The sequence below is a fragment of the Drosophila ficusphila genome, unplaced genomic scaffold, assembly GCF_018152265.1.
Source record: "Drosophila ficusphila isolate 14025-0441.05 unplaced genomic scaffold, ASM1815226v1 contig_220, whole genome shotgun sequence".
In the NCBI taxonomy this organism is placed as follows: Eukaryota; Metazoa; Arthropoda; class Insecta; order Diptera; family Drosophilidae; genus Drosophila; species Drosophila ficusphila.
The window spans coordinates 364,379-420,146 of NW_025064118.1; the positions used below are offsets into that span (position 1 = coordinate 364,379).

General features: G+C 36.1%; 3 protein-coding genes across 4 annotated transcripts; all 3 read left to right on the plus strand.

Annotated features, from left to right (window-relative positions):
* Positions 1–1,039: 1,039 nt before the first annotated feature.
* Positions 1,040–22,650, plus strand: LOC108095004. Its single transcript, XM_017195840.2, is given in 25 exon segments — positions 1,040–1,122; positions 1,564–1,615; positions 1,670–5,327; positions 5,330–7,395; positions 8,129–8,260; positions 8,488–8,496; positions 10,499–10,573; positions 11,505–11,724; positions 11,794–11,914; positions 12,149–12,255; positions 14,762–14,903; positions 16,972–17,296; positions 17,380–17,652; positions 17,733–17,891; positions 17,948–18,073; positions 19,009–19,176; positions 19,237–19,518; positions 19,667–19,888; positions 19,965–20,131; positions 20,184–20,475; positions 20,537–20,894; positions 21,271–21,369; positions 21,428–21,590; positions 21,653–21,779; positions 21,832–22,650. Coding segments are annotated over 23 exon segments (9,381 nt in total). The 5' UTR covers positions 1,040–1,122; positions 1,564–1,615; positions 1,670–1,741; the 3' UTR covers positions 21,994–22,650.
* Positions 22,651–24,819: 2,169 nt separating this feature from the next.
* Positions 24,820–32,745, plus strand: LOC108095026 (GIGYF family protein Gyf). Its single transcript, XM_017195895.2, is given in 10 exon segments — positions 24,820–24,837; positions 25,540–25,917; positions 25,977–26,150; positions 26,216–26,501; positions 27,277–27,431; positions 27,434–29,864; positions 30,610–31,587; positions 31,645–31,719; positions 32,197–32,351; positions 32,402–32,745. Coding segments are annotated over 9 exon segments (4,719 nt in total). The 5' UTR covers positions 24,820–24,837; positions 25,540–25,578; the 3' UTR covers positions 32,528–32,745.
* A 13,979-nt stretch (positions 32,746–46,724) lies between these two features.
* LOC108095000 (forkhead box protein I1c) lies at positions 46,725–52,666 on the plus strand. 2 transcript variants are annotated; one of them, XM_017195834.1, is made up of 3 exons: positions 46,725–46,798; positions 50,807–51,300; positions 51,355–52,666. In XM_017195834.1, the coding sequence occupies exons 2-3, from the start codon at positions 50,870–50,872 to the stop codon at positions 52,583–52,585; spliced, it is 1,662 nt and encodes a 553-aa protein (XP_017051323.1). In that variant the 5' UTR covers positions 46,725–46,798; positions 50,807–50,869; the 3' UTR covers positions 52,586–52,666. The 2 variants fall into 2 exon arrangements, with proteins under 2 accessions (XP_017051323.1, XP_017051322.1); XM_017195833.1 differs by having other exon boundaries at positions 50,807–52,666.
* Positions 52,667–55,768: the final 3,102 nt, after the last annotated feature.

Genomic DNA, 55,768 nt, shown 5'->3' on the forward strand with positions numbered 1-55,768 from the left:
ACAACAGCCTGGTATCGAGGCTCTCAACTGCCGCAACCAGTTGTGCTGTTCATTTATACCAGTTATATAAACCGACACGGTTTAAGTACATTCTATTTCGCCTTAGCTGTATTTCTGGTTAACAACAATTCAATGAACTTTTTATATGATAGACTACACGAAAGAGCGGGTTCAATCATTAATGGTTTATGGAATAAAGATGGTTCGATATTTAATAAACCATATAAAGCGGAAAATGTACGATCTATGGCAGAACTAACTCGGAAGCTAAGCATTCTTCTAAAATATAATACGGAAATTGCACATGTAAGATGCCGCTGCAAAAAATCTAATAATAAAACGAAATTTAGACTTAAAAAATACGCCTTTATGTGCCGAAAGTACGCCACTTGTATCTCAGTTTTAAAGTTATCTCACTGAATCTTTCCCAAAAGTTGTGTTCATCATTCAGCATACATTTTAAAATAAATTAGTTTTTCTACAATAAAAAAATTAAATTAAATTCAAAGAATTGCTTAGCTTTAATAGGAGCAATCGAAAAAATATTACAAAATTAGTAATACAAAAAACAAGAAGGAATTAAATACAAAGCCTGAAAACTTTTTAATTCAACTTCTGGTTTTTGCTAACCACTAATATCTGCATAATCAATCCAAAATATTGAACAATAATCATTATACAATGATTATTATAAACAAAGTCGCATACGAAGATCATAAATACAATTTTTTCCTGACTAGACCTTATCACCACAAAAAAAATTGAAGTGTATACAAGGGGATGCCCAGAGCTTGGTTTTCACTTTAACAGTGAAATGCTCTCTTAAAGATGACTTTTTGTATAGTTAAGCTTTCCAAATGCGAGCAGCTCTCTGTGGGAACATAAGTATTAGGGCATGCGCAGTAGGAGAACCCAAAATAATATTTCGTACTGAGACTCAAGATTTTTTTCTGTATACATGAGCTTTTTCCAAGGGGGGCGGCGTACTAAAAACTAAAGTTTCCATCTGCACAAATGCTTTTTTGCTGTAGCTTCATATAATCGAAGCTAGGCGCAACAAAGAACAATTTACTAAGTAGTAGTTTCATTTCGACGTGAAGTCATATCATTGCACAAAAAATTGTGCGTTGGAATTTTATACAGTTTTTATTAAAAAAAAGATTAGAGAATTTTTTAGACTGCTTGTACATAAATTCATTTAAAAAAAAAACACTCTAATAGTATAGAGTCTTTTGAGGAGTTGTATTTAAAAGTATATACATTTTTGCACATCTGCAACCACTTTGTAATTTCCGTTAATGCTATGATTAATATAATTAATGGTGTGAATAAAAGTAAATTAACTTTGAAAAGTAGTGCTTCTCAATATAATTTAAACATGTCTGTTGAAGTATCTTTTTAAGAAATCCTTAATACGTCCCAACACAAAAAAAGCTCAGACTAAATAATTTATTGAAAAATGTTTGAAAATTAAAAAAGATCTGTTGGATACATATTATGTGCAAGCACGTTTAAAGAGTTAGAATTTTATAGATTCCCACTAATATTAAAACATTATTTTAGGTGCATTTGTATATAAGTATTCAGTGTTTTCGCATTGGCAATTGGATTAAACGTATGTATTTTCGTAAAAAGCAACAACAGCTTATTTAAAGATACAAATATTTAGGTACAATACCGTTCGTGCGTTAAATAAATCAGCGTCATTTCATTTCGAGAGCGGGTTTAAAACAAATCAAGGATGATCACATCTCAGTCGCCAACGCCGGGGGTTCCAGAAAAAAATAGGCAGCAGTTTGCAAACCAATACGCTAGGAACTCTGAGGAAAATATTGACCTGAAGAGCCAAATCCAGATAAAGGAACAATTGCGGCACCAGCAACAATCAAAAATGTATGCCACCTCACAATCGAACTGTTCAAATGCAGGAGGATCTGTTCGACCTGCGGAAAAACTGGACTATTCGCTGAAATCAAATTCCGTTCAACGCCAATTAAATTTGACCCTTGCTCAGCCAAAACAATCTGAAATGCAACCACCGAATAACAAGTCATCCATGAGCTTGGATAAACCTTACTCCAACTATCCCAATATAAATGGCAGTATGGTCTCCATTAAAAGTGAGCAGCAGTTGTGTCAGATATATAATTCACAGCAACACTCCGATTACATCATTTCCGATTATATGGATAAAATTGCGACGCGGATAAGTTTGCTCGAGACGGAACTCAAATTTGCTTGGCGTGCACTGGACTTGCTTTCAACGGAGTACGGAAAAATTTGGACTCGCTTGGAAAAGCTTGAAAACATATCAATAGAACAGCAGTCTGTGGTTAATAATCTAATGGACCTTATAGGAGCAGCGAACCAAGAACGGCAGCAAGGAAATAGCGAAGAATTGCCATTTGATTTATTTCCGAATCAAGATCAGTTGCTACCTTTAGTAATGCAAAATACTCTGGATATGGACGTTATCCTAGGAGCCGAACCAACTGATCCAGATCCATTTGATAAAGAACTAAGGTTTCGAGATCCCGATGACTCGGTGGGAAAAGAGCTAAGACTCGCTGGCGGCACTCCTTATCTTAATTTTGAAAATGTAACTATGAACAACCAGAGCTTTGATAAAAGTAACGAGCACAATTTAACCAGCTTTCAATCCGACAATGAAGCTGCCCATAATGATTTTCGACTACAACTTTTCTCAGATTCTGATCTTATGTTGTACGAGCAGCAGAAATTTCTCGCAAATAATGCACGTGTGGAGCTCATGAAGGAGTTTATAAACGGACGCCGAGTTCTGGATGAGATTTCGGCATCTACAGGTGTATCATCATCATCAAATAGTTCCAAGAAACCAACAAATATTTCTAGGTCAAATGAGGAAACTAAAAATAGTCAATCCTATGTTGAATTAGATGAATTAGGGGATCGCATGGAACAAACATGCAATACTTGCAATGAACTAGATAACGGTATCGAAAATGTACAGTTTTTTCGCAATGAACTAGATAACGGTATCGAAAATGTACAGTTTTTTCGCTTAGCAGCCTCTAAAACCGGCGAAGGCGGAAACCAAGTACTACCCATTGAAGACACAGGAGGAACAAAGACCCCATCCAATGTCACTGAAATGAACGAATCCTTTTACAAGCAACTCAATGAGGCATGCCGCGACAATGATTTGAGTGCTGAGATATTTAAGGTTGATGCAATATTGCATCAGACTGAGTTTGCCCACGGAAAAGATTCAGCAGCAGTGTTGGCAAATCAGAAGGAGAAGCCACCGACCTTTGATACTGGTACTACAAATACTGTTCAGTCGAGAAAGCATCGAAAAAAGAAGCATCATACTAGCGAAATGGATATGATTAATAAGTTAAAGTGTATACTTGCACAAGCACAATCATCGGGAATTGTTAATAGCAATGTTGAAGTTCAGGGCACTGAATCGTTGGATCTGAATGCGGGTTATAATCGTATTGAAATTGAAGCCGGAAAATCACACAAAGGTTTAGAAAATCGACGTTCAACGACTTTTTACAGCTATTTGAGTGATGACATCCGAATCATTTTGGAAAACATAATAGAAACTTTAATAAAAGAAATAAATAAAATTCCTGGTCTGCAGTCTTTAAGTGCTTCACAAATCAGTCAGTTAAGCAACACAGTATGGTTAGAGGAGAAGTTTTTTCATAAGCTCAGTCAGGTGGATAAGAAATTGACTTTGCTCTTGCTCAACCCCATAACAATAAGCGAAGAACTGCAAAGACTTTGCATTGCAAACACCAATGAAAAATTTGTTTTGGTAATGAAAAAGTTTATCAAGAATATTGACACACTAAAAAAATTGGTGGCCAACTCACTAGACGATTTTAAAAAAGACGCAAAGTCGCAAACAAATTCGCTCAATCCAAGTCCGTCTCTCATATCAAAAACTAACATTTGCAGTTTTAGTGCTAATTTGTTGAGAAATAATTCTGATCTGGACGAACAACTTAAAATTCTCGAGACACAAGAGATTGAAATAAACAGGAAAAAGAAAATAGGGAAAATAAAAAATGACCTTGCTGGAGAAGTGGACAAGTCACCTACTAATTTAGACACGCAATTTAAAAATAATTACACTTATGCCGCCAACACAAAGTATGATTTTGTAAATTCGGCAAAAAACATTTACAATGAGGATGAATACATACAGTCTTTGAAAAAGAGCCTGGAACGCCACAACAGCATGATATTTTTGCTCCATTTGCAAAATCCTGAGAAGCACAAAGTATCTGATGAAATCAATGAGGCACTAATGGATTCAAATCAAGCAAGTCACAGTCCCCCACCTCCTGCTCCCAACGATATTCTTCAATTTACTGAAAATGTAAATCAATTCAGTGAAACGAACCCGAAATCTGATTCAGGAGTATCGTCAATGAGCGCTTGGTCAATCAATTCCTCTTTATCTGTCGGACTTAAAACCCGCAGTTTTTTGGCCGCAAGTTCCAACTTAAATAGCTTACCTGCTTTTAAACAAAGTGATTATGTTATATCGGAAGAAAACCTTAACTATATTCACGAGCTTTCTAAAAATCTACCGATTTGCTCTGCGTATGAGAATAAGTCTATTTTTAATATTAACTCCGTGTCAAATAACGAAAGGCATTTTTCAACTGTTGACGAAATGCTAGAATGGGATCAGCTTAACCAAAATATTTCAAGGGAACCGCTGAACAGCAGCGGTATGCCAGACCTTTTGACTGCTCAAATAGAAAAAGGTCAAAAGGTCAAAAGCGACGAAAAAGCACAAGGCGAAACCATATCAAGGCGTTCTATGGATAATGAAAAAACGCTCAACCAATCCATCAGACCACCTTATCTGACAGATAGACTTGTATTCTATCCGTCTTCCAACTTTATAACCGATTACAAAAGCAACGATGATTTCGATTGCTTGGGCCAACAGAACCAAATTCGATTAATCGAAAACAAATCGGAGAATATGTCTGTTCTTCCAGCTCCTTTAGTTCAATTCGATTACACTGGTAAGAATTATTCTCAAGCTCAAGCTCAGGCGAAAATTCTTGCTGGACCTACAAGTGTAAGTAAATCAATGGAGGGTTTTGAAACTGTACCTGCTGATGTTTCCATCAATATTAGGGGTCACCATCATCTTGTTTCAGGACTCACGCCTTCAAAGCCACCTCAAGTATGGAATAGACTCAATAGTCTCCTAACAGATAATTTAAAGCTGAAGCGAATATCCAAGTTTAATCGATCCCAGTCATTACCCGGTGACGTGCAAAGTCAAGGCAATCAGAGACAGTCGCGTGGCCAGGGGGCTCGTGCCCGTTTATTTCCCATAAGCGGGCTAGTGGTAACGGAGCCCAGGTTCACTTATCGAAAAAAATTCAAAAGCTACCAATGCGGCTTTTGCGAAGAGCGACAGAAACCCATTTTGTGCGACGAAGTTCACCAGATGAACCCAACGAATCTTCATTAGTAAGTGACACAAATGTAAAAAAGAAATCTCTTTCATCGAAGATGAACAACTTAATGCAAAAGGCAAAAACATACAAACGGCACAGCTTTGCCCTGCGCCGCGGCTGTAATATGTCAGATACTGAATTAAATATGCCGGACTTTACTTCATCGGATAAAGGTAAAACCTCTGTACTGGAAAGTGAAGTTGTTAATCGATACGAGGATAGTGCAAGTGATGATTTGAATGACGAAAATTCATGTGCCTATCAGAACGAACAGGAACTAGAAGGCTCAATGGAGGAGGAGGACTGTTTACCAAATAACATTTTTGCTCTAGTTGGAGACCTTAAAAAGTCTCAAAAACCCATACCACTGGCCGTCTCAACTGCACATAACAATGAAATTTGCCATGACAAGAATGTAGTAATCAAAATACCAGAGATGCCCTTGGAAACATCGCCCCAAGCATGCCACATTGACGATGTCGGAGGAGATGAGAACATACTGGGAATGCCGTCGGTTAATACTGATATCATCCCCCGTCTTAGTATACCCAATACTTTTGAAGAAGAAGTTGGGGGGGACACAAAATTAAATTCAGTTCTGGAAACAGCAACAGAAGCTCGTAGTGGTTCTAGCAGTGGCGCTTTATGGGTCGCACAGCAGTGCCTAGACCTTCCAAGCAATTCGGGCTACGGATCGCGGGAAGATGACGATAATCGAAGTCAGCACTCTGCTCGCACGCTCTCATCTTCTCGTCGACAAAGCACTGAGGACAGCATAGACACAGACGATGAATATTTTTATTATGAACTTCGGCAGCTAGAGAAACAGGAACAGCAAAGCGCAGAGCTCACAGGAATTGTGTCTGGTGAACAACGTGCTGATAATGAAATATTGTTTTCACAGATAGGACAACTTTTAGAAAACGATATTACCATAGGAGACCGTTTTTCCCACTCTGATATCCGTAAAGATGAAACAGAGACCATAAGTTACTCTCCCAATGAAAGTGTAAAATTACGGATGTCTGAAGTATTTGGAGAACTAAAACGAGTCGTCAATTTACAGACAAGTGCTGACAATGATGTCTATACAGCTTCTACCGAAGCTGTTGGAGAGTTTCCTCATGTAAAGCAAACCGGCAATGGATTCGCTGCAGTATATGACTTGCATAGCGCTTGGCAAGATGTAAACGGTGATTATCAGAATACAGCATTAGAAATGGAGTCCAATGACGGAGCACAGAATGTGAGAAATGACGGCGAAACACTGCTGTATTTCAATAACAAGCAACGCAAATTGCGTCGATTGAAAAAGAAGCCCCGAGGTAAGAATGCAAATGTATCTCGCAAGGCAGCCAGCTCAAGCTCATCTTCCCATTCGGAAAATGAAAGCGAGCGGGAGCAACATAACCAATTCCTTGACCAATGTACCCCACAATCGGAGACCGAAAAAGGAAAAATTGGTGCATCAATCAATTCATTGGCATCTAGCGAGACATCAGGACCTGATACGCCTGCAGATGTGAGCGATGTTAATTTAAGTGAAAATGAAAACAGCACAATTGTGGATAGCACTACACTAGACAATGTTGATTCGCACGGCACAATCAATCCCGAGATTTTTTCGAAAGCCAATGAAAAGACATTATTAAAATTAGAAGAAGATCGGAAAATGGAAAATCTGCTTTTGGAAACGCCTCAGAGTAATGTCTTGGAATTGAACCCAAGCGAAAAAAGTGTACCTCAGTGTCAAGAATCCCAGGTCGAAGAATCTCAGGTGGTTGAAAATGGAGGCGCAACTGGTCTTGGTAGCAGCAAGTGGAAACTTTTAAAAACATTAAAAGAACGAAAAATTGAAGACAAAAATAATCAGGAAAAAATCAAAGAGGATGAACTGAGCAAGGATAGAGAAAAGGTAAATAAAGCCAACAATTACAGATGGGCGAACCACAAAAATTAGTTTTTCACGGGCCCAAATATTTTTCGGAAATTTTTAAACATTTATAAGCCTATAGTTTTTTTACAGAACAACAAAAAAACAGCATTACAAACAAGAAAAGAAGCTAACTTCGGCCAGCCGAAGCTTATAATTATGTATATTTAATAAGGATAACGAATGCCTTATAACTACAAAATGTATTTATGATTTTGGTAAAAATGATGTGGTTTTTCCTTCAATGTCAAAATTTAACTAATCTAGAAAAAAAGAGCTAAGGGCGGGAAGTGTGCAATTAACATACATTGTTTTAATATTAGGGTTCACAAGAATCAAAATCTTTTAGGAAAATTCATGCTTTTTCCTACGAATGAAAACTGGCTTAAAATTTTTATATAGCAATTGATATAGAGTGAAGAGTGAACACATTACGATATAATTTTATAAGTCTTTCAACGGTGATCGCCCTGGTCGTTTATTTTGTAAGCCTTCTGGAAAATACAATAATTGCTTTTAGACCTCCTCTTTTGCGGCATCAAATTATTATTAAGGATGCTTATAACATATGCCCACATTTTAAGATCAAGTTTATCGTATTGCAATTTTTCCCAGCTGAATTTATTTTTATTGGTAAGAGTGATGCAGAATCCAGATTTAAGTTGTAACAACTACAACAATGAAATCTCGCTAACTCGATCTGTTGTGATTTCAGAATGGCGGCGGCAATGGAGAAGTTGGATTGCGGACCAATGGACATCCTGGCGACAATCCCTTTTATAGCAATATTGACAGTATGCCGGATATACGACCTCGTCGAAAATCTATTCCCCTTGTGTCTGAGTTGGTAAGCTTTTTAACAATTTGTCAACCTGTTTTACCTCTTAAGCAAGGATTGAAATTAAGGACACACATTAAAATAGTCAAAACATTATAATGTATATTTCTGATAATAACTGGATCGGTTATTATACAAAAATAGTACTTATTACAGCTGTTATCTAACGACCCTTTGCTTACTTTTACCATTACTCTTATTAAAATTACTTTCGTCGATGATTTGATGGATTACAGGTTCTCAAGGTATTGACTATAGAATTCAAACATTTTATTATAACATTTTAACTAGCCGTTTTGTAATTAAAAAAGTAATTTCTATATACTTTTTAAACTAACCGATACATGCCAACTGCAAAAGTTGTTGCTGTTTTTTTTATAATTTAATTATAATTCTGCACTGTAGACTTCATAAAACACTAAAATCTAGTCTAGTATAAAATTTAAAACAAACAAAAATTGTTCTTTTTTTTTTTTTTTGTCAAAATAAAATTAAACTAATATAATAATAATTAATTAAAATATAGTTAAATTTATATAGCAAAATTATTATTATACCCAAAGGTATCGGCTTTTGTTAATTAATAAAAAACGGATCTTACTAAATTAATATCGTATGCTATTAATTTTTTTTAAATTTACCAACTTTACACATAGAGTTCATAATGGAGTTCAAAATATATTTTGTAGAATTAATGTTTTTATCATATTTTTTAAAGGTAAAACAAAATAAATATAAATTCGATTTTCATTGTTCTAAAAAAGAAAATTATTGACTTCATTATTTTGTTTGGCTTAAATAACTGATATCACAACTTGAATTGAACAGGAAATACATTTGTTTTTATTACAATATATATTAGTATACTAATATGAAAAATTGTTGCTTTCTAAATGATCTTTTCATTGTGCTGGTATCTTCGCTTACTTATCACATTAAGGGTATTACAGACAGGACCTTTACCACTTAACATATTCTATATATACCTTGCAAGTCCATTCAGACTGCATTCTGACGATGAATCAGCGCTTAGTACCCTTTACAATTACAATTATTCATTAACAAGAGCATTCCTGAGATGGTCGCAATGAACACTTCATAAATATTTTTAATAAATAATCATCGGTGGATCTATTACCATTTTTCATTTTCAGAAGGAATTTTGATTGCTTTAAAATTGTACTATTTTATTTTTTTACCCTCTTTTACCATTTAAGCTGGCACAGTACATTTGTCCCCAGCATAAGCATCTTAATAATAAGTAAAAAGAAACAAACAAACCAATTATTGACCCGTTTTCATCCAGGATTAAGGTTAATGGGGTCTTTTCATAGGAACATTTTTTTCTGACCAACCTTTTATCAAAAGGAAACCATTATAAAACAATAATTTATACGCGCGCTAAAAAAAAAAAAAAAAAAAAAATTAAACAGTGTGCCCAACGCATACAAATTGCTTATCTATTTTGTACATAACTAAACAATTTGTTGAAAAGTTTACTTAGTTTCAATATTTATTTTTTAAAGCACATGTCAGTTGATAGTTATTAACATTATTTTAAATTGAACACCTTTGCTTTCTTAATTGTTTATAGATAACCACATCAAAATGCCAATGAATTAAAATTATAAAAAAAATTATTCATAAAAAAACGTTCAAGTTGTCGAAAAATATATCATTCAATAAGTAAATAAGCCTGAAAAGCATTTCAATAGTTATATATTTAAGCCGTGAGTAATGGAACATTTTTGGTTCTTTGGTCAATGGCTATTAGCCACAGCTACAGCAGGCGCCCTCAAAGAAGGATCACTGTAATCTGTTAAGTTTGACTGAAAGTGAATGGATCACGGTTGGTAGATATCGAACGTTAACGCTTTTAACGCATATATAATATATAGAAAGCATAGAAAGTCGCCAAACGGAAAACCGAAAAACTAATATTCGCATTAAAGAGATTTCTCAAATATAAAAATAGTTTCTAATATTCAAAAAGAAACACATTGTACTCGAACATAAAGATCAGTGCACTTTTGTGTTATTCTTGAATTGTCCTTATTTGAAACGATTTTAAATTGTGTTTGCATTGTGCCTGTTTTGCTTCTAGTCATTTCTACAGCTTAAAACGTATTACATTTTACCTGTATGTTAGATTTGGGATAAAGTAGCTTTGTTTGCAGAATTAAAGAACATACATTTAAAGCATGTGTAGTAATTTTCAGAAAGACTAACTATCTTACTTCTCTTCAGACAATGGCGGCTACAAAACGCAATGCTGGACTTACATCGGCTGTTCCACGTGCAACGCTCAATGACGAAGAACTGGTAATGCCCCCTCCCGCCCCTTTTTTGATTTTTTCAATTTCAACATTTTTTTCGCAAAATAAATTTGTTTTTAAATAAAGTTGAAAATTTCAGCTTTTTATCTTTAACCTTTTTCTCAAAAAAATGTTTTTGCCATTTTTCGGCCCTAAAAGGTGAGGAGAACCTGCCTTAAAATTAAATGGAAAAATCGTTTATTAAAACGAATCGTATTCAATATAAAAGCTGCAAAGGCAATGAGAAATTTTTCATATTTTTTTTTTTTAACAATCGCTCCTATGACTATCGCTATCCGAAGATGTCGTCCGATCCGGCCCGTCCCTACTAAACTATTTGTAAAGTTTCATCGAGATAACTTACACGCTTAGATCGATTCAGATGGTGAAGCTAATCATGACTATACATATCAACTTTATGGAGTCTGAGGAGTCTGAATACCCAGCAAGATTATATCATAGTTATTTTACATCAACAAACATGATTTTTAAACAAGAAAGGAAGCTAGCTTCGACTTCGGCTTAATACCTTTGCAGTCATGAAATATTTCTAACAAAATGAAGCCCTTAACAACATCGAATTTTCAATTATGTTTCTATATTTTCGGCGATTGTTCATAGGACAGCTATACTGTGTAGGCGTCCAGTTTTAAAAAAAACTTAATTCAAAGTTCGAAAGTCATTAAAATAGGACTACTATGTGATCTAGATGCAACATAACTTTTGATTTTCACACAAGGAATGTCATGCAGTGGTGACAGAGGCGATGACATAACTTTTGATTTTCACACAAGGAATTTCATGAGTGTCAGAGGCGAAAGGTTTATTTGTTGTTTAGTTTTTTTTTCTTATGTTTAATGTTTAAATGTTTGCTTTAAACTATTTATTTGATATGCATAAAAATGATATACTTTTAAAATTCTGTGTGTTGTCCTCAGAAAATGCACGTATACAAAAAAGCTCTACAAGCTTTGATCTACCCCATATCATCGACAACACCACACAACTTTCTATTATGGACGGCGACATCACCAACTTACTGCTACGAGTGCGAGGGTCTACTGTGGGGAATAGCACGGCAAGGAGTACGTTGTACGGAGTGCGGCGTAAAGTGCCATGAGAAGTGTAAGGACCTGTTGAATGCTGATTGCCTTCAGCGTAAGTATTTTCAACACTTAAAGCGTAAAGTTCTTTTAAAAAATGTTTCCTTCTGTGTCGTAATTATAGGTGCCGCCGAAAAGAGCTCTAAGCACGGTGCGGAAGATAAGGCAAATTCCATTATTACAGCCATGAAAGAACGAATGAAGCAACGCGAGCGAGAGAAGCCAGAAATTTTCGAGTTGATTAGGTAATATTCATTTAAAACCATTGACTTGACTAGTGCGGAAAATCGGCGGGATAAAGCTTGTACGTTTTCTGTTTTATAACCAATAATGGGCTTATTTACTTAGTGGGCTTTAAAATAAAATAATTTGCAGTCTCAAAATTGTAGATCAAGTTAAAATAAGTTTGTTAGTATTTATTATGGTCAGAACCATTGAAAACGAAGTATAGTAAACCTTGAATGGCATTCATCCACTAGAGCCGTATTCAGCGTTGAGGAGAAGAGCCACAACGGCCATATGAAAGCTGTTAAACAGAGCGTCCTGGATGGCACGAGCAAATGGTCGGCCAAAATAGCAATCACAGGTTTGAAATACTGCAAAACTAACTTCTAATTGTCGTATTTTCTGTTGTCAACTATTTAAATTGGATGTATGTGAATGTATTTGCAATTCGCATTTGAATGACACGCTGTGTTTATTATTATTATATTGGTCTAATAGAAATACTTATATTTTTTACATAAATGAATGTGCGATTATGTGTAATTTATTTTCATTTGGTATTCAGAAATTGTGATATGCACGTACGAATTACATACATGTAAATTGTGAAATCCGCATATAAAAATAAATGAAATATTTACTCATGTGGTAAAGTAAACCAAACCGAAATTTGGTACTGCATGATACCAGCATCAAGTGATTCTTCTCGTTATATGTGGATTTCATTTCAAATTGTCAAATACGAAACATTTTCAACTTTCACAAATGCAACATATTAGGTAAACAGCAAAGCTGGTTGTTCCAGAAATGTGCCTACTGTTATTAAAACAAGACAAAAGGATTTTAGTAATGTCTTAAGGTCAATTTTTTGAATAAGCATCAAATGGGGATAAAAGAATGCACCCGCCTAGCCAATTCAATAACATATTTTTAGTGTTTTGATATTTCAGAGGCAATAAGGAAATATCTAAAGTAATCCCGAATCATAAATAAACTTAATCGATTTAATTTAAGGATGACTTTCAATGTGGATCCCGATACTCACATAGATTCATTAGAACAGGCTGAGCACGCCACTGTTGAGGGAACATCTAAGTGGTCATGCAAGCTAACAATTACAGGTACACAAACAAAGCCAGTTGGCACTCAATGAATTTCTTTTTCTTTAAGTTAAATATTTTTTTTTGGTTTGCCACTTTCTATTTTAGTTTCACGATACTATAAAAAAGTTCACTTAATACCATAAAGCCTATTTTGATATGGCATTGTTTTTTTGCCAGTTTTCGTTAAATTCTGTGGAAAGTTTGCAACCATGAAGTATGTATATATATTCTTGATCAGCATCATCAGTTTTTAACCTATCTTACTGAAACTTTAACAAAAATCAAGTAGCTAATTTAGGAAGTAAAAAGTTATAGCAGCATAATTTTTCTACAATAGCCAAAACAAAATATATATGTTCATTCATAAACGTTTCAACACGATTAATAGTCGCCTGATAGTCGATAGTTATCAAAAAATATTTTTGAAATAAAATTCGTAAAATAAAAATTTACAAAAAGTCTTATAGTATAAAATTGTATGTACATATACAGCTATATTATAAGCATCGGATATCTTAGGCTAGATTCTATTATTGCTAGATATTGTTAGATATGTTGAAAAAGGTTAATAATAAGATCTTAAAAAATCTTTTACTATATATTTGTGATGACTGCAAGGGTATACTAACTAGTACAAAATTCAGCTTCCTGAAGCTAAATCCTTCAATTTTTTTTATGCTGATCTAGAATATATATACTCTTTGAGCTAAATATAGTGTTCGTATAGATTGAATCGGAGTTTAAAAAATATTCGGTAAACATTTTTTAAACTGTAAATTAAACAGAGTGGCACAGAATTATATCAAACATGGCTTTTTTTAATTTAAATTGTTCTATAAGTTTATTTTTTTTTTAAACAAATGTTTTCTTTGATAAATTTTGTTCAAATTTACAAACAAGGTTATCTTGTGGGCTGTGAAAAATAATTTCCCCAGTAACGTGTGGCTTTTCTTTAAAAAAGCAAACACCGTCACACACACTTTTAAAATATGATTACAATGCAAGTTAACTTTACCTGGTATATCCTCTTTAGATGTGTAGTTTATGAAGGTATATTTAAGAAAACCTTGTTCTAATTAAGTGACCTATTATATTGCTTTCATCTTTTCCGCTCTTAACATTGATAATGTGATTTGTTTCAAAAGTTGTACTATAAAACTAAATGTTTTCTGTATACTATTAACACTTTTACCTTTGTCACTTGCATCTTTCTGACTAGAAATCATATGTGCATAAATGTATTTACTTATATTAACTAACTGATTGTATGTACATACATATATGTATATGTGAAAAAGCGGTCAAGTCAGCAGCACTGCACTGTTTCTGCTGAATTGATATCAAAGATCATTATTAAAAACACTCCGTTTTTTCTCTTCTTCTTTCTTCCTTGAAAATCAATTCCTAACACTGAAAAAAATCATGAAAAACAACTAAAAATAATTCAAATAACTATTTAAATGCACATCATTTAAATACCACAATTATTTAATTCGTTTCAAACACCGAAAATTGGATTTTAAATTTCAAATATAACTTTATAATATTCAAAAAAAAAAAAAAAAATTACTACAATGATCACAAAACCGTAATACAAAATTATAAACAATAAAATAAAATTACATACCCGGTCACCTGGAATATTGTTATAATCGGCTCGGAATATCGGATTACCACATACAAATTTTGTGATTTTTGGACTATTTTGTTGGAAACGAATAAATTGATGAACCCCCTTATAATAATTGACCTGATTTGATGCAGTGATTTGTGCTCAAGGCCTGATAGCGAAGGATAAAAGCGGTACCAGTGATCCATATGTGACGGTGCAGGTTAGCAAGGTGAAAAAAAGAACGCGAACAATGCCGCAGGAACTAAACCCTGTGTGGAACGAGAAGTTTCACTTGTGAGTACTTGTTCCCTAAATTCAATCCTATAAGTCTCCTCCACACAAAAAAAATGAGCTGTAAATGATAACACGCAACAATTACACGTAAAAAAAATGGATTTTTTCATATCAAATGCGGTGCTATATGCCTTTAATGTTGATATTTATGCATATCAAACTGATTGTTTCCAAAATGTTAATTTCATATTTTATATCACTTTCATTTATTTTGATTAATATGTTTTCGAATTATCATAATATGGTATTATGTTATGCCTGTAAACCGTAATTTGTTTATACAGTCGAGTCCCGATAATTCGAAATGGCAAGGGGATCATTTTTTTTTACGAATTAGACGGGAATTCGATTTATCGAGATTTTTTTCAAGGAAACAGAATTTTTTACGAATTATCGCGATTTTCGATTTATCGGGGTACGAATTATCGGGATTCGACTGTACCTTTAAGCGGCTCAAACGCTTTCAGACTTATTCCGTTCTCTTCGAGGCAAGATTTGAATTAAGGCCACTTTTTCTATGTCAAGAACTTAAGATAGAGACTTTTAATAAACAGAACATATTGCCAGCAGCTTACTATATACATACATACGTAGTTCTAAACGCGATTTTGCCATCCCATATAAAAATACGCGATTGGAAAATTTCAAGTCACATTTGATATGAAAATATACCATTGTTTTATGTATTATTTCAAAATGATTAGTGTTAAAACACCATTTCCGTATAGTGAGTTAATAACAAAAAACGTATGTATATGTAAGATATTAGGAATATTATGAATATAACTTTTTTATATTGTTTTTACTGTGCACTTGCGTTTATTCAATAATTTTTCGGCCAATGTTCTTAACCGAGATACACAACCTTCTATACCGAAGCCCCTTATAGTGCTTCCCCTAATAAACCACAATTCTGTTTCTCGGCTACATCCTGGCCTCAGATCATTTGGTGTTATGTCTTTAAAGACAATTTATCTTTAAAGACATTTATGTCATCAAAGACAAAATGACAGCCGATAAAGATTTTCTGTTGGAATAAGCTTTTTAATACCAAGTGCACTGTCGATTTTTGGGATGCTAAAATTAATTAGAACAGAAAACTGTGGTTTTCTGGTAAGTTTATTTGTATCCCTTGTTCATACAACTATTTGTAGCCTAATCTTACATACATTACCTTTCCGCCTCAAAATCGGTTTCAATTGGTTGTCCGACAGAAAACATTTAAAAACCTTTATACTATACTCTTGCAGAGGGTGTTATAACTTCAGTAGAAGCTTGCAAAGCTGTAAAGAGACTCCTCAGACCCCATAAAGTATATATAATATATCCTATTAGTGTCCCTTTCTATGTAAACTAGTCCCTCAGTTTACCTGCCCTTAGGATCGGACGACGATATTGTATTGGTCCCATGGTAGGGATTAAAAAAAATATCCTGAATTTCGAATTTTCATGAAACTTAATTTAAAAATCAATAGGTGTTAGAAAATTCTGTATTCCCAAAAACCATGCTAGTATAATAAATAACAACAATGAATTTTAAATTGGAACTCGAGGTAAACCATTGCTATTAATTCGGCAAAGTCTCAGCACTCTGCACTCTATTATCGTTTAACAGGCTCAATACCGGCAGGAATTTCGTGCAGCACACTGCTTCTGCAAATTATTTTGGGTTCATCTAGACATCTGCAATAAGTTGTAGTGTTTACCATAGTTATGACGTATTTGGTTATATTTTTTTGTTGGCTGGACAAAGGTTTTACAGCACGGAATACAGGCACATAAAATGCCAATTTTTGGGGTTGTAGGACAAAAACTTATTTATGGCGTCGAAGTATTGCGCAGTTATCACGCAGAATTCGCCAACATACACAATCTTGTGTCGTCATCGATATGAGGTAGTATGTACTATTAATGTAGTAATAGTATTATTTATAATAAATAACAGAACATCAAATTTTTGTGCCAAAGAGCATATGCACAACTTTTACTTTAAATTATGCAAAGATAAATTCCAAAGAGATATTTCTTATTACGCAAATTACCAAACTCTTGTTTCTGGTGGATGTAGCGAGTGTCACAACTCTTCAGATCGTATAAAAGTTCGAGTTTGGGATGAAGATAACGATCTTAAGTCGAAGCTTCGTCAAAAATTAACTCGCGAATCTGACGACTTTTTGGGCCAAACAATTATTGAGGTTCGTACGCTTTCCGGTGAAATGGATGTATGGTATAACTTAGAAAAGCGCACAGATAAATCTGCCGTATCCGGCGCGATACGGCTGCACATATCTGTTGAAATAAAAGGAGAGGAGAAGGTAGCTCCCTACCACGTTCAGTATACCTGCTTACACGAAAATCTGTTCCATTACCTTTGTGAGGAAAATAGCGGAATGGTAAGCATTGTGGATTTTAATGTTTAAGAATTTCTTTTCTGTCTTATAACAACTATTCTATCACTATTATAAAAACGTTAAAGGTTAAGTTGCCAACCCAGAAAGGTGATGACGCTTGGAAATTGTATTTTGATGAAATTCCCGAGGAGATTGTCGATGAGTTCTCTATGCGGTACGGAATTGAGAACATATATCAAGCTATGACTCACTTCCACTGCCTCTCTGCAAAATACCTTTGCCCTGGAGTGCCGGCTGTAATGAGCACTTTGTTGGCGAATATAAATGCATATTATGCTCACACGACTGCGTCTTCAGCTGTGTCTGCCAGCGATCGCTTTTCTGCCAGCAATTTTGGGGTACTTAATTTATCTGATATCATCTATGCTAAGTAAAAAGCTATACAAGTTTTAAAAACAAAAATTTTCTTGCACTTTAGAAAGAAAAATTTGTAAAGTTACTGGACCAATTGCACAATTCACTGCGAATCGACTTGTCAATGTATCGAAACAACTTTCCTGCATCAAGTCCAGAAAAGTTGATGGATCTAAAGTCGACGGTTGACTTACTGACCAGCATAACATTTTTCCGTATGAAGGTTTGTAACTTACATACCAAGCTTAAACAATTGCATTAAACTTTATATTTCTGCAGGTACAAGAGCTATCTAGTCCACCGAGGGCGAGTACAGTGGTCAAGGATTGCGTTAAGGCATGCCTGAGATCCACTTATCAGTTCTTGTTTGAGAACTGCTATGAACTCTACAACAGAGAATTTCAGGTAAAATTACCCATAATACATATTTTTTTATATATATAATATCAAACGCAGTAGACTGAACTTAAATGAAAAGGTTAAACTTACGACCTAGGATGTTTTAAAACAAAAAGTGTTTGCACCATTCCTTTTTATTTCTGATACAAAAGCTATTGTTTATAAAAACTGGAACCTTTAGAAGAATTCAGGTTCTAATCCCTAGCAGAGGTTACTTAAATTTTAGACAGACGTTGGCGAGGCAATGAACAAAACACCTCCCACATCATTAAGTACATACTTTTTAGTATACTGTTCTATTCAGCATCACCACCTGAATCGTCGTTCGTCTGTCTGTTCCCTGCACGACGACGACGCACCGATGACAGGGGAAGCAGCCACTGGTGGCGCTCCGATGAGAATTCATATAGTCATTTGTATGGGATCGCCGGTTTTCGTATGCATGAAGCTCTGGATGACAATTTTTTCCGTTTCATCGAATGAGTCATGGGTGGCTTATACGAATTTTGTATGGAGAAAGAGAGGGAAACTTAGGAACATCCCTTTTCCTTTCCTACACACACGATTGCTTAAATGACACGAGTCACCAGGTGACAGCCAGAACTGCAGAGTTCTCATGAATTCGCAAAATATTTGGATCAAACGTTAAGATTCTAGTGACGAATACACGGCCAGAGAAGTTTTAATGTAAATGTCATGCCCACTGTCACAGCCAGAGGAGTTTTAATATAAATGTCATGCCCACTTATACCCCCACAAAAGGCGAAACTCTCTGACGCCCACAGTTTTTATGTTACGGCACTTTAGCTTAGTTGTTTGGGTTCTGGTAATGAAAACGCAGTGAACGGCGTTCTTCAGAATTAAATTCAGAAACAAGCAAAATAACAACTCTAACATAAAATAACATTTTAATTTTTTTTGGCTTTTTAAATCACGTATAGGTTGACCCAAACGAAGCAAAACGTGCACCGGATGACCATGAACCAAAGTTGGATAGCGTTGACTTCTGGCATAAGTTAATAGCACTTATTGTATCAGTTATAGATGAAGACAAGAACAGCTACGGCACCGTTTTGAACCAGTTTCCCCAAGAACTAAATATTGGCCAGGTAAGCTTGCCTATTTTTCCAGCTTGGACTTGAAAATAATATATTTGTTGTATATATCAGCTATCAGCATCTTCAATGTGGCATCTTTTCGCTGTGGACATGAAGTATGCATTGGAAGAGCACGAGCAGCATCGCCTTTGCAAGTCGTCGGCTTATATGAATCTTCACTTTCGCGTTAAATGGCTCTATAGTAACTATGTCAAAGAGGTGCCTCCTTACAAAGGAGCAGTCCCCGATTATCCGGCTTGGTTTGAGCCTTTCGTAATGCAGTGGTTGAACGAGAACGACGATGTATCATTAGAATATCTTCACGGCGCATTTAAACGAGACAAAAAGGACGGGGTAAGCAATATTTTATCCATATTAAGACTTCTGCTAGAATTGTTCCCTATTGTTAGTATGGGAAGGAAGCAATTCCGACTCCAGAAAGCATGTACATATATTTATAAATATATTTCTATAATTACAAAAAAAAATTATCCCATTACAGTTTCAAAAGAGCAGTGAACACGCGCTCTTTTCAAATTCGGTTGTCGACGTTTTTACACAATTGACGCAATGTTTCGATGTTGTTAGCAAACTCGAGTGTCCTGATCCAGAAATTTGGAAACGTTACATGAGGCGTTTTGCTAAAACAATCGTAAAAGTTTTAATAGCTTATGCGGATATTGTGAAAATGGAGTTTCCTGAACATATGAAGGATGAAAGAATTGTGAGTAAAAAAAGGGGGCGAACAATGTAGATAAATGATAACACACCTGCATTATTTTGTGCTAATATGTTATTAGGCTTGTATTCTTATGAATAACATTCAACAACTAAGAGTGCAGTTGGAGAAAATGTTTGAATCTATGGGAGGGGATAAGCTGGAAGAGGACGCAGCCAACATTTTAAAAGAACTTCAGCAGAATTTAAACTCAGCGTTGGATGATTTGGCTTCACAATTTGCCATCAGGTAAACGTTTTTCGATCACGATTAATTATCGATTTAAATTAATTACTTTTAGCTTGGAGCCACGAATAACTCAGTCAGTACGGGAACTGGGAGACATGCTTCTTTCTATAAAGGGAGGCAGTGGAACTCTAACGGCTGGCACCCTAACAGCTCAAAGGAATGCTGTTGCCGTTGAGGCAGATGAAGTTTTAAGGCCTCTCATGGATTTACTCGATGGATCCTTAACTCTTTATGCCCAATCATGTGAAAAAACTGTACTCAAGAGATTGCTTAAGGAGCTATGGAAAATCGTAATGCGAATATTAGAAAAAACAATTGTTCTTCCGCCAATGACTGATAAAACCGTTCGTATTCTGCCTTTGTTTAAAACGAATTTTATGAAATTTATTTATACTTCTTTAATAGATGATGTTTAAGCACCTTACTGACAATGCAAAAAATCTAGCATCTAATGCAAAAATTGAAGATATGGGTCGATTATTTAAGTCCCATATGGCTGGAAAGCAGGATGTTAAAAGTGCGCTTAGCGGTGTAATGGACATATCAAAGGAAGTGGAAAAGAATTTGTCACCCAAACAGTGTGCCGTGCTTGACGTTGCCTTAGATACAATAAAACAATATTTCCACGCCGGTGGTAATGGACTGAAAAAAACGTTTCTTGAAAAATCTTCCGAACTGCAAAGTCTACGTTACGCACTCAGTTTATATACGCAAATGACTGATACACTGATCAAAACCTTTATATCCAGTCAAGTTCACGAGGGTAAGCTTCATTTAATAACATACAACACTTTTTACTTTATAGTACACAGCTTTAACAATATATTATAAATGAGATGAAGATGAAGAGCACAGGGAATCCCTTTTTTGTCTGGTATTGATTCTCAGTTTAAATCAGTTTTTGAGGAAAACCCGTTTAAAGGTTTGAGCGTTGATTCGAACTAACCTGAATCGCGCACCTTCTTTTGTCCCAAACTTTAAAAATATTGCTCGGATAACCTTAAAATTTAAGAACAATATACCAGTCTTGTAAAATTTCATAAGACAAAAAAAAACCTATTTTTTAAACCAGTGAAACCCATGTAACCCCTTTAAAAAATCTTTTCTATTAATTTTATTTTGATATAATCTCCACACAGTTGATCCTGAGAACGCAGAGGAGAGTGTTGGCGAAATTTCCGTACAAATTGATTTGTTCTCTCATCCTGGCACCGGTGAACATAAAGTAAACGTTAAAGGTAAAACAGGACTAATGTTAGTAAAATATACATAAATAAAAACAATGCTCTCCCTCAGTTGTTGCTGCTAATGATCTTAAATGGCAAATACCTTCGGGTATGTTTCGACCATTTGTTGACATCAATTTAATCGGACCTCATCTGCAAGAAAAGAAAAGAAAGTTTGCTACAAAGTCGAAATCAAACAATTGGTCGCCAAAATACAACGAATCATTCAGTTTGTAAGTACTTGTAAAGTATAGAGACTTAAGGTGTTTAACAATTATTTAATAATGTTGTTTAGCACCATTGGAAATGAGGAGCAGCTAGACTTTTTCGAATTGCACATTTGCGTTAAGGACTATTGTTTTGCCCGTGACGATAGACTTGTAGGCGTTGCTGTTATTCCACTGAAAGATATATCGGAAAAGGTATGGACCCTGAAATCTATTTTAAAGTTATATAATAATTAACTTGTAACAGGGATCCGTCGCATGCTGGTTGCCCTTAATGAGACGTATTGAAATGGACGAAACGGGTTGGACCATTCTAAGAATATTGTCACAGCGTAACAATGACGAGGTGGCAAAGGAATTTGTAAAACTAAAATCGGAAATTAGGCAGGAGCCGACAATGGGCACCTAAGCTTACCTGCCTGTACTCCCAACATGAAAAAACGTCGCCCACATGGATATAATTATATTACTTTTAACATATAAAGACATGTTTTTAGTTTTCCAATCTTTTGTTATTACTGTTCTTAGGTAACCTTTTATAAAAAAGTCATCATAAAAGTACATGCTATCAATATATATCTTAACAACATTCTCCAATATAATGAATCTATAACGTTTACTGAAATGACCACATCAAACCTCCAAGTAAATATTGTCTTATACACATTAAAATGCACACTCAGACAACTACAAAAACAATAGAACAATTTATAACTTTTGGCAAACACGTATAAGTTCATAAATCTGATCCATCCACATACATGCGTACATTTGTACATAATGCAGATAGAACTATTATATATTAATTATATTTATTTTATAAATGCATTTTCATATGTACATTTAAAAATCACTAAACGCACATTCCTATTTATGTAAATAAGTACCTGTATAAATAATAATTGGTAATTTTGAAAACGATTTGTTAAGGATACTTCACATTCACAATAAGTCCATGTGAAGCCTTGTTTTTTTCTATTGCAATAAAAAATATATAGTATTAAAAAATCTTTCTTAATATGGTAAAACTGAGAATAAAAGAATGCAGATTTCGAGGGATTAGTTAGATCTACATTGATTTAAAATTAGGGGCATGTAAGTTCTGTTAATCTGCTGGGAACAGAAAAGTTTAGCCTACTAACTAAGTCGGGGTTATCAATACCACCACAAATTAGGTCATGCATAGAAACTGCTCCAAGCATCGTTCTACGGTAAGAAGGGTAAGTTAATTAGAAGACACCGCTCTGCCGCCCTCTCCTGGATTTACATTCAAGTAGTGTTAAAACTGACCTACTCTAATAAAGTCATCTATTTTCAAGTGCATCATCTATTTTTTATTTTTGCGACGCGTAAGTCAATTTTTCGTTTCGAGTGCTTTCCCAGAAAGAAGTCCACCCCCCTACACAAACATTTGGTCCTTCGAGCCGGCTAACGATCGCGTTTTATTTGCAGACGGAACCGATAACTTTGTTTTGTCTCCTGGCATGGGACACGTGGAATGGAACGTAATGCCCGAAGGAGGAAAAACTTCAACACGGTTAAATTAATCCGATCAGAGAAATTGATAAGGCAAAAAATAAAGCCTTGAAACGCGTGGAATGGAACGTCTTAAAATTATTTGGAGATGTTCTGAATTTATTTAAAAAAATTTAATATATTAGAGAGCACTAGTGGAATGGAAAAGTCGATTTTTTTGAGAAATAATTGTTACGGGTTTTTTTTTGTTTTTTTATATAAAGATTTTAAAAAATATATGTACCAGCCAAAAAAAATATTTGTTGCCGCCTTTGGATGGTTGGAAAAAGAAATAATTAATTATTTAATTATTTTTATTTATAAATTAATTTATTTATTTTATTAATTAATTAGTTTTATTTATTAACTGGTAGTTCGTATGTATGTATTTTGTATTACTATTTGCGTTTCGTATGTATGTGTTTTGTTTTTGTTATTTGTGTCTCGTGTTTTCCTTTAATTAATTTACGCCTTTAAAAAATATTAAAAACGAAAAAAAAATAAACATATAATATATATAAATAAAATGGATATTAATATCAGCTGGAAATATTATAAGAGCATGCATGGATTTGTGATGCGGAATTTTAATCGTGATGTAAGTGGAAATATAGTGTAACTAGTATGTTGGGCTTTTTGTTGTGATCTTGACATTAATTATTAATAAATTAATATTTATTAATAAATTTAAATTTTTGCAGTATTATTTTTATTGGATTTTAATTTCTTTGTAAATGTTTTATTAATGTTTTTGGTGTTCTTGGAGATGTGGACTGTATTTAGGAATCGAATTAGGAAAAATTTGCTATTGGAAATTATAGAAAGTCGCAAATTGGCGATCTTATGTATATATGTATATATGTATGAAATGATGTATGCACCGGAGTGTGCATACATATGTAAGTAACATATATAATTGGAAATTAAACGAAGCCGCTATACGGCGATCGTTTATATATATGTGTTTTTTGAATTAAGTATGCACTGGAGTGTGCATACGCATGTACTTATATATATAATGAACTCGAAAATTATGCGAAGCCAATATGGCGATCGCATATATATGTATATATGAAAATTCGTACTTACATACTTTGAGAAAATATCCACCGGTGAACGCTGGTAGTTGCTTCTACTGGAATAATCCGGTCTATGGATCAAATGTCTTTCTTGAAAAGTACTCGAAACGAAAAATTGACTTGCGCGTCGCGGAAATAAAAAAAAAAACTTTGTTGCACTTGAAAATTGAGGACTTTATTAGAGTAGGTCACTTTTTACACTGCTTGAATGTAACTCCAGGAGAGGGCGGCAGAGCGGTGTGGAGCAATGTTGTCATTTTTTTCTGATCAAAAAAAGCTGGATCAACGAAAAAAAAAGCAAAAAAAAGCGGAAATGACACCGCTGGTGTGGAGACAACTAGCAGACCGAGGCCATTATAAATTATTTTCTGCAATAATTGCACAAGATGATAAAAAATCGGAAATACTATGGATTACTGTTGTTGCTCTCGAGCACTGTTTATCTTCAATAAACTTTTTATGCAATATAAAACAATAAATTTAACATTGTTGTCAGTTGACGTTGACAGTGAGAACTAACATATAATTTTTTCCGTCCTTTCTTAGCTTCACAAAAATCACTGCAATGTGAAAAGGCTATAACATTAGGTTATCGTAGATTTTGGTAAGAGCGGGCACACTTATTTTGATTGTGTTATATTAATATCTCTGTGGTACGTGTAAGTAAAACATATTCGGAACGAAAAAGATTTTGTTGTATATTAATATCAACTAAATAAAATATGGTTTCAACTAATTTAACCAAACAAAATTGTTTTCCTCATGACTGCACGTTACTGTAATATATATGCTCATAAGAACACGAAGCGTATCAGTGCTTGAAAAAAAACCACGACATACATATCTAGAGTATTATGCGTATATGTATGTACAACTTTTATGTTTGCCCTGTTGTGTCCATTGTAGGTAGTTCGTAAACTAACTGATGATTTTTTTTTTATCGAGGCGTAATACCATACGCTGTTCATAATTTATATGCTTTTCCAGGACAATATTGATATGATCTTGAAAATAAGTCTGTACGTGATCCGTCATTTTTTTTTACATTTTTTAGGTTAGGTACCTTGCCTTCTTTTTTTATATCTTAAATTTGTCTTTCTATTTGGTAATAATTGTTACACTTTGCTTTAATGGACAAGCTTATGTTTTTGTGCACCCATAAACTGATCCGCTAAATGCTTACACTAGTCGTGAAATCTTTTTTAATTTGGCCAACATGTTCAATAATTAAATAATAAAAATAAAATAAAAAAATAAGCAATCAGTTTTTAGAAAACCCGTATCCAGTAATTTAATTAGGAATATAAATTTGTAACTAGGCAATACTTAATCAAATAACAGCAATTTCTATTTTTCTTCAGAATTAGCGAAAGCCAATATTAAACAAAAGGCTACTTAAAATGACAGATTCGATGAAGTTTGGTCCGGAATGGTTGCGCAATATGTCAGCTGAGCCCTCAGGCTCTCCCAGCAGCTTTACCGTTGGTTCGGGAGGACCCAACAGCTCTCTTGCAGGCCAAAACATAGGCAGCAACACAACAACAGCATCAACTTCGCGTAATCTCTTTCCGGAGTACCGTTACGGACGCGAAGAAATGCTCTCCCTGTTCGATCGGAACTGTTTGTTGCCGCAGATTTTGCCTTCTTTTAAAAAGCTTTTTGTGGAGAAGGTGCAATACCCCCTGGCCCTAACACCAAGCTCCGAGGAGGACAGCAACGTACCTCCCCTTGGGAGTAGCGTAAGTCTACTTAATGGTGGTTATTTTCTGCAATTGATATTCATTTCCTTTTCCAACAGAGTCGTCCTGCCTGGTTGCAGCGTTCTTCGGGTGGATTTAGCACTGGATCCAGGGGTACTGGACGTGGTGGGACGGTTGAACGCGGTCGAATGCGCGGTAAATCTGTGTATCATCCTATATATCAACGTCCAGGTGGACTTTACGATGACGGCCTATCGGTAATACCTATCAAGGTAATCGGAAAGACTTGAGAATGTTTCGATATTTTTTTAAACTCATATTTACTGTCCTCCTCCAGGCCGAACGATCATGGAGTGACCGAAATGGGACTGGAGACTCTGCCATAACTAGCACTTGTACTAGTAGCCCAGCGGCCCAAGATTGGAACGGAACTCCTAGCTCAAGTCCTCGAAAGGACTTCTCCAGTCATTATCGCAATATGGAGAACTGGCGACGATCTCGCAACGAAGACGGATCAGGAGATGGTCCACTTGCTGCTGGTTCAATGGGCGGTGCCGATATTGGTTGGCGAAGTGGTGGAGGAAATTCCAATAATAGTTTTGGTTCCAACAGCAATCGCTGGGGTCAGTTGTTAAATTTAATCTATTTTCAAATTTTTGTTACATTCGAATGCATTAGAAGAAAGTTCTCAGTACTAGTTTGGATTTTAGTTAGAAATATTTCAATCCTGAGGATAGAAGTTAACGATAATGATCAGCAATGGAGTAAGAGGTTTAAGTTTAGAAGTATTTATTTTTAATTTATATTTAATTGTGTTGTGGATAAAGTCTTTTGACTGTCAGTAAATTCTGTAATGTGTCCATGGGGAAATCAATCTGTTCATGACTTTACACTCATACTTTTGTTTCAGGCTTTTCTTTTACCTACAAGGCACTACTTTTAATACCATTGCAGAGGGTATTATAATTTCAGACAGAAATGCAGTGAAGCAAACTCCCTAGACCCCTTAAAGTATATATAAATTCCCGATCAGCATCACCGTTTAAAGCGACCTAGACTTCGTTGTCTTGTTACTATAGATTTGTGATATAGTTATCCGATTTGTATAAAATTGAATTCGAAATTCGATATATGCTGCGTTCAATAACTACTTTTTGCAAAGCTTTAGCAAAATAGCTTTAAAACTGAGAGACTAGCTTACATAGAAACAGACATACGGACAGACGGACATACGTACAGACGTATTTCGATTCAGATCATGATGCTGATCAAGAATATACACTATGGGGTCTGAGGTGTCTCCTTCACTGCCTTGCAAACTTCTGACTAAAAATTTTATACCCTAATAAAATTAACAAATGCCAAACAAAAAATAATAACTTTTTTTTTTTTTTCTAGGAAGATCTACAAGTTGGCGTGATGAAGACGCTAGTGTCGACAGCCCAACTGGCTTGCAACGTTCAATTTCAACAGTTGGGACCGTTGGCACGGATCGGGAGCGCATTGGAAATAGTAAAGGATCTGGAATGGCGTCTGGTGATGGCGGAGGGGGAGTATACCAATTACTTCTGTACGTTTGTCAAGCTCAAAAACCTCACAATTATGGACGCTGAATAACAATGCAGTTGGTGCTGACACCGATGACAATCTGCCCGAATGGGCTATGGAAAATCCATCTGAATTGGGTGGCAGCTTTGATGCTAGTGGGGCCTTTCATGGTGATGCCGATCTGCAAAATAACAAAAGATCGCCAAATACTTTAAAGGAAAAAAGCCTAAACTCTGGCCACGATGTTACAAAATCGACAAGTGAAAAGATCTCAGATGAAGAAAGTGTTAGCGATAAAACCTTTGAGGTCCCATCATTGAAAGATCCGAGCCTTGGGGCAGCACAGGAAGTCAATGAGAGCTGTTTATCTCCAATTAACTCGATACAAATGGAAGTGATCCACGGCGATATTTCAGATAGAATCAAAGAAGTCACCGATGAAGTGGAAAAACTAATAATGGAAGATGATAATCAAAACACTAAAAATCAGAGCCACCTTGAAAATGATTGCGCTCGGTGTACCACCGGTACGCTGCCAACTCTATCAGATATTGAGTTGGGCGTGAAAGCAAATTCATTGAGTGGAACTGTAGTGCGTCCGCACACCATGCCTGTTATTGAAACGGCTCATTTACCCCATCAGCATTCAGCTATACCCTTTTCAGACCATATGGTCATGCAGCACCATAATATGAATCGCCATTTCTCAATGATTCCAGCGCCACATATTATCAGTCCAAATCTGAATGAATTATGGTTCTACCGGGATCCCCAGGCAAATGTGCAGGGACCATTTAGTGCCATCGAGATGACCGAATGGTATCGCGCTGGGTATTTTAACGAGAACCTCTTTGTCCGTCGGTTCTCCGATACAAGGTTTAGACCGCTGGGCGAGCTTATTGAATTTTGCCATGGAAACATGCCATTCACGCACAGTCATCTACTTCCTTCCTCAATGGACCTAGAAAATCTTCCTGTTGGACAGATCCCAGCCCCTCTACCAGCGGCTATTCCAATCGCGACACGCAAGCCTTCTCCAATTGCCCTTTCTCTGTCTGTGGTTGAACAGCAGTTGCAGCAACAGCGAGATGAGCAACTCAAAGAAAGTGTGACAGCAGCTGCGGAATCTCTTTGCGCCGCAATAAAAGGAAATCTGAATGGAAATAGCATGGGCACCACCTCGCATATGCTGACAATGCGATTTCAGATGCTGCAGGATCAGTACTTACAGCACCAGGAGTACCAAATACTGGCGGAGCTCAGTAAGAATGATTGCTTTAAAAGACTTTCGGCCTCTGAACGGGAGGCGGTTGTTCGTCGAAAAGTTCAATCGCTTGTTCTTCCTGAGTACTTGAGCAACTTGAACGGATTGAGCAACTCGCTGGCCGCCTTGAACCCCTTGGCCGGCAACCAGTTGTATAGTGCAGTGGCCGAACAGGCCAAAAAGGATCAGCACCATATGTTCGCGAACAGTAACGAACAGCAACGGTCGGTGGGTAATCTTCTGGATGCAAATAACTTCATATTGAATGCTCAAATTATGCATCAGCAAGAGCATCCAGTAGTAGGAGCCCCTTTGACAACATCCGATGATTGTGGTATAAAACGTGGATCTACAGCTGACATTAACAAACTGGATGAACTGCCCAGAAATGATATGAACTTGTTAAATGAATACAACTTAAGGATGCTTTTGCGTGGCCAACCGACCAACCAAACATCAATGCCAAATCCTGCTACCGAAAATCTTTCTGGGGGTGATTTTGTAACCGAAACACAAATTCTAGCTGGACAAAACATGATGATTCCAATGTGGTTGCCCACCAACAAGCAATCACAGCCAGAGTGGCCGGGAATAGCAAAACCAACATTGTGGGAAGTAGGAAATTTGAGTAAAGAGCAAAATGAAGATAAGTCGCTGCAAATGCAAAAGACTCCGCAAACCAGTTTTATCGATCCAGTACATACTGTACAATTGCCAGCAATAGCCCAAGCTCAATCGGAAGATAATTTTAAACTTTGTTCTCCTGAAGAATTACACGAGCGCCAGACTGCTGACAATGTAAAGGACTCTCATAATCAAAAATTAGCAAATCACTTGGTTTCCGATATTGAACAGTATCAAATCAATGAAGACCTTCAAACAAAGCAGACTAACAAACAGCATTTGAATGTAAAGCAGAATTTGCCGCAGTCGGTTGCAGTCAATAAAATATACGAAGACGATCGAAAACGAGAACAGACAGAAGAAAAGAGGCGCTTCAAGGAAGAGCGCAAGCGTCAGCATTTGGAAGAAGAAAAACGACGAGCTATTCTGGAATCCGAAGAGAAGGCCCGTCAAATGCAGGAGGAAAAAGAAAGACAACAGCAAATTCAAGCGCAGCGTCGAAAGGCATTACTAGCCAATGCTCAATCCTCAGTTCATAGTGGCATTACAGGTAAGGACTCCTAATAATCTTCGCGTGTAAAATGTGTAATTATCCAGTTTTAAAATCTCTCGCCTTACTAAAGAATTCTTGATATTGCAAGTAGCATTTAAAAAAATAAAAATAATGTTGGGAAACATATTATAAAACAAAATTAACAATTGGAAACACTAAAAAAATGTATTAGAGAAGTCGGCATTAGATCTTTATTGATCTTTATTGCAAAACCTTTTTATTTGGAGAGGCTATTATAATTTCAGTCAAAAGTTTGCAACGCAGTGAACTAGAGTAGTATGAAGTATTCTTGATCGGCATCACGATCTCAATTGAATATAGTCTTATTCCCATAGAAAACATATGGGGGATCATGGTCCGCAACATTTACAACAAGGGTATCAACATTAAAGGCAAAACAAGATTAGGATTCATTGGACGATTCTTTGTATCAAAATTACAATCCAAATTCTTGTTTCTATGACCCAATTGTGCATGCTCGTTAAACTTAATGGTCAATCTATAAAATAAATAAAAAACAAAAAATTAAAAAAAATGAAACAGATTGAACGCAAGAAAAAAGTTTTTAAATATTTTTTTAGTAGAAACTTTCATCAGCTACCCTGTAAATGACATACAAAATTTGGTTATGCTTATTATAATAGTACAACTATGTAGGGTATATAATAGTCGAGGCATTCAACTATACCAATTTTCTTGTTTTAAATATAGTATTAAAATACAACCGTTACTCTATTTTAAGGAAGTCACAATTCTGCTCACGGTAAAAATGACTCTATCAAGTCGGACGAACCGCAACCTTCCTCGCGTTTGCCCACAGCATCCGTGGCACCGTGGTCTCTTCAGTCACCCAACCCTAATAACACCGCGCCTGGACTGGCAGAGATACAAAAGGCAGAGCGTCGGGAGCGCCGCGCGGATCAGCAGCGACACCAGGAGCAACTGGAAAAGCAATTGCGTGCCAATGCTGCGGCTGCAGCTGAAGCCAGCGATGCTCTGCTCAAATGGCAGGCAGCACCTGCGTCTGCTCCCGTAATGGGGCTTGCGGAAATTCAGGCGGAGGAGGCCAAGAGGTTGTCCAATGACCTGCTCGACCAGCAGCGTAGACGCGAACTGGAGCAACAACAGAACGCGGCTTTGCCACCTTCAATGGTTGGAACTGGTGGATCTGTTAACATCTGGGGCAATGCCAATAAGGCATGGAGCGGTTTGAGCGCCACTCCTGTACTTCATTTAAAATCAAGCGCTGGCACTGGTCTCTGGGATGAACAGAGTTCTACAAGCTTGAATCAGAATCTGCATGGATCTGGAACGTGTAGTAGCAGTCCTGCTAACGCTGCAGCAGTTTTGGCAGGAGGATTGAACTTGGCCAATAAAACAAATCTGCAAACGCAGAGTAAGACATCGACTTCATTTGCTTCGCCTCGAAATTTACGCAAAAGTCAAACCTTGCCTGCCATTCACAACACAGGAAAAACCACAACTAAAATGACGCCAGGTCAACCGCAGCAAGAGAAACCCAAGTCGAGTCAGATTCGTGCAGGTTCAAAGGTCACAACTACCTTAGTTGAGGAAAAAGATAAGGAGAAGAAGTCGAACTCAAAGAGCCAGGTTCAGGCAACCAGCACAGACCAAGCTATTCGTAAGGTCAACGAGTACGAAAACGAGTTCACCAGCTGGTGTATTAAAAGTCTAGATAATATGTCTGCGAAAGTCGATGGTAAATATTTTGAATCTTACTTTTTCTTATATTATATTATATTATATTTTCTTTTAGTTCCGACGTTTGTAGCATTTCTGCAGGACTTGGAAGCGCCTTATGAGGTGAAGGACTACGTGCGTATATACCTGGGTATGTAGTTTTTGTAAGTTGTGGACAAAATTTTAAGAAAATCTAAGCATTGGAACCAAGTTTATGGAATAGAAGAAATATGTTACTAAAAGTAAAAGAGGTTCCATTAATATCGGCTAACTTTTGGTTCATATAACCCTACATCCATCATTATTTCGATCCTTACATCGACAACGATAACGTGTACTATACAGTATTTCTCGAGTTTTGTCGAACTGCCTTTTTGCCACTTTCCTCTTTGCATTGTTAAGACCCCTTTGAGTAAATCTGGGTCGTCGTTGACGGAATTCAACAGTTCTTCAGCGAGTCGCCTTGCTTTTTGAACACGTCTCGTATGATTTACCTCTTCAAGGATTTACCAAGATAAAAACTTTTCAATTAAAATTGAAAGAATTCGAAACTAATAAAGACAGAATCCAATTCTATGGCTGTCACAATCCTTTGAAATCCTATAGGTTAACGGTAAATATCTTTCAGGTGATGGAAAAGAGTCCTTGGACTTTGCCAAGCACTTTTTGGAAAGACGCAGCAAATACAAGAACTTGCAGCGTGCCCAGAATGCACATAACGATGATATGTGTAAGCCAGCTCCCGCAATAACACCGTCTGCGAACGACTATACCGACAGCAAGGTGGGTCTTGTACGTTAAATTAGATTATTGTGTTAATTTTTATTTTCAAGAACAAGCAGAAGAGAGTGAAGAAGAACAAGATGACAAAGATGGACGCTCGGATTCTTGGGTTTTCGGTGACGGCCGCCGAGGGTCGCATTAATGTTGGCGTTCGTGACTATGTTGAAGGACCATAACCACTCCGGAAGGCCAAAAAAGACCTCAGATTTTATATAAAATTACAAAGCTAATAAAGTTCAGATTTGAATTATATGCGTTAGGTCACAAATGGATGTGCGCTAACCCCTGATACACATAAATAAATAAATAAATATATAACTACATATATAAACTAACTTGTTGTTGTTAGATTATTTTTGAAAAATAAATATTCGTGCGTAAAGTCAAAGCCATAGGTTTTTTGGTTTTATTACTAGGGTTGTAAAACCAGCCGCTGGAAAATACAATATATGTATATTTATAAGGGGTGAGAAGCTAAAGAATGAAGTCTTTCAACAGCTGGTTGTGTTTCCTGCATCTAATGGTTTTGTCCTTGCGTTTGTTATTCGATCATTGTTGTAAAAATGTGCATTCAAAAATGTATACATTGCGCAATCAAACAAATTAACGCCTTTTGTTCTTTTCCACTTCAGTGCAAAATAATAAATAACAGCAGCAAGCACCTTATTTGTTACTGTGGCGTGTACATACTAATTGTGCTTGAAACTTTTAACCTTACTTGCGTTTTCCATTCGAAATTGTGAGCGGTAAATTTCGGATAAAAAGTAAAAAATAATCTAAAACAGGAAAAAGATAGCTTTGGCAAGCCAAAGCTATTATTGGTTCGATCCTTACAACGTCAGAAATAAAGCAAACTTTTCTAGTTTTGTCGAATTTTTTATTTATTTTCTAATTTATAGGTATTTTTATACCCTTGCAGAGGGTATTATTATTTAAGTCAGAAAATGAAAAAAACTTAATAAAAATCGGACAACTATATCATATCGAAAAATATATATCAAATTAATGGAAATAAATTGATGATAAAAAACGTCATTGATTTTTATCACACGACCATGATTTTTTGAGTATCAAGTTTTTAAGCTAGCCTTGAATTAAGAAAAAAATATCATAAAATTCGGACTACTATTGGGTTGGCAAGAAAGTCATGTCGTTTGTAATCTAATTTATTTACGACTAATCGAGCACCAGGGTCACACTTTTTAGTATCGTTTTAAAGCTTATTGTCTTAGGTACTATCGACGAAAATTTGGTAATTATTCGATAACATTTGTGGAAGCTATAGCAAATTAAACATGGAGGACCAAAGTGAGCATTTTCGGCATATTTTGCTTTTTTACTTCCGAAAAGGAAAAAAGCGGTCGAAGCTCGCGAAAAATTGTGCGAAGTGTATGGTAAAGATGCCATGAGTGGTCGCCAATGTCAGCGCTGGTTTGCCAAATTCAGGCTTGGAGATTTTGGAGTTAAAGACGCCCTACGTTCTGGTCGACCATCGGCCGTTTTTGACGAACAAATTCAGGCTTTGCTGGATAAAAACCGGCGTTATTCAACGCGGGAGATGTCAGAGAAGCTCAGTGTGTCGCATACAACGGTTGAAAACCATTTGAAGAAACTTTGCTACGTAGGCAAGCTCGATGTTTGGGTTCCGCATAACTTAAAGGAAATTCACCTAACTAAGCGTATCAACATCTGCTATTCTCTGCTGCAACGGATTAAAAACTATCCTTTTTTGAAGCGGATCATTACTGGCGACGAAAAGTGGGTTGTTTCAATAATGTCCAACGAAAAAGATCATGGAGCAAGAAAGATGAGCCAGCCCAAGCCACATAAAAGGCCGATATCCATCAGAGGAAGTTATGCTGTCTGTTTGGTGGAATTGGAAGGGTGTAGTGCACTTTGAGCTGCTGGGACGGAATGAAACCAGCTGAATTGGGAAGTGCTACCACATCCACCTTATAGTCCGGACTTAGCACCTTCAGATTACCATTTGTTTCGCTCTCTTCAAAACTCTTTGAATGGTAAAAACTTTGATTCAGATGAGGCTGTCGAAAACCACTTGTCTCGATTCTTTGCTGGAAAAGACCAAAAGTTCTTCGAGCGCGGAATTGTGCAGCTGCCCGAGAGATGGTCATTAGTGGTCGAACAAAACGGCCAATACATAATTGATTAATTATAAGTCCTGATATAAATAAATCATCTTTGAAAATATTGAAAAAACGACATGACTTTTTGCCAACCCAATACATATATAGCTGGCATAGGAAAGATCGAAAAATCTTAATACAAATAATGGAAATAAATTGATACTGTCATTGTTTTTATCACACGACTATGATTTTTTGAGTAGTTTTTTTTTAGCTAGTTTTGAATTATTACCTGTACAAATAATAATATTTAACATAGCGCTATCAAATTTACAACTTAAGTTGTTGGAGGACGGTATTATCGATCACAGTAATTATTTTTTTACTACCCACAGTTATCAGGTCAGGTCGAGAACTTTTGGGACCACCCTCGTACATAAAGGCTAAACAACATCGAATCTATTACTATTTTTCTACTAATTTTCCATATTTTCTACTATTGTTCATATGACAGCTGTATTATATAGTTATCCGATTTTTTTGAAATTTTTTTTTGCAATTCAAGGGTTGTTAAAAAACTCGCTGATCATAAAATCATGCTCGTGGGCTTAAAAACAAAGACGTTATCAATTTATTTCCATTAATTCTACGTTTTTTTTATACCCTTGCTGAGCAAAAGGGTATCACAAGGAGACACCTCAGAGCCCATAAAGTATATAGATTCTTGATCAGCATCACGGTCAGAATCGAAATACGTCTGAACGTCTGTCCGTCTGTTTGTTTCTTTGTAAACTAGTCTCTCACACACTCTTATTCTGTTATTAATAACATATCTTATATCTTTAGGAAAAAAAATGAATTTAAATGCTTTTAAAAAGATCCTCCTTCGGAGGAGGTCAAAATTGACGGGAAAGCAGTTGGTTAATCCAATTTTGTAGGAAATGCCTTTGCAAACAACAAATCGAAGTAAGTTAGGTTCCTCCTGAAGGCTGACAAAGTGTATTATATGTATATAAGTTATTTTCCATGGGTTTTTCGTTGGTTACTAAATGAATCAATTTGTTTATAGTTATTTTTTTTTATATTTATTTTACGTTCTATTTTTAGGCAACGGGCTATTTCTGCCAAGGTGCTATGGATTCTCTCTACTTGACCGTTTGAGGTTATATGGAAAGTTGGTTAAAGATATTTAATAGAATTGATTTTATTGTCTCTGAATTTAATTGTCTTCATGTTAAGAACAAAATTTACTATGTGTAATATGGGGGGCCTACGACGATAGCCCTTGATGCGATGGCCTGGCTTTGTGTACGCATGTAAGGGTTCCGTTGAAAGATATCAATGTAGAGGTTTTCCCCAAATAACCTGGTATTGGTGCTTGTGCTTTTGTCTGTAATGTCCTCAACGAGGTCTTTCGTATGTTTAAATTGTTCCTCGGAACAACATAACAACATATTTAGCAAATTGTCACGGTCGGAAGTGTTTATTATATGTCGCACCCCGCTTGCCCCGTGGTCTTCATTAATCCCTTCCAGCGCTTTAATTTCGCATTAGGGTTTTTATCCGAGTCCTATGCTATAAATCCCAAATGTTGAAGAACTTTGTTTTTTCCTGGGATTTTTACTTAAAAAGGTTTTTTTTGTAAACATGGTCCTCTTCGGTTTTGGAGAATACCAAAACATCATCGATATACACAAAACATATCTTTGGAATTCCTTCTCTCAAGACATCATCGATGGCTCTTTGAAAAATGATAGGAGCATAATTGAGTCCAAATGGCAATCTACAAAATTCGTATGTGTCGTTGTTTATTGAGAAAGGCGAATTTTCTCGGTCTTTCTCTGCCAGTTCTAACTGGTTAAAACCTGACTTGAGGTCAAGAGTTCTAAAAAAGTAGACTCGCCCATATTTGTGATGCTGATCAAAAATATATATACTTTATGGGGACTAAGGTGTCTCCTTTACTGGGTTGCTGCTGGTATAACAATAGCAAGAGTCATCTGTATCTAGATCATACTTTATTTCTGTGGCGCACGCCTGAGCATCGGACTCATAATCTTCTTCACCGGATTTTTCTTCTGGTATGAAAATGATTATTTGATGTCATGTTGTGGATTGCCTAAATCCAACCTAAATCAACCTTCATCGGTTCTGGATTTGTTTGCCCGTGGTTGTTCCCCACGTTAGAACCAGTTTGATTATTGCCTCCTCTTTGAAGTCTGTTGAAATGAAGGTTATTTTGATCGCCGCCAAATTTGGGTTTTTCCATTTTTCAAAAACTTAAATTTTAAAATATTTTTTGTCATACAACCCGGTAAATTGGCATTTTTCGTGCCTCTATTCTATGCGGTACATCGCTGTTTTCAGCTGTTTACCGAACCCGTGCGTAATCCGCTGTTTTGCACTCAAAATGCCAAATTTAACGGGTTTAGGACAAAAGCACCGTGTGTATCTCGTACGGTAAATACGAGATCACACTCGTGTATAGCTGCCCTCGCTGCGCTCGGGCGCTAACTTCACGAGTGTAATCTCGTTCTTACCGCACTAGATACACAAGGTACTATTATATTACGTAAACTTATTTTTGAATAAAATTCTCCGGCTGTATTTTTTGAAATACAAAATGAGGCGGTAAATGTTGAGGCAGGGTTGACGTAGGATTTCCCTACAGCTCCCTTTTATTCCATTTTTCCGTCGGAGGGACAAGAGGGGTATCCCTACAGCTCCCTTTTATACCTCTATTGGTTATTTTTTATTAATTTGCGAGATCCTTTGTTTTCTTGCTTTAATTTGTTGGACGTTTTTTTTTATTTTGTTTTAACTCGAACTTGCACTTTCCGTCGGACCTGGCCTGCAATTTGATAAATTCTGTTTGCTCGTGATAAACTATATGTATTATTTGACACCGCTGACATCCTTCGGAAAACGAGTGCCTAGATCCTGAAAATTGGCTGTGAGCAGTTTGGGCAGCCTCTGTGAATTTCAAGCTTTGGCCTCTATGTTGTCCACAAACATCGAGTATCTGTGGTTCCCACAACTTTGTGGGCGTGTTCATCATTCTGTTTGAACGGCGATGCTTTAAAAAATATTAAAGCTAGAATCAGTGGCGTAACTATACCATCTGGGGCCCGTGGCAAATTTTTTTGATGGGACCCTGTCATTATACCCTTGCAGAGCAAAAGGGTATTATAATTTCAGTCAGAAGTTTGCAACGCAGTGAAGGAGACACCTCAGACCCCATAAAGTATATATATTCTTGATCAGCATCACGATCTGAATCGAAATCCGTCTGTATGTCTGTCCGTCTGTCCGTCGGTCCGTCTGTCCGTCTGTCTGTTTCTATGTAAACTAGTCTCTCAGTTTTTGATATGTGCTGAAACTTTCCGAAAAGTTGTGTAGTTATTGCACGCAGTATATAAGTCGGAACGAGCCGGATCGGCCGACTATATCGGATAGCTCCCATACAAGAGGTCAACAAAATAAAGGAAAAAAAATTATTAGGCCGTTGTTTTTCATCGAATCGACTTGATTTCTTCCAGATGGCGTTTTCTAATTACTATTGAATTTTGGATTGAATTTTATCAAAATCGGATGACTCTATCATATAGCTGCCATAGGAAAGATCAAAAAAATTTATATAGATATAATGGCAAAATAATCATAACGTTGTTGTTTTTTATTCCACGAGCATGATTTTTACAACATCGACTTTATGAACTACCGTTGAACCGAGAAAAAAATTTCATAAAAATCGGACAACTATATCATATAGCTGTCATATGAACAATAGTCGAAAATATGGAAAATTAGTAGAAAAGTCGTCATAGCTTCGATGTTGTTAGCCTTTAATATAATATTTTGTTCGACATGTTTGATGACTGCAAGGGTATATAAGCTTCGGTTTGCCGAAGCAAGCTTCCTTTCTTGTTTTAATAAACCCTTTAAGTAGTTATCGGACACTGTATACATTTATATAGATACAGAACTTAAAATATTGATATTTATATTATCAACTCAAATAAAATACACAGGTTCTTACAACACATAGAACAAAAAAAAAACTGAGCTAGCAGCCTCTTGAGCCGGGGCCCTCTTGGGACGGGGGCCCGTGGCATTTGGCCACCTCTGCCACCCTATAGTTACGCCACTGGCTAGAATATCAAAATAAACAAGAAAGGAAGCTAACTTCGGCAAACCGAAGCTTATATACCCTTGCAGTCATCAAATATGTCGAACAAAATGCATAAAGGCTAAGCAACATCGCAGCTTAGACGATTTTTCTATTCATTTTCCATATTTTCGACAATAGATCATATGGGAGCTACATATATGATATAGTTGTTCGATTTTGATCAAATTTAATTATAGATGATAGAGTTGTCCGATTTTAATAAAATTTAAACCGAAATTCAATAGTAGTTAGAAAATGCCATATGGAAGAAATCAAGTCGATCTGATAAAAAACAACGGCGTGAGATTTTTTTATTTCATTCTCTTGTATTGGAGCTATCCGATATAGTCGGCCGATCCGGCCCGATCCGACTTATATACTGCGTGCAATAGCTACACAACTTTTGGGAAAGTTTTAGCAAGATAGCTTTAAAACTGAGAGAATAGTTTACATAGAAACAGACAGACGGACCGACGGACAGACGTACATACATATTTCGATTCAGATGGTGATGCTGATCAAGAATATATATACTTTATGGGGTCTAAGGTGTCTCCTTTACTGCGTTGCAAACTTCTGACTGAAATTATAATACCCTTTTGCTCTGCAAGGGTATAAAAATGCAGATTCAATTGGTGAATTCGCAGCAAAAAATAACTTTTAAGAAAAGTGAAAAGCCCACTTCTACGCCCACAAGCCGCGAAACTCTGTGGTACCTAAAATTTGTTTCAATGATTTGGGTTTTGGTAATAACGCTGCGACACCTCCGCAATGAAGGAGTAAGGTGCCGGATATCTGATGTCCGAAAAATGTATTCTATTTTGAACAAGAAAGGAAGCTAGTTGCGGAAAGCCCAAGCTTATATTCCCTTGCAGTCATCAATATGTCCAAGTAGCAGAAAAAAGAGAGTGGTGATCGTAGGGATAAGTCGTCGGGAACGGTCGCCATTATTTTCATTGATCATCGCTAATGCAAATTGTTATTATTTAAATTATTATTTAGTAAGGAGTAAGAAAAGCAAGAAGAGTTCTTTTACTGCAATGCCAATGAAGATATGTCCCTGCATATACCACATAGGGAGAACTTGGAGCCGACTATTCTTAGGTATTGAAGGAAAGAAAAGCTACAGGAAATGACGAGTTTAAAAAGAGATTGCAGTAGCTTAACTATCAGAATAGCCTGCGGAAAGGGCCTGGTCTAGCTAATTAACTGACTTTTACTGTCATCGCCAAAATTTCTGCAGAAGAACCAAGCTGGAGTTTTAACTATGAACTTCAGGTACAAAAGGCAAAATTAAACAAGTGAACAGCTTAACAAAGCTTTCAACTTTTCTGATTTTTCTCGGCACAAGAGTGGTATAGCAAGGAGGAAGATTTTAAAGTTTTTCTGTTCAACATTTTGCGAAACTAAATGTGAGATAAAGCCATTGAGGCAGCCCATATCTACGAATTGGGTGATTGCGATCAAGACGACTTAAGCAAGATGGAAAGTTGGTTAAGAACGAGTTCGGCTAAGTTAAACGAAACAGAGCAGACCTAGAGGAAAGACCTAGGCTACAGGCACAGCCTAGTGCAAGGTGGAAGGGCAGAGCCAGGAGAAAAACTCATTTACCACATTGTGAATGACATTTACCGATCGAGAGAGAAGCGAGACTCGCTGGATCAGGAAAGTGGCCTCGCAAATGTTATCATGGGTCTTATCTCAATTGCCAAACTTGGTAATTAAAATCGTTTGACGTTGCACTCAGCTGTATTAGTTTTTATAACCTTGCAGAGCAAAGGGTATTATAATAATATTATAATATATATGTATATATATTTTATATTACAATTCTTTCAAAAAGTGATTGTTATGTACAGGGACCTATCTGTTTCACGGCAGAGCCTTTGTAACATTTTGTGAACTTGTTTTCCCATCTTAAAAGACATCTCTGTACCGCGTTTATTATTTAAAATCAGAGTTCATACCAAGCTTCAGTGACATAAATGAATTTTTTAGACAAATTTGGAATTCCAGAGGTCAATGGGTAAATTGATAGCACCCACATGAAGTTCTTAAACTGAAAAGAGTTTTTTAACATTAATTGCACAGTATAACTATAAACGATAAAGTTTTTCTTAAACGTTGGCGTTTAAAATTATGTCAAAAAGCTTTTGGCGAAAAATTACCTGTATCAATTATTTATTAATATGAAATTATTTTCAAATAAGTAGTTGAAAAGATAAGTTAATTGTTTTCTGTGACGCGCTACAAAATTTGGGCGGTAAACAGAGCTGTGAAAAAACACCACCAAAAATTAAATGTTTCGCACCCCCAGTTTTAAAATAACCATTCTATCAGATAATATACAGGTATCTGGTTTCACTTGAGTCGTTCAAACATCTGTCGCAACCGGCCAATTACATCTCAATGTGGAAGCCCATATAACTCAATTAGAGCAGTCTTTTAACCGACAATAAGAACGTTTCATCCACTTTTAGTCTGATTTTGATATCCTTATTTAGGTTCTACATTGTTGATAATATATTTACAATATCAGTCTGATATTGTTCCACTGCTGGCAACGCAGTGGAAACGACACCTCAGACTCCACAAATAATATATATTCTTGATCAGCATCACGATCTGAATCGAAAAACGTCTGTACGTCTGTCCGTTTGTCCGTCTATCCATCTGTCCGTCTGTCCATCTGTCCGTCTGTCCGTCTGTCCTCCTGTCCATCTGTCCGTATGTCCGTTTCCGCGCAAACTAGTCTCACAGTTTTAAAGCTATCTTGCTGAAACTTTCCCAAAAGGTGTGTAGTTATTGCACGCAGTACATAAGTCGGAACGGGCCGGATCGGCCGACTATATCGGATAGCTCCAATACGAGAGAATGAAATAAAAAATTCTCACGCCGTTGTTTTTGATCAGATCGACTTGATTTCTTCCAGATGGCGTTTTCTAACTACTGCTGAATTTCGGATTAAATATTATCAAAATCGGATAACTCTATCCTACAGCTGCCACAAGAAAGAAAAAAAATATGTATATATATAAATAATGGAAAAAAATTATAACGTCGTTGGTTTTAATCCTATGAGCATGATTTTTGGAATATCGAGTTTTTTAAATACCCTTGAATCGAGAAAAAAAAAATCATAAAAATCTGACTACTATATCATATAGCTGCCATAGGAAAGATCGAAATATCTATAAAGAAATAACGGAAATAAAATAATAACATCGTTGTCTTTCATTAGACAATCATGATTTTTGGAAAATAGAGTTTTCTAATGACTCTTGAGTTTCAAATTAAATTTCATCAAAATCGGACGACTATATCATTTAGCTGTCATATGAACAATAGTCGAAAATATGGAAAATTAATAGAAAATCGTCATAGCTTCAATGTTGTTTATCCTTTATCCTAGAATTGGGTTAAAATGTCTTTAATTATTTTTTGAGGCATACCTCTTAGGAAATCATTTTTTATATATTTTTCCCCCAAGGATTGGACCTAAGCTCCCGTGTATCCATAGTGTAAATATAAGTGGGTGGTCCCATGTAGGCTAGAAAGTTTCAATGGCTTCTATTCCCCAATGGGATTTATAGGTTGTAAACGGATTATACGCTTAGTGTGCTTCAACAACGGCTTCCGAACTTTCCGCAGCGCCAATGGCAGTCGAACATACCCTAGATGAGAATAATTGCTCTGGTAGTCACCGGCTACGAGCGCTTAGTCACCAGCTACCGCTCACTTCACTTGTCCGCATTTAAAGTCACCCTGGGCCATCCCCAAGTTGCTTCCAGCAGCGCTGTTCCATTTATTTCATTAGCGTCCTGGCCCCCTTCTTACGTCGCGCTGATCTGCCTTATTGTTGGTGTTATCCTTGCATGACTGATGTCGCTGTTGCCCCGTTACTGTTAAAATTACACATTTTTGTGGTTGCTTCCTGGTGTGCGTGCGTCTTGGGATTAGCCGGCCTTTGTCGTTTTCCCTGACCGGGTTCGAGTCCCTGTTTAAATACCGTTTAACAATTTCCCGTCGGCGAGCAGTGGCAATCTTGTTTGTGCCTTTCAGCTAATATCAAATGAGCAAGAAGGTGTACACTCGCAAAAAATGTTTTTATTATTTAAGAAATTCGGAAATTTTGTCTGATAAAAATGTGGCAATCCTGTTTGTGCCTTTCAGCTAACATCAAATGAGCAAGAAGGTGTACACTCACAGAAAATGTTTTTATTATTTAAGAAATTCGGAAATTTTGTCTGATAAAAATGTGCACCCTTTCATTTTCTTCAAGCTTTCACAAGTATAAAAGAATGTTCCCAAAATTGTATGTTGCGCTGCTCTGGGAAACAATAACAAGGTTTAGATTTTTAACAGTGTAGCCCAACCACCCTCGTATCTGATTTCGTTGGTTATTCTAGATGTACTCTATGTATGTGTAGCCCTATTATCAGTTAAGACCTCATGAAATACATTTAATCCTTTGGGACTGTTGATTATCAAACAATTTGCACGCATTATGGTTTAATGTTTGACTGGTATTATTCAAATTATCAATCAATAATGTCAGTGCTCAGTGAATTCGTATAAGCAAAATAATTTTCCAAGTTAAAGATTTATGGGGTTTCGTTTATCAAAGGATTCTTTTGTTAAAAGCGTCATAGACATCTACAACAAACAGATTAAAGCTTTTTATATATACATGTACATATTTCTAAAATAATATATAGGTAGTATAAAAAGTATGAAGTCAAGCTTTTTTTACACTAAAGCCTGAAATAAACCCTTCTCTGGTTAAGTGTATTAACGCGGATAAAACCAAATCTTCAAGAGGAGAAAATTACTTGCATTATATGACAGCTTTAATATAATAAATAGTAGTCCAAGATAAAATATTACATAGATCAATATATAAAACAAGGCATAAAAACGGGAAGACTCTTCTAGAGAAACAACGGTTTGACGTTATCTAAAAAAAACGAATTTCAGTTCATATGAAAGCCCGAGATGATATAGTCGTCCGATTTATAAAATTTTAATTCGAAACTAAAGAGTCATCAGAAAACTCAATATTTCAAAAATTATGCTTTTCGGATGAAATACAACGGTTTTATAATTTTTTTCCGTTTAGTTCCTTAAATTCTATATAGATTTTTCAATCGTTCCTATGGTAGCTATATGATATAGTGGTCCGATTTTTATGAAAATCGAAATTTAATAGTAGGTAGTTAAAAAACACTATCTGGAAGAAGTCAAGTTGATATGCTCAAAACCAACGAAGTGTTTTTTTTACAATCTCTCGTATGGGAGCTATCCGATATAGTTGTTCGATCCGGCCCATTCCGACTTATACACTGCGTGCAATAACTCAACAACTTTTGGGAAAGTTTCAGCCATATAGGGACAAACGGACAGACGGACAGACAACAGTTCGTTTTATGTGGGTAGGACACATAGCAAATTTTATCCAAGACAATAACTATTGAAAGCCTAATTTCTTTAAGTTATAAGCTCTGCTCTATTGTGATTCTAAAACTCAGTTATTGTTTCCCCCACTTTTTCGTTTGATTTTTGCACTGCTGCCTGGTTATATGCCTGCCGAAAATCGTTTTATTTGGATAGGACACTTCATAAATTTTCAAGAAATGTGTATTTTAATCAAAAATTTTAAACTAATTAACAGGCATTGCCGTGACACTTGAATAATGCTATTTTTCATTGAATCAGCTAACTTTTTTAATAAATTGGCGTCCCAAGAATCCCATTCTTTTTTTTTTTGGCGTGTTTTCGCTGCATTGGGCAGTCAAATTGCCTTTTATTTTTGTAGATATTGTGGACCATGACTCCATATGTTTTCTTTGGGATTAAGATCAGGGGAGCATGGTGGCCACTTCAGTTCCTCGACGGAGCGCGCCTCCAAGAAGTTTCTGGTCAAGCGACTCACGTGTATTGGAGCATTATCTCGTTGAAATATGAGCTGCTCTTCCCTATTTTACCCCGAATAGGGGAGTAAACCCCGCTCCAACACTTCGTTGTACTGTCTATTCGACAAGTTACACAATGAAAATCAACAGTGATTGAACCCCACACCATATCTGACCCTCCACTGAAATTGCGCGTTGAACCCATCAGGCCATCCAAATTCAATTTTTTTTTATAGGAAAATATAATCTAAACATAATGAGCCAAACCGGCGCAGGACATGGTGGAATTGAAGACCTTTTTACTAGATGCTGCTTATCTGGAACGTTTAGTTTTATTTTTTGAGCCCTTTATAATTTTTTTTATATAATACATATATGAAAAAGTTTTTCCTTTAACGATTGCATTATTTATTGTTGAGCAGTTGCATTATTGTGATGAAAAAGTGATGAATTGTATTTCCACAAACGGTGCGGTATAATTTTCAGATAATACGGTTCGACTATATGGTAAGAACTCCTGATACACCACGCCATGGTAATCGAAGAAAACACTAGGCAAAACTAGCTGCTAGAGGCACAATCGGAGCAAGTATAGACAGTTCCTAGCATATTATATATATTATTATATATAATTAGCTGCCATAAAAAATATGTAATATATTTAAAACTCGAGATTGCTAGAGAAGTACACCATTCTTCTTGACGTTGTACGGATAGACTCAATAAAAAGAAATTAGCTGTTTAGAGTCTAGCGGTTACCCAAATACATTTTTAAGTGGTATTTATTGGTCTTGGCTTTCCAGGAAGACCCATTTAGCTTCATGATAAAAATCCATTGTAACACCATCCGATTTTCTAAAGAAAGTGTGGAAAGAAAACCACAATAATGATTTTAACAAATTGTTTACATAGAGTCCTTCAGTTTAAGAAAGATGATATGGTAGTATTGAGTGACAAAGGAGGATTATTTTGCAAATCCTAATCTTTTAAAGAAGTCTTGTGACCGTCAATGCCAATAAAAGTACCATGTTTTACTAGAAGTCGACAAGATAAAGATTTAGGGTAGATTAAGAATGATAAACCTGTTCAGAACACAAAACCAGTCAACACCTACTCTAATCGCTTTTGAAGTTTAATTTGAAGTGTTTTTAGGATAGATTAAAAGAAAAATTCGGGATCGGGATAGACGGGAACTTCATTTTTAGGGGATGAAAACTTAAAATGCTCTTCATTTGTTTTGCCGCGAAGGGTACACCTCACACCCTATACACCATTATTATTTCTATACCCTTGCAGAGGGTATTATAGTTACAGTCAGGAGTTTGCAACGCGGTAAAGAAAAAATCTTGGACCACATACTAGAACAGACCATTATATTATAATATATAAATTCTTGTTCAGTAACACCACCTGAATCGACCGTCGTCTCATCTGTATGCTTCCATATAAACTAGTCTTAGTTTCAAATCTATCTCACTAAAACGGATCGACTATATTGGATAGCTAGATAGAAAAACTCGGAAACAAAATTCATATGTTTTTGGGTTGTGTAACGATTGTAAATAAATTATACATTTTTGTGCATCTGAAAGTTAGCAACAGGAATATGGATTCACTTGATTCCTAGTAAGTACAAACCAAAATGAGCGTCCGAAGGTTTATGAGATAGTTACCTCACAATGGCAATGACATTTTGTTAAAACAGTTTGTTAAAACAGTTTCATTAAAACGAAAGACCTTAAATAGTCAGGCTAATCTCGCTTTTATTGATTACTTGTTATAGAAGTTCAATATACTTTAAGCCCATACATTGGAAAACAATTTATATAAACCTGTACGTATGTAAGTCGTGTTCGTCAGTATTTACCGCACTGTCTACAATAAGATTTAAAACTTACTGCAAGAAGTTCATAATTTACTTCCCTGATCGGAAGTGCGAATGCTAGAACAAGATAGGCGTAGGTGGAGTGGCTTTGATCGAATTCATTCACACTCACAATGGGCCTGACAGAGACAGCGCTTGCACCATGGATGAATTGAAGAGGACAGAACAAGTACACTTAAGGGCCACCTTCTAAGACCCGGATTTTGTCGGACCAATGGGAAGCGATGGTTCAAAGAGGGGCGTGGCTTGCGAGAACCGTTGGTACCGCTTGCACCCTTATGCCATCAGCACTCAGCCATTTTGACCCGTCTCAGACATAGTTTAAACACCGCGTCGACCGCATGTATTTGTTTTCCGTCAATTTTTCGCAATGACATGCGAACAAAATATTCACGGTACATATTTTGCAAAATACCGTTTGTTACCGACTTAAAAAAATCAGTGCTTAAATGGATACAATAAAATGGTGCTATTATGGTGTTCTTACACTACAAGTACAATTACAAATTGTTACTTTCAGAGTGATTTAGTATTAATTAACAACTATCACCGTGGCAATGAAAATATCTATAAACAATTCATTAGCATGTTTGATAATGATAAATCGTTGGTTTGAGTAATGCTATTTAAAGTGGCAATTATTAATGTTAAAACAAAAACGAAAGCTATATACCCGTGCAGTCTTGACACATATAATGAGAAATGCAGACTGATTGTTCCAATGACAACTATATAACATAATCTTCAGATTTAATTCGAAAATTCAGTTAGGGGTCACCTAACAGACTCCATTTTAAAAAAATTATGCTTGTATGATTCAGAATATGTAATGTATGATACCCTTACAAAGCAGAGGGTACTGTCATTTCAGTCAGAAGTTTACAACGCAGTGAAGGTGTCTCCTTCCTTGAATTAAATTTTTTAAAAATCGGATAACTATATCATATAGCTGCCATAGGAAAGATCGAAAAATATATCTATAAATAGTAGCAAAAATAGAAGTACGTCGTTGTTTTCAATCTCAAAAACATGATTTTTAAAACCTGTTGTTTTTTAATAAGTTTGAATTGAATACCAAATTTCATAGATCTATACAACTATATTATAAAGCTGTCATAGAAAAGATGGAAAAATCTATATAGAATTAACAGATATAACATTTTAACGTTGTTGTTTTTCATTAGGCAAGCATGATTTTTGGAATAAAGATTTTTCTAACAGCTCTCTTGAATTTTAAATAAAACTTAATAGAAATCGGACGACTATAGCATAAAACTGGCATATGAATAATTGTCGAAAATATAAAAAATTAATATAAAAATCGTCATAACTTCGATATCGATAGGGTATATAGGCTTCGGCTTGCCGAAGATAGCTTCCTTTCTTGTTTTAAATATGTTTTTCGATCTTTCCCTAGGTGTCCTTATAGTATAAGATTCCGAATTTTATGAATTTTTTTTATGTTTTATTCAATAGTAGGCAGAAAACTTGATAGTCCAAAAATCATGCTTGTGTGATAAAAAAAAAACGAGGTTGTAATGTCTGATTTCTTAGTTTTATAAGCATTTTCTTTTTTAATTTTTCTGTGGCAGCTACATGATAACGTCATCCGATTTTTATAAAATTTAATTTGAAAAAGTTCTTAAAAATCACCATCTGGAATCGCGTCGATATGACAAAATACAACGAAGTATTAATTTGTTTCCGTTTTTCTTTTTCTTTCTCTTATTGGAGCTATCCGATCTATTTGTTTGATCCGGACCGTTTAGACTTCTATATACATATATGTACGTAGAAAACAAACAGACTGACAGACGAACCGACGGACCAACACCATTATCCCCTGTAACTTCTGCAAAAGTCTTGTAGCTATTGCTTGATATTGCAGATCATGTCCCTTAAAAAGGATTTTAAGCACGAAAGGAAGCTAGCTTCAGTAGGCCGAAGCTTATATGCAAGGATATATAGTCATCAAATATGTCGAACAAAATACATAAGGGATTAACAAAATTGAAGCGATGACGATTTTGCTATTAATTTTCCATATTTTCGATATTTTCGATTTCGATACACGAAATATCAAAGGTGCTTTAATATACCCTTGCAGAGCGTAGAATTATTTTAGTCAGAAGTTCGCTACGCAGTGAAGGCTACATCTCAGACCCCATAGGGTATATATATTCTTGATCAACATCACGATTGGAATTTCGTATTAAATTTTATCAAAATCAGATAACTCATATATCTGCTATCATATAGCTGCCATGGGAAAGTCCAATATATATATATATATATATAAATAATGGAAACAAATAACAATGTCGTTGTTTTTAATCCCACAAGTATGAGTTTTAAAACATTGAGTGTTTTGATAACAAATCAGACAACTATATCATATAGCTGCCATAGAAAGGGTCGAAAATCTATATAGAATTAACGAAAATAAAATGAAAACATGGTTGTATTTCATCAGACATGATTTATCATGATCATGATTTTTGCAGATAAAAGTTTCTTAACGACTCTTGGATTTCGAATTGAATTTCATAATAATTGAATGACTATATTATATAGCTTTTATATTACCTAATAAAACAATCGACTTGGCTTCGATGTTGTTTAGCCTTTATGTACTTTGTTCGACAGATTTGTAAGTATGGAAAAATTAATAGATAAATCGTCATTACTTTACAGTGTTTTTTTTGGAGGTACAGTCACAAGATCTTGGTGGCCAATTGACAGGCTCAAAATGGCTTTTAATAACTCGATTGTGGCTCGAGCTGTGTGGAAATGATGGTTGTTCAATTCAGGAATGAAAAAGATAGTCATCATGGCTCTATACCGATCACCATTGACCGTAACGCTCTGGCCATCGATGATGGATTTTTAAAGAAGTACGAACCAATGATTCCACCAGCCCATTAAGCGTACCAAACAGCCAGTTTTTCTGGATGTAGCAGTGTTTCGTGATACCCCTCTCAAAAATCCTTCGTCCTTATTTGCTAAACTGAGCCATCTATTCTTCAAATAATGGATTACTTTTTACTTGACCTATAATATTATATAATTATGTTGGACAGACAGCTTTAAAATGAGAAACCAGTTTGCGTACAAACAGACAGACAAACTTGTCTAGATAGGTCCAGATGGTGATGCTGATCAAGAATATATATATACTTTATGAGGTTTGAGGCGTCTCCTTCACTGCGTTGCAAACTTCTGGCAGAAACTATAATACCCTCTGCAGGGAAATAAAAATAGAGTGTAGCGATCATGATTGGTCAGCATCAAAAAGCATAAATGGAATTGAAAAGGTCAAAAATGTGCAACGGAATGAAGGGTTTTATGTTCTTGATCAGTATCCCTTAGCGAGAATAATACGTCGATATCAGTTAAAAGGATTCATTTTTCAATAATCGTAAATTTAGTTACGAGGGCCGTTTGACTTTTAAATTCCCCCGCAGTTACTCCAAATGCAACATTGCCTATTAGTGGGCAACTATCAAGTTTTGTCACGACAACCTGACATAGTCACTATGCCCCAGCATATTATTCAGATTTGTTCAAAATAAATTTTCTTTCGCTTCGTATTCACCATTAAAATCTGCATGTTTAATTTAAAAGGTTTTAGTTAAATTTTTAGCTGATGGGCATAAAAATAAGCGTGCCAAATTTTAAAACTATGTTCGCTGACAATTTGTTGCTAGAACTCGAGCCATCAGAACTCTGGGCTCACTGAGTTGAACGGCTTTTGGTCGTTAAAGTGGGCAAGGCACTTTCTTTTGAAATTCCTGCGCTGCGTATTTACTTCTATGATCTGTGTGTATAACCCGAATACCATAGTCCAGTAAAAGTCAAAAGGGCATTCAAACAGAAAGGCGGACAGGTTTCAAAGGCTGGTGGGGGGAAAGGAAAGTGGGCGGGCAGATTTTATGCCTGTGATGCGTATCACGAGTAGAATCAAAATTATTCTAACATAAAAACTGCAGTCGCCACAGATTTTCGAGTAAGCGTAATTTAACAAACTTGCGCTGCTTACAAATACCAAGTATCTACATTTTAATATTCTTGCTCGGAAACTATAAGAGCTAAAGCATCAAGATTAAAAATTAAAGTTTAAATTATTTTTAAATTTGCCACGCAGAGTGTTAACTCCTGTGTACATTTAGAGTATTGGGTTAAATTAAATAATTAAAATGTAGGAGTAAAAACAACCACTTTTGTTCCCACAAACAGCTAAATAACGTGTATTGTAGTAGTAAGTCCTAAGCAACACTGTGCAATATTAGATTTAAGTATTATACAACACTATGCTCACTCTCATAGTTACATTTACCGCTAAAATTGAATTACCACTACCATATATATGTTTAAAATAATATTCTTTATTAAATCTTTTACAGGTTCAAATTGATTGTACTTGAAGATTGAAAATAAGAACGTCGTGGCTTGGATGTCATTAAAAAATGGCTCAATCGGACTTAACTGCTTCGCAGGCGATCACAGCCGACCAGGATCATGGAAACTCATCAGACAATAGCCACTTGCCAAAGCAAACGTTGCCTCACATTTTCTCACTGGAAGCAACAAGAAATCCACAGGCTCAGTCCACAACAGTGGCTCTCGAACAATACCGACTGCAGCTGTATAACTATGCCTTGAATATTGAACGATTTCGATGCCCCCCATACGGCACAGCGAGTGCCCCATGGCTGAACTTGGGGTCGTACGGCCCCCAAGGCTCTGGTAATATGCCAGCAGTCAACCGAATGGCCGCACTCTCAACCATATCCCTGTTCCCCCAAACGCAACGCATTTTTCAACCCGAAGAGCCCAAGCCGCAACACAGCTACATAGGCCTCATAGCCATGGCCATTTTGAGCTCAACCGAACTGAAGTTGGTCCTCTCAGACATTTATCAGTACATTTTGGATAACTATCCGTATTTTAGAAGCCGCGGCCCGGGCTGGAGGAACTCCATTAGACACAATCTCTCACTTAATGATTGTTTTATCAAATCGGGCCGCAGTGCCAATGGCAAGGGGCATTATTGGGCAATACATCCGGCCAATATGGATGATTTTCGCAAAGGAGATTTCAGACGTCGCAAGGCTCAGCGAAAAGTACGAAAGCATATGGGACTGTCAGTGGATGATGCCAGCACTGACTCGCCCAGTCCGCCTCCCTTGGATCTCACAACCCCTCCGCCACCCATCTCGCAGCCTTCAATGCAACTATCCACTTTGGGATATCCCTATCACCATCAGTATCTGGGGCAGTTCTTCAACAGAGCCCACGCGACCGGGCTGCCACAGTGTTCCTCTAACCAAGATCCAACTCGAGTAATGCAGCTTGATCCATCTCAAATCCAGCAGCCACACCCCCCGCATCAGCATATTGCATATATCAACTCTACCACGACAACGACCATTGCCAACATGTTTTCGCAGACACGAAAACGGCAGTTCGATGTGGCCTCTCTACTGGCACCTGATGTCCAGATGGTCGATATTGTTCCTGAGGATCAGGAGTCCTCGGTTAGGCCAGCGACAACGGCCAGGACAACAACTCAAACTCACCACACAGTCATCACAAAACAAACTATACACCGAGAAGTGGTTTTGGGGTTAGAACAAGCAGTGACCGATGCTGAAATCGATACGGATATTGATGTAGAAGTCGATGTCGGGGACGAGAGCATTAATCCTGACCCCTATATAGAGGCAGATGAGCAGGAGAAGAATTCAAAGAAGATGAAACAAATATTCTCCGTGGAGGACAATAACTCGTACCTATGCGAGGGAAGGCTCTCCTCCTTTGATGACCCCGAAGAGCACAACTTTTCGATGTCCAGTTCGGCAGCTAGATCCTTGGGTAGCAGTAGTAGCCAGCACGAGGAGTCAAGCTCCTTGGAGGAATGTCCCATTTCCGAAACCTCCATTTCTGCGACCTCATCATCGCTCATTTTGCCCGTACCTGCTGCTGCGAGACCAACAACTTTGGCAGTAACCGCTCCGAATGCATATATCGAACTTAACCACGTTGATCCACACATGATAAGCAGGTACTATGGGACTTATATGGCCGCAGCAGCTCGACGAGCCAGTATAGAGATGTCAAAAACTGCAAAGACGCCAATTGTAACCCCACCTTCAAAGCCAGAAATAGTCTTTCAAAAGTAATCAGCTCTATATATATAATAAAAATTGAAGACCCACCCTGCAATACAAGTAAATACCTAAATCTATATTAAATCTATATAGGGTCCGATTAATGTAGTTTTATATATATATAAATAAACATAAATAAATGTTAAACTATTGTTAAACTGCGTAGAATTCAAAATAAACTCTGTGAACTAATTCAAATTCAATTTTGTATCATGGTCTTTAATTTATTTCTTTTTTAATAGCCCACGGAACTCTACTAAGGCCAAAAAAAGGTGTGAAAAAATGGAAAATCCGATTTTTCAAAAATTGTAAGGGGGGAGCCCATAAAAATTTCGAAAAAATTTAAAAAAGCTGGTATGAAACTTTGTTATAGCTCTAGAAACATGAAAGAAAACACCTCCCCCGTCAAGATAAAATAGTTTTTGGCCATTTTATGCAGGTTTTACCGAAAAAAAGGTGCGAAAAAATGGAAAATCCGATTTTGCAAAAAGTGTAAGGGGGGAGTCCATGAAAATTTCGAAAAAATTTATTTTCTGAAATTTAACAAGAAAGGAAGCTAGCTTCGGCAAGCCGAAGCTTATGTACCCTTGCAGTCATTAAATATGTCAAACAAAATACATAAAGGCTAACAACATCGAAGCTATGACGATTTTTCTATTATTTACCATATTGTTCATATGACAGCTATATGATATAGTCGTCCGATTTTGATAAAATTTAATATGTAACTCAAGACTCATTAGAAAACTCTATATTCCAAAAATCATGATTGTCTGATGAAAAACAACGAGGTTATAATTTTATTTCCGTTATTTCTATATAGATTTTTCGATCTTTCCTATGGCAGCTATATGATATAATACTCCGATTTTTATGAAATTTTTTTCTCGATTTAAGAGTATTTCAAAAACTTGATGTTCCAAAAATCATGCTCGTGGCATTAAAAACAACGACATTACAATTTTTTTCCATTATTTATATATATATTTTTTGATCTCTCCTATGGCAGCTATATGATAGAGTTATCCGATTTTGATAAAATTTAATCCGAAATTCAATAGCAGTTAGAAAACGCCATCTAGAAGGAATCAAGTCGATCTGATCAAAAACAACGGAGTAAGAATTTTTTATTTCATTCTCTTGTATGGGAGCTATCCGATATAGTCGGCCGATCCGGCTCGTTCCGACCTATATACTGCGTGCAACAACTACACAACTTTTGGGAAAGTTTCAGCGAGATAGCTTTACAACTGAGAGACTAGTTTACATAGAAACCGACAGGAGGACAGACGGACAGACAGACAGACAGATAGACGGACAAACGGACAGACGGACAGACGTACAGACGGATTTGGATTCTGATCGTGATGCTGATCAAGAATATATATACTTTATGGGGTCTGAGGTGTTTCCTTCACTGCGTTGCAAACTTCTGACTGAAATTATAATACCCTTTTGCTCTGCAAGGGTATAAAAAAGCTGGTATGCAACTTTGTTATAGCTCTAGAAACATGAAAGAAAACACCTTCCCCGTCAAGATAAAATCGTTTTTGGCCATTTTATGCAGGTTTTACCGAAAAAAAGGTGCGAAAAAATGGAAAATCCGATTTTGCAAAAAGTGTAAGGGGTCCATGAAAATTTCGAAAAAATTTATTTTCTGAAATTTAAAAAAGCTGGTATGCAACGACATAGCTACGCCACCTGGGAGGCAGATGGTGTGCGAACCTGCTTTTTTCTATGTAAGGTTTAAAGCAAAACTAAAAGGTTGTAGGTCTTTAGTTCTCCTAATAACATCAAATAATAAGGTTCCTGCCATGAATGAATGTAACGTATTTTTACGTACACTGTTATATTACATTTGTACTTTTTTAAAACCTTAATTTTAGTCCGTGCCGTTATTAAAGTCCGGACACAAACCCTCGCTGAGATTGTTTGGTTACGCGATGGGTAAGAAGGAGGAAGCTATTGCGCGGGAGCCTTATTTTGATCCCAACTGCTGGATAACACCTTCTTATGGCAGTCATATGATATAGTCGTTTTTACGAAATTTTATTTAAATTTAAGAGACCTTAAAAAACATTATTGGAATCAAATAAAAACTCGCTTACCCAAAATCGGAGTCGTGAAGTTGCATTGTGTAAGTAACACTACATTTTTTTAGAACCTTAAAAGATATCTCCCAACGACATAGCTACGCCACCTGGGATGTGAGGTTTAAAGAAAAAAAAAAATATAATTTAAATTTATATGACCTCCCCCAAGGGGAGCTACCCGATAAAATCATCGAATCCGGCCAGTTCCGACTTAAATACTGCGTGTAATAACCACTTAAGTTGTGGAAAAGCTTCATCGAGAAAGCTTTAAAGCTGAAAGACAAGCTTACAAAGAAACAGACAGACGGACAGTTGGCGATGCTGACCAAGAATATATATATTGTATGAAGTCTGTGGTGTGTCCTTAACTTCTGATTTAAAATTTTAAAGTTTTTGTTCGAGTTTTCTTTTCGAAGTGGTCCCTAAACAAAACCTATGTTTTCTCCGGAGCGGAAAAAGGAGAAGTCTTGATGCCAAACAATTATTACAGTCGAATCCCGATAAGTCGTACCCCGCTAAATCGAAAATCGCGATAATTCGTAAAAAATTCTGTTCCCTTGAAAAAAATCTTGATTAATCGAATTCCCGTCTAATTCGTAAAAAAAGTGATCCCTTTGCCATTTAGAATTATCGGGACTCGACTGTATTTACCTAACTCGGTCTAATTGGCTTCAAGATAGTAAGGATTTGTTTTCCCTACTTTCTGAACCTACAATACTTCAATATTAATTAATATTAATATTAACTTAAAGGCAACGTTGCGAAATATAAAAATTGACCGAGTTACACTGGTTCAAGCTACATTTACGAGTGATTTTTTCTGCGTATGCGCACTTTTCTTTTTTTTTTTGTAGGTAAAAGCGCAAATTTACAAATCTTTATTTGTGGTATTTTTAGTTATTTATTTATTAATTAAAATTATTTTGTTTTTTTACATAAATAAAAAAATGGCATAAGCTTTGATTATTTTTATTTTATCTTTCGGCGATGATTAGGACTGTTATAGGGGACAGCAATATAAAATGAATTGAAAAAATTAAACGTCGTTGTTTTTTATGACGAGTATGATTTTTGAAATTAATTTTAAATTAAATATCATTAA

Bases quoted from the DNA above. Each gene is read 5' to 3' on its own strand.
- LOC108095000 (XM_017195833.1), top strand. From the start codon at position 50,870: ATGGCTCAATCGGACTTAACTGCTTCGCAGGCGATCACAGCCGACCAG.